Source organism: Emydura macquarii, unplaced genomic scaffold, assembly GCF_026122565.2.
Source record: "Emydura macquarii macquarii isolate MOO-44397 ecotype Brisbane River unplaced genomic scaffold, CSIRO-AGI_Emac_v2 contig_3044, whole genome shotgun sequence".
NCBI classification, from domain to species: domain Eukaryota; kingdom Metazoa; phylum Chordata; order Testudines; family Chelidae; genus Emydura; species Emydura macquarii.
The window spans coordinates 1,241,351-1,313,439 of record NW_027133181.1 but is presented as its reverse complement, the minus strand read 5'-3'; the positions used below and the strand labels follow the sequence as shown (position 1 = coordinate 1,313,439).

The 72,089-nt window shown below is 38.9% G+C and overlaps 1 long non-coding RNA gene across 1 annotated transcript; it reads right to left on the bottom strand.

The window, feature by feature from the left end:
- Positions 1 to 20,749: 20,749 nt before the first annotated feature.
- LOC137141357 (uncharacterized) lies at positions 20,750 to 56,908 on the bottom strand. The gene is made up of 3 exons (XR_010916601.1): positions 56,752 to 56,908; positions 54,204 to 54,410; positions 20,750 to 21,070 (listed from the first exon to the last, which is right to left on the bottom strand). It is a non-coding gene; the product is annotated as an uncharacterized lncRNA (long non-coding RNA).
- Between the last annotated feature and the right edge of the window lie 15,181 nt (positions 56,909 to 72,089).

The window sequence follows — 72,089 nt, the reverse complement described above, 5'->3', positions numbered from 1 at the left end:
ATACAATTGTTTTGGGCAATTAGAAACATCTTCAAATCAAGACTTATAGTCCCTTTCAGTACTGCGTGCCTAAAGTCAGGTATCAGAATAAAGCCTATTTTCCATAGTCCAGAGCACCCACAGGAGTTTTGGGGGTCTCTGTACTCCTCACAAATAGGCCACTTAAGTGTCCAACTATGGTTTTGGGAGTCTAACTTTAGGCACTCAAGCCTGAAAAATGGACCACAATGTTCAGATGCTTGAAATGTAGATGAAAAAATCTGCACCAAATATAATGTTTGTTAGTATTCTGTATAGTTCATTCATGCTTGCAAGGTAACATATGCTGTGAACAACTTAACACAAGGCAGATTGTCTTCCTCCAGTAAATTAAGGTTGGATCCTTAGCATTTGCTGCCCAGACAGCCTCCTGCATTGTGAGGAGACTCACTCTTGGGGACAGGGAAATTATAATTGTCTTCTTTTGGCAGACAGCCTGATAAAAGGACATCAGTTTTATAGAAACCAAATGTCTCTTGCCAGCAGCTGTTTTTCTCAGAAAAGGAGAGGTAACGATGGCAGTAACCTGGAAAATAAAGGAAACAGCAAAAGTTAAAAAGGCACAGTGTAAGCAAAAAATAAACCCTATGTGAAAACGTCACGCAGACCGATGTTTTATGACACAATTCCGCTCTAAACAGAAGCAGTCATAGACATTTTGCTGGCCAGGGCAAAAAACATCCCTACCCCACCTCCAACAGCTGAGTGTGAGGAGGGGAAAAAAACATAGCCAGCCAGCCAATCAGAAAATCAGGCATCACACTGCTATTTTAGACACTAGCTCAATCAGAGATAGCATGTACATATATATCTGAGCTAGGGGTCTACCACACAGCTGCTGTGTAGATATACCCATAGATAAATCACATATGATTGGTAAGAGAGGGGCACAATATAACAGCATGAGCACAGAATTGGGAGCTATGTCTACCTAAATTCTATTCCACCTTATGCTGGGAAAGTTATTTTAAACTCTCTGACTCCCTTTGCAAAAGAGGATTATTAATACTTACTTACCTTCATCACAGGGGTAGTGTAAGAATTACACACTGGTGGACTTTTCAAAGTCTCTGATGGATTTTGAAGATGGAAAGCACTTATTTATTGTTTATTACTAATATAATACATAGCTTGTTATCAGATTAGGAACATTTAATGTAAGGTATATTCAGGCACCAAAAAAAAAAAAAAAAAAAAAAGGCCATCTGCCAAAAATTGCTAAATGTCATCAATTCATAGAGAACTGTGAGGTAGGTCAGTTGGTTTTTCTGAGCTTTTAGCTTTTTATTAATTAATTAATTAATTATTATCTTCTTACTTTATAGTAATGTGGATTTTCCTATTGACAGTGAAAATGCTGTAAGAGAAATGTACTCTGGGCTGGTGAAATGGAACATTATGTATGTTTGTAGCACCTTGGGAATATAAAATTCAGTCAGATGGTGATTGATTTAAATGGAATACTAATGTAAATAAGATCAGAATGTGGCCCTAAATTTTTGCGTAAATTGCCGATTTACAGTCTTAATGTGATTTAATCCCACCCATGAATTGCTAAAGAGTCTTTTAATAGCTTACTATTAAAGTTTGACTGGAAGGATACAAGCATCAATCCCTTAAAATACACTATGGCTAAAACAATTATTTTCCTGTCTTATGGAAAACTAATTTTCACTCTTGTACTCTCTTTTCTATACCTAGTCCATGATTTAATTCTTTTCTCCTTCTCTTCTGTGTAGTCTGCAATACTAAATAAAGCATCAGACTTTTTTGCATGAACTCTGCACTTCAGCTATGCTCATAAAGTCTGCATTCAAACTTTTTCTATCAAAGTACATAATTACAGCTGCAAGGGGTATTTTAGGTAGATCACTCATGGAGTGGCAGGAAATTGTTCACAGCATGGTCCACATTTCTCCTTATTATCACTATTTTCATTCATAGCAACACTTTAATAATCAAAAAGGAAAAAAGCTGTGACAAACATTGGACTATTTTTTCTAGTAACCTGGCTCTAAGCCTTGTTTTTCTGTCACTAACTGACATGGTAACATTAACAAAAGTAATAATGAGAACAATAATACAATAAACAATATCCAGCAGGAGGAGAGAAACATATCTCCTGTAACCTCTCCTTGCCTATTCTTTCTCTGTATTTTCCTTTATTATAGCATTACTGCTTATCTGCTTTCTTCTATAAGTTACATACTGAAGTATGTTTATCCTTTAATAATCTTTTCAAAGGGTTCTGTTGATACTATGATCTACAGAGTGCAAAGTTCTGATTACATTAGGAAACTAAACAAAAGTGCTCAATGCTTATAATTGCCTTCTACATGCCAGTGTGGTATGGATGTGGGCATGTAATAGCAAAGAACAAACTGTTTCGTTTCTTGATACCATTTATTACTTCCACCTACTTCTCTCCTTTTACACCTCCACACCTGATGCTCTCTCTCATCTCTGCTTCCTTTCTTCTTATAGAAACAAGTTGGGTGAGGTAATATCTTTTACTGGACCAACTTCTGTTGGTGAGAGAGAGCCCCGTGTAAGCTCAAAAGCTTCTCTCTCTCTCCTCAAGAGAAGATTGTCCAATAAAATATATTATCTCACCCACCTTGTCTCTCTAATATCCTGGGACCAATATGGCTACAACACTCCTTTCTTGTCATCATTCCAGCCTCCTGCTGCTTCTTTACTTCTCACTTCTCCTTCCCTGCAGTTACTCTCTTGCCAATTACCCTTGACTGTTTCCCAGGGCCAAGACTAAAAGTATTTTCCCCCAACCCAGTAGAACTGTCTGTACCCCTTTACACTGTGCGTGAGACTTATCAGGATTTGGCAAACAGACACATCAAGTATGTTTGCAAATGCACTGAATGCAGTGTCCAAGCAAGCAGGGAGCCATCCAGTTGACCCTAATCAAACACACACAACCAAGTCAAATAGAAACCACAGTGGAAGAATGTATTTAAATATCACTTATATACCTTTTTTGCTCCCCCTCCTATCCTCTGAACTGCTGTATATTGCTCTGCATTTACTGTTCACCCAGGTTTTGGTCCTGAAACCTATGGTCAATACCAACAGCCTCCAACTGAATCGGTCAAATAGCCATAGGTTTCTACTGCACTTACTACATTAATATAAATATGTAACTTATTGCCTTTATAGGGAAATAGAGCCTACAAGATGTTAATAATTATTTAAGGAACAGCCTTCTCTTTTAATAAATGGCACTGACTCATGAAAAATCATCTTGCCTCTGTAAGTTGTTCCTTTTGCATATACAGTAAAGTGCATTTGTGTAAAGCAAAATGAAACCTTCACTTTTCTAAATGTGTTGTTCTCAAAACACTATCAAGTAAGCATTTCCTAGGATTCATCAGGAGGTCTATGGTGGCTATTATAAGGGAACATTTTCAATGCTGGAATTAGCCACCAAATAGTGTCAGTGATTATGTCATTTCCTTGCTGCTGCTGGATAAAAAAGATGGACATTGGAAGACATCATCAGTTTTGCTAGAAACATGCCATTACCATTCTTTTCTGCCCCACTTCGGCTACTCACTTTATTGCTTATAAATATCGCTTTAACACACATACAACAGAAAACTACAGGTCAAGGAAATGAGGATAATGCCAAATTTAGAGGGCACCCCATATGATTTCTGTAGCTCCAAACTCATCTCTATTTTTGATTCAGAAGATACTCCTTAAGCAGCTTGGGAACAAACTGGAGAAACAACCATGCAACACTAAAGTTCAAAGCAATTTACAGTGATCACTGTAAAGTCAGCATCTCCTAACAGTTGCTGTACAGTGGTATCTGAGATTCTTTTGGCCTCTGTATTTACCACAGTAGTATATTCAATTCCTCTGGTATTGCCATCATTGCTACCTTCCTCCAATATTTCTCTATACTGCGACTGTATTTCCGCTGTATTCCACAGTACAGAACAGGAAAAAACGGTAGCATGGCAACTGCTCTGTGCTTTTACTGGGCAACACGAGAACAAATAAGTGATCAAAGAACACAAGAAATTGAAGATTTATTTATGCCAAATAACCAAATGGAAACCTCTTCATTTGAAACTTGTGACCACAAAATTAAGCATAAACAGTGTAATTTATTCTTACATAAACAGCATACTTGTCAGATTCAGAAGGATACACCAGTTTGACAATTTGCCTAGCTTAAGACTCAGATATTCTGTATAATTAAATAAATAAGATGACCAAATCTGGCAGGTTTACTTCATCCTGCCTCAGCATAGGAAGCTGGATTTAGTTACTTCTAAAGGTCCCTTCCAGCCCTACATTTCTATCATTTTCTTTAAGAATGAACATACCAGCATTGTGATGGCTTTTACCAGACCTACACATCACTCTAGCCACTGAAATAGAGCTTACATGATTTCAGAGGCCTACTGCCCCGCCGCACAAGAGTAAATGTAAATCCCTCAATGCAGAGGGTCAATGAAAGGCTCTCCACACCACTTCAGTGATCCTCTGAAACGTTATTACTAGGACTTCAGTTAGGTGCAATGTTGTCTCCAGTGCAGCCTTGTACAGTCCCTCGGCACTGGGATGTATTTACTGTACAGGAGCAAACTATAAAGGAGCTGATTGTTAAAGTTCCACATACAACTAATTCAGGCATGGAATTTCCACTACATTTTTTTCCATTATTTGCTCATGTGCCTCTTACAGTCTACTTGCATGTGGAAACAAACAATTATTGTCACAGCTTTCTGTAACTGTACATGCAGTTGCACATATATTTTTTTTAAAAAATCAGGATTAAAATTCTTATTCCAGCCTAAATGTCCAAGATAGTCTACTTCTCTTTTCTGGTTGTGAAATGAATTTCCATATATCAGTTCTAGCTATTGTGCATATTATGATATGTTGAATGTAACAGTAAACAACATAGTACACCGTTTTGCTTTACAGGATTCTACTATGATTAGCTGACAACAAGAACACAGATTTATTTGCATTTAAAATATGGATTCATAATTGTTATTATGCTAAGCTTCTCCACTGAAATCCTGTTCAAACTATAATGCCTATTAAAGTTTTATTTTAGAAGTGTTTTCCCACTGCTTCCGAATGACAAAAGACGAGGCTGCATAAAAACAGTGGTGCATTCTTCTCTGGCTCTATATTTAGTGCATGTTATGGCATGACCTTGTACTTTCGCTGTTCATTCTTTATTCTGTAAATAATAGGTAATTATACATTGTGTGGAGCTATAATCATTGTTAATTTAGCATTTTCAAAGGGTATTTGGAAGGTTGAGCTATGTGCAAAATTTATTTCGCATTACACAATTTTATTTAATTACATGTCTGTAGAATCACCAATGCATGGAAAAAGCTCTCATTTCCTTCAAAAAATAAAATATGCAAAAGCACCATCTTTCTGTTTCCAAGGTCTGGTAGAGGACAGATTCCTTTCCCAGCTTTATTTCACTAATGCATGCTAAAAGTGCTTCTCTTTTCTTTCCCTGGCTAGTGTGTATAACTCTGACCACCCATGCAGTGATTCTTGACTTTTTAAAGCTCACAAAATGACCAAACAATGACCAAATCCCACAATCCTTTGTGATCACACAATAGGACTGTGGAATTTTGGTCAGGGGACAGTTCTTCATCTTATGAGATGCAAGGGTGTTGTGCTGCTGTAGGGTTACCGAAGGTGCCTCCCTCTGTCCTCACAGTGCTTAGTTGTGGGGCCATGACTCTTCAAGAGGTTGAGAAGCAGAATCCTGCCCTGGAGCTGAACACTGTGTGCTGTGTAGGGGAGGGCCTCATGCCTGAGGAGGAGAACTAGTATTGTGGTGAATGGGAAGAAGCAGAGCAGGCCAGAAGCAGCAACCACATCAGCGAGGAGGAAACGTGGAGCAAGCTGCTAAGTCCCTTTACATAGTCTCATTCACTAGAATAGTGTTAATATCTATTCTCTCTCTTGCTTTCCAAAATGACTGAAAAACTTTTGTTACAGTCCCTCTAATTAGCTACTTCTAAATAAGCTGGTTCAATTTATATCAAGAGGACTAAGCTGACTTGGAATCATTCACGTGCACTTCTGGTTTAGATCCAACTCCCAAAACGTAGTTCCAAAATACCAAACCCACACCAACTGCTTTCAGAAACCAACATTTCATATCAGTCAGTATAATTAATAAGAATACATTAGGACATGGAAAGAATGCCACAAGCCAACCAGGTTTCTGAGTTCCAGGAGATTTGTTTCAGTTTCTAATCAGATGGCTTCTGAGCCTTCATTCAAGCAGACTTTTCCCTAGACACTGTCAGGAAAAAGCTTCTCTCCCACCCCCTCAAAGCAATTACTGTAAATATAATGGCTAAAAATTCAACTGTAAATCCTTTTCTTCTGCTCTTGAGAAGCTCTTTCGAGGTGACACTAATGCCCTTCCCCTGTTTTACCACATATGAAATATTAAGACCAATTGAGCTAAAATGCCTGCCTTTTAATATTCATAGAGATCATGATGACCCCTTCCAGTGCTGTAAATAAATTTGAGATGCCTTTCTGTCTTTTAAAATCATTCATGAGACTTCTGACAGCTTACCTTGTGGCCCTAGATCTTTTTAAGGTACCTCGCATATAGCAGGGAAGGAAGGAATTGATGTTCTCCTGTTATGTTTATTTCAACATCACTTGAAAGAAATTTGCCCAATTTGGATTGTGATGACTAGCCATATCACCGTCAACAGAGAAACCAACTGAGTAAGTAATAGTGACTTTGACCATAGAAAATGTTGCTCTACTGCTTTAAACATGTGATGACATGGCATGCTTAAGTGTTGAAAAGACAGTTTCCTCATGATAATGTAAAGTGACATAGAGCAAAGAGTACCTATTTTCAGCTTGGAAAAATCATTAGTTTATATAATGGTCTTCCCAGATAAAACAGCACAGATAACCGGAATTGCATGACTATAAACACACATGAAAGCAGATGGATTCCTAGGGCCAGATTCTAAGCTCCATTGAACTAAATGGAGCTGCGTCAATTTACACCAGCTGGCAATCAGTCTTCTATTCTCTGAGTTAACAATAAACTGAATGTATATATGTGGTTGCAGGTAATATAATACCTATAACCTAGGATCTACTAAACTAAGGTGCCAAATTTACTAGTGGTATATTATTTCATGTTACCCATAATACCTCCATAGGTAGTTTGATGCAAGACTGGCAAAATGCTCAGTCCCTATATAAGTCCAATCGGCAGAGCTGACAATGGAATCTCAGATAAACCATTCTTTATTGTTGGGTTGTTCCTAGTTTCAGTTAAGTTGCAAGCTGAATAGCAGGGATGACCACCAAATATTTGGATACTTAGGATTTGTAATCCCACCTTTTCTTTGCTGATTTCCCCAGAGAAAGCATTCATAGAACTCAAAAACAGGAGAAATGTAACATAAACATGTACACTGAGCGCTTCTAATAAACGATAAATAACCAATTAACTATACAACTAGAAGCAAATTAACTAATGAACTAACAGAGACAAACATTCCAAACTGGTATGTCTAAGATGCTGAAACAACTTTTACAGGTAAAGACACAGGTGTTTCTGCACCCTCAGTTACACCAGTTGAGAGATGGGAATTATCTAGCACAGGAGTTCCCAAACTTTTGCCTGCATGACCCCCATTTTGGGGTTTGCTGTTTCCTGTGACGCCAGACAACAACAAAGCAACATAGCAACCAAGGAATCCAAGGAATTTACACATTGTTAGTTATTTAATGCTTGCTATTGTGACACATGGAACTGCATGTTATGACAGCTTCTCTAAATCCCGTGGCATGGTAGAAATTGCACATCTATTCTCTAATGTGACATCAATAGTAGACTGACATTGATAGTGGATGGACTTAAGTGTGCTGAATCCAGCTTCACACAGATACATGCTCATGAATAGCACTATCAGTCTGAAGGCACATATTGAGAGTGCAGGATATTCATTCTTGACAGTGAACCAGAACTCCGGGAGAGAAAGTTGGTATATGTTCTTTCCAAGAAGTTATCGCAGAAAATTTTGATGAGCTGTTATGTTTCAGCTGCTGGCAAAGCCATGGCATCAGGCTTGCACTGAAAGGAGTTCTGCAGCTAGGTCATACTTTGTCATTTTGAAGTTGGGGGGGAACAGAATGCAAACTGTTCCTCCATCTGGCGGAAATGCTCAGCCATCATCTGTGTGGAAAGCTGAATAATTTCACTGTCAGCCAGGAACTTGCAAAACTGTGGGAAGAATTAATAATTTATCTTCAATAGATTATTCTTCCAGAAATCAATTTTCTCCATGACTCCTGTGATTCAATCACTTAACTGAAGGATGTCAGTGTTCTTTCCTTGCACACTTGTATTCAATTCATTCAGTTTCCCAAATATGTCTGTGACACAGGCATTGGTCACACAGAAAATCAACAAATTCACTCTTTTTGCAGTCCACTCCATAGGCATGCAGTTCTTGTCTTGGTTCAAAAATCATCCCAGTGCTTTTCCGCTCAAGAGCCAATGAACTTCAGTATGGAAACAACATGTCATGACTGGACCCCATGTCTTCATACAGTTTTGCAAACAAAGAGGTGAGAAGAGGCTGAGTCTTTATGTAGTTCATAGTAGACAAGACCTGCTGCAAAACTTCACCTAGCTTTGGACTTAGAGTTTACATGCCAATTGTTATCTGTGAATCATGCAATGAGTCCACACAGCAGATGGAGCAACTTTCTGCACCAAGGCACACAAATCTGCTTTGTGGCCGGCCATCAACGGAGCCATCAGTGCAAAAGCCTGCCATGTGATCACCCAGATATTTTTGTCTTACATGTAGCACATTGAACATTTCTTGTGCTGTCTTGTGTCTGGGAAGAGGAAGACAGAATAGAATGTCTACAAGAATTGCACTATCCCCTGTATATGTCATAAAAGCCAAGAAATGTGCATCACAACCCTTAATCTTCACATCAACGTGAAGAGCAACAACATTTGGGTTTTTCAGATGCTCCACCGCTGTGTTTTCCTGATTTGTTGCTGCCCTCTGACTCCTTTGCTTCACTGTGTTGCTGGACAGTGGAATGGCATTGAGTTTGTCTTGATTTTCCCACATATTGTCTTCACCATATTAATTACAGCTAGCAAAATCAAAGTCTCTCTAATTGTGTGAGGCTTCTTGGCCTGTGCGATGCAGTAACTCACCTCCAGTGAGGCATTTTGAGCATGGTCAGAGATAGACATGACTCTCTTGAATTGCACTGGTTGATGCAAAAGTTCTTTCTGGTGCTGGAAAAATTGTCTTTGTTTTCCTATGTGTTCCTTGTAAAGGGTTTCCAAGTGTCATTAAGTTTATTAGACTTCATATTTTCAGTAAACAACACCATATGACACAGCAGGCATTTTGGCCTTTCTTCGTTCTTGACAAAAACAATGGTGAAGCCATATTCAAAGAAAGCCCCATCCTATTTGTGGGTACAGTTCTTGCACTCTTTTTGGTTCATAACTCCATCACTGGATTCTCTACTGTTAGTTGAAGCAGATACTTTGCATAAAAATGAATCCATTGTGCCTGTTATCACAAATCATACAGGAATTCACTGTTAGGCAAATGAGTCCAGGATTTAGGAAGGGCCTGTGTGATGATACTAGCGCAGCCCAGAGACAGTGACTTACAATGATACTTTATTGAGTGCCAACAGGGCACTCAGAGTGGCATAAAAGAAGTTATTGGCCCTGCCTTAATGAGCTTAACCACTGCATTTTCCCATCTCAGAAAAGGCAAGCACAGGCTCCTGCCAGCTCAAGGAGAGAGGATGGTCTGTTGATAATGCTGCTGTCCACACATAAAGAACTTCTGGATTCAAGTCTCTCAGCTGAATGCTTGCACAACCACATGATGCAAATGACAAAATTGTGTCCACAACTCTCAGTTGTGCAGCTCCTGCAGTCCCTGACAGCGAGAATAAGGAGGATTACTCAGAGACAATTGCTCTTAACTCCCAACAACCAAAGGTCATTTCTACTTGGATTGTAAAATATTTAGGGCAGAGGCTGTCTTTATGTTATTTGTTTGTACAGGGCCTCACACCATGTGATTCTGCTCCATGATTAGGGCTCCCACTACAATTAAAAAAATAAACAATAATTTCTGCTGAGGCAAAGTTTCAAGCAAGTAATATCTAGTGACAGAAAACAAGGAGGATTAACCAGCAGCACTATCTAAAGAGGCAATCTCGTCTTTCTACCAAGCAAGGGACAACTGTGAAAGTACCAGTAGAACAGACCTTGACTTTCAGAGGAGGAAAGAACAAATTAGTCATTATTATGAGTTGACTAATGCGGCAGACAAAAATTTTCTCAACTTCCTCTTAATTTTGATTGGTCTCTGTTGATTATTTTCTCTCTTTTGTTATATAAATATTTTAAAGTAGGATCACTAGAACAGTTTTATGCATAGTATTCCAGGTACCACCACAGTGTAAAGTGGTACAACAACTTCTTTTGTCTTGCAAGCAATCCCTCTAATTATTCTGGGTTTTTAAAAAAAGGCATTCCTACAACATAAACAACATTAAAGGAACAACAACATGGTAACATAAACCTACAGAAGCAAGGACATCTATATATAAGGATTTCCTACAAACTATAGTACACCATGATCATTGTACCCTACCCAATCATGTTTAGGTAGATGAGAGTTAATCCTTAATCATAAATTTCCTCTTTTTTGTGGGTTTATGTCACAACTTTAGCATTCTATCAGTGTAGTTTTAGTTGGATAAATAGTTTCTTTATCTTGGGAGAAGTGGATGAAATAGCCAATGCAAATATTGAATATAAATGTGTGAACCAGATTTTGAAAAAAATCAGAAATCCTTCACTGGCAAGAAAAAAGGCATAAATAATTAATTTAAAGTTTAACAAGGATCAAACAACGGTACAAATGTTTATATAAAGATTTTTTTACTCAAGATTTTTTATTTCATGGTCTCCTGTGGATACCCATTATCTAGATAAGTTTATTTCTGGTTTGCTCACTCATTAACACCTATTAATAATCTTTTTCTTTCATTCAATGGGGAAAAAGCTGTGATCCTTATATAGATTTCATTCAATAAAATTACTTCTGAATAAAGCCTCTGAAGTCTGAGGTATAGTTAAAGTTACCTAATTCCCAAATCCTGACTGAGAAGAGGCCTCAACTATTCCTGACATTGCTGACAATCAAACAGATTTTGATCTTATTTATATAATGTATTTCTGAAATAATTCTTTAGCTCAGCGTAATGAACTCAGAATTTGGCTCAGAATGTCTTCCTATTTTACCAGCATAAAGTCTACTCTTCACACTTTAGACAGAACATTTTGTTGTGTTTTAATTTTGTTAAGACTAGACAACAAATTACAGTAAGTATTGATTACAACAGAAGAGTGAAATAACATGCTTACTGTTACAACTTCTGAATGGTTTCTCTGCATTGTGTTTCATGCATGCTGTGGTATGCATAAAAGATAACATCACTCATCTGCATTATTGTATTGTGCATTCATCTATGTACTGATTAAAATCTAGAAGTGCTCAAATAGCAGAAGGGTTTAGTAATTTGTAATCAAATACATAAGAATGAACAAATGGCAGTATCAATGCTTTCAAAGGGAGTTTTGACCTTTCTGTATAGATTCTGCAATAACTTTCTCTGTAGAATTTAAATTGCACCTGAATGTCAATATTAACAAAGTAGCTATGCATTACAAGTAAGGGAAAGTTTTCCGATTGAGCTTTTACAGTGTAATTACATTTTAATATTCTGCAGTATGTTTAGTTATCACAACACATAGGAGCAAGGAGACATACCGGATGTATAATATACTCACATTGTAGAATTTTTTATTTCTTGTGGGTAACATGTTTAGTTGTGACGTTCTAGTTTCTTGTGTTCTCCATTAGGACTTCAATTTACATATTGCTGGGTCCAACTGTACTGTTGTGTTTTTGAAAAATGTTCTGCAATCTCATATCTTTTGGGGGAGATTCTAGAGTATGGGGATAGCAATAGATTGGCCAGAGTGTGAGAACTGCAGTGCTCACTAAATTTAAACATGTGTATAGTATGTGAAAGTTTCTTTCTAAAGACACATGGACAGTTGCAAAATACATAGTGATGCGAAATAAGCCAAGCTCTTCATTTTACTTCCATTAGAAAAGGAAATCTATTTATATGGGATATATATCTCCCCTTAGCCTCGCTGACTCTTCTATCTTCACCAAATGCCAATAAATCATAGTCCTACTTGATTATCCAAGTGCTGGGCACATCTCAAAAAAGAGTATAACTTCAAGACAAGAAATCTTTGTCAATAGCCACAAGGATCTCAACGATCCAGGTGGACCATACCACCCAAATTCTGCTCTCACTTTAATCCTGTCAAGCAATAAGTCTTATTTCTAACACATCACTAAGTCTTCAATTCTTCATTTACAAAATGAAAGTTTGTTTTACTGGTAAGCGAGGGCATTTATTTTCCAGATTGTTTAACTAGAGATTGTGAATTTACCCAATAAAACATTTAGGCCCTGATCTTCCCATTTGACCAACCTGCTCTTGGTTCAGGCTTTGAGTGGGTTGACCAAGATATCATTACCCCTCTTTTCATTTCACCCTGAGGATACCTGGAAACCAACTTAGCCCATAACACAGCACAAAACAGCCTCACAAAATTTCTAAGTCACACCCAGCTGCAACATCACTTCCCTACCACCCAAAAAAAGGGCTTTTTCAGAAGCTGGGAATTGCCAGAGTGCAGCAACAGTCTACCTACACCTTCTTCCCCTAGCCATTGACTAGACATGCCCTCTAAGTTGGAGACTGTAAGGAAGGTTGGTATATACCTGACTATTTTGGTTCTACATTACTGGGGAATTCCTTCATGCAGGAGTTGTACAAAAGGTATGGAATTGAATCAAGGATCTAGCCCACAGACATTTTATTTCAGAGAGTGACAATCATTTTTCACTTTCTTTGAAGAGAAATCAGCATATGGTTCATAATGTTAAAAGATCAACTACCAGTGACAATGAATATTGGGAAATGTTCTGTTAAATGGACTGGAATCCAGGGAATTTTCTGAGCTTTAAGTGCTCTGGGTCCAAACAGGTTTGCATACACAAACTACAAGCATGCTGGCACATGGGTGGGTGCATGCACACAACATGCAGTTGTGCACTCAAAATACATAAAACTCTCCATTCACATAGACATCTATCAGGTAATTGTGTTTATAATTACCCATGAATCATTTTGTGCATGCAGTTACTTATCTGCATATTCCTTTATTTTCAGAGTAACATAATGTGCCTATTTGTGAAGATTTAGTCCACTTTTCACTCTATTAGGTCAGAGAAAATAGAGTTTTTAGTTCAGGAGGTATCAGGCATGGAGGATGTCTCTACTTTGTTTCCCACTGAATCCTTGTTTTTTAGACTTATGCCAACTTCAGCAGTTTGGGTTCACAGGGGGCTCAACAATTTTTTTTGTTCATTGATTTAGGTCACATGGTTTTGTGCTTCTTATTCCATATTCTGCCCTGATTTACACTTATTGCAACCTGACTACGATCAGGCAGAATGGGGTGTAAGTCAGCGCAAACTTTGGGCTCCTGAATTTCCCTGAAACCCAGCCAAAGTTGTTGAATTGCATTTGTTTTTTACCAAAATCATAAATACTTCCCAATGGGAGAAGCCGGGAGTTTCCCTTGAAACTTGGCCCATGACTATAATCCTCTTAATGAACTAAGGCCAATTTTGAGGTTTGAATTAAAACTCAAACCAAGGACAGTTTCGGGTGAGTTTTTTTAATATATAACTTTTGTTTCCCTTGCTTGAAAATAACATTTTGAAGATTTTTTTTAAAGTAAACTCCATTTTTACACTAAACATAAAGGGCCAGATTATCAAATGATGAAGATTGGCATAACTTGATTGGCTTGACTGGAGCAAGGCTGGTTGACAAGTTGGGGATCTAGTCTTAAGTGCAGTTTTTTCAACCCATCATATCATATGCAATTTTACTTCTGCATTATAGTTAAGAGTTATAGCACTTACTTAGTATTCTTCTTATATATGATGAAGCACAACCACTTTTCTTATTTTGCAAATAGAACTATTCAAAATTCATTATATTGGTTAATACAAGACAGCATAGGAGTTCCCATACTTCAAATGATAGACCTTGATTTTCAAATATTAATATTTTGTGAGTAAATGTTGTTTAAATTGCAATACATTATAATATTTATTCTAAGCAGCTATGCCAACATTTTCAGACCTGGGTGCCTAACATTAGGCTTCTAAATACAACTTTGAGCACCCACCATACTCATCACTGTCACCCAACACTAATCATCACCACCCATATCCTCACACACACTCCCTGTTGAGACCTAGCTTCCAGACCGGATCTGTTCTTTTATCAAGGTGACGAAATATGAATTTAGTAGCCTAACTTTAGACAGCACTGTTTAATAAATGAGGGCTTTGTATTTTATGTCAGAAAATATCTTGTAACCTTGCTAAACAATATCTTTTTTGGAAATAAAATATGGTAAAGTACTAATGCTAGTGAAGAAAGGAAGGTCTGATGATGCTGTATTATTGATAGGTCAGTGAGTCCAACTATACTGTGGTGTTTTTAGAGATCATCCAAAATATAGTTGTATGGTGCACTTTAAATTCTATATGGTGTATGTCATTGCAGAAAGTTTATTATAATAAAATATCTTAAGTTCATATAAAGTCTTTCAAATCAAAGAACTCAAGGTACTTTATCAGCATCAATAAACAGAACATTTGTGATGCAGATAAGCTTAGTCTATGCATTTTCAAGTAAGGAAACTGAAGAACAGAGAGGTTATTGACTTGCAGGTCACTTGTAAGAAACCATTGGCAAAGCCACAAATAAGACAGTGGTCTCCTGTCTTCCATTGCCATGCTTAAACGAGTAGCTCACATTTCCTCCCAGTTAAACATGGATTAATATGATCTTCAAAGGTACTGTGTCTTTCAAAGGTACTCTGTCCTTCAAAGATGCAATATTCTCCAGGAACATGACATGGGAAAGGTAAAAATAATATGTTGTGCTTCTGTAGTGAGTTAGTAGCAGAGGTAGGAATACACCCCAAACAATCCAGTCCCCCTCCAACCAATAAACAAACTGTCTCCCCTAAATCTAAGTTCTAAGAATAATTTATCTTGCAGTTCTGGATGTTAACCCTCTCCTGCGTAGTACAGTCCATAATGCTACACCTATAAAGAGTGCTGTAAGTTTGTGAAATAAATTCTGAGTGAGAGAACACTCTGGGGAAAATCAACATTTAGTACATACACACACATCAAGTCTCTCCAGAAAATAAAGAGATGTATGTTCTAGTGGAATTATGATAATTATGTACTCATATATAACCTCAGAATAAAAATTTATCATAACTCATAAAATAACTGAAGTCCAATAAATAAGCACTTATTGGAAGTCAGTGTGGTTTTTTGCAACATGTATGCAGTATTTTTTGACTGATTCAATACAACAGGCTCATTAAGCCATTACATTCTTAATGCCATTTAAAAGTCTTCTACTATACCTGGCACCAACTGGTACTGCATGTACACTAGGAAACCATGGCCCCTTAAACCAATAATTTCTCTTTGTTACCCTTTCAGCTTGGGCCCCAAAATCAGCAGCCATGGCACATGATGATGTTACACTTTGATGTATAAATACTGAACCCTGGCTCACAATGAAACATATCAACAATCCCATTCCTGTACAGAATCACTGTAAGAGTTGCTGTGGAAGTAAGAAGTTTTTGTTCTCACTCAGTGCTTCACTGTTTTATTCTAATAACATAATATTAATTGTTAACGTTAAGTAAAATGATAAAGCATTATAGGAAGAATCTAATTGGTTTTAACTCGATAATATCAATTCCAGCAAGCAATTGCTTGTCCACCAGCACTTCGAGGATGCTCTACATTACCTAAAGGGACCAGATTAGTGTCCAGAGACCCCTATCCTATGACTGGGGGGAGAGTAAAAGTGGTTTAAAGCATCTGTTCACCCTCACCCAAGCTCCATTAGTTGCACAAGTATTCCAGCTGCATTTTACACCTTGCACTAAGTCTTTTCCTGCTTCATACCCTCCTGCCCATTCACAGTGATTCAGGAGCACAAGCCCTGCCAAACAGGGCCAATGAAAAGCCACAGCTGTCACAGCACAACACTCAGATAAGAGTACATAGGGGAAGCAGTAAACACTAGCTAAAGTGCAGGCATTCATCCAGTTTCCAGATTTATCCTAAAGACTCCTCACAAACAAAACAAAGCAAAAGATATCTTAGACCTCCATGCCACACAACCTCAAGGATCTCCCACTCTCAAGATATTTAATCTTCCTCCAGGCAACTTTCCCCCCTCTCCCCCTCAAAAAAAAGCATTTCTCCCTCACAATTTAGTGAGTCCTTCATTCTTGTACATTAAAGGTGCCACCATCCCAACTCAGGCCACTCCTCAGACACTGAATAATGGGCCAAATTAATCCCTGGATTATTCAGTGGAGTTACATCAGGAGTTAATTTAACCCAATGTGACAGTTAACCGAGCGAGTACAAGTAACCAGGAGTAGTGGCTTTCAACCTTTTTCCACATGGGACTCAAAAAGAAACCTTTTTGGCCAGTTAGGATTCTGGGAAAGTGCAGCCTGGTTTTGACTGGAAATGCATGGGGAGCTGGTGAGAGTGTGCTACGCTCCTTCCTCCTCATTTCCCATCACTCAGTTTGCACCATGCTCAGCTATAAGGTAAATGATGCTTTAAAATATCTGTTTTTGTTTTGCAGCGTAAAGCAGAGAGGTGGGAGATCATTTGACCCACTGCCTCTCTCCTAAGCACCCAAAGGACAAGCACATAAAACTTTGTTACAAAAATCACATCAAAGACGTCATTAGATTTGTTTTCTGTGACCTATATTTAATAAACTATTAATTCAGCAGCTCTAGTTTCTTTCCAAAGCACAACGGTGCTCCTTCACATCACATCAGACGCTTGCATTGGAAAAGCCAGCATGCAGCTTTCCATGAAGGAGTACATTGAAAACATCAGCAGTGCAGCGACTGGTGAATACCTCTGGCAGAAGCAGCGAAGACAGACTGTGGTTAAAAAAAATAAATAACCCTCTATGAAACCCATATGTACAGAACTAAAACCTCAGAGTTTGTTACCTTGTCTTTTACATTATGGACTTGATTGTGCCTTTAAGGCACAGGACTGCACTGAGGGTGGTGCAGGGCCACAACATCCCAGGGGGAGCTTAGGAAAGCCCAGTTCCTCCCAGAGTTCCCCAGGGTGCAGAGGAAGTGCAACACTGAACTCCCCTTTGGGCTTCTCCTCCTGTCTCCACATCTCTATCCTCTTCATGATGGCTAGCACTCGAAGCAGCTGGAACAGGCAGGAGAATGCTGGGACTGCAATTGTTCCTGGTTCCTGCATAGGGGCACAAAAGAGTGATAGGTTCCTCCAGGGCACACAAACATGGTCTAGGCACAATCTATCCATAAGAATGTCCCTTTATTAAAATTAGACGTGGACAAGGACTACCACTTACTCCTGCATACCACAATAATGCCCAATGGCCCTCTGCAGTTTGTTCGATTAAAAAAAAAAACCAATCACCTCTGACTAAATGATATAATATGCCAACTACCATTTTAAGGACTGGAATTCCCATAAGTACCATCTTCCTCGTGCACTGTAAAGGAAGTGAAAATGGTCACAGTAACCCACCTTTATAGGGAATTGAGATATATAGACTAGCAAGTATTTTACACACACACACACGTATTGGCTAGAGTTTACCCATAACATCTCTGTGTGTGTCTTGGTGAATTTCATAGCTGTTTTGCATGGCTATCTTTCTTTCTTTCTCATTCATTAGCATGGAAGCTATTTCTAATGGAATTTTTAAATCAAATGCCCATAAAACATGGCATTAATGACTAAGTTATTTCCTTTATTTACTAAGGGAAATGAAAATCCCTACCTCTAAAGATAGCCTCTTTCATTGTGGAAATATAACACTTGCATGTCAGGGCCATTTTCTGTCAGCCAGATGAACTCTGCAAAATGAAAGGCAAAGGTTATTTGCTTTTGTTGACTTGTGGTAATGCTGTCAATAGAATAAAATCATCCTGGCACTTCTGTGAAAGAATGCTGAATAAAGTAATCAATTAGAGGATTAAGAAGACAGCTCTAGATGATAAACAGCCCACACAGCTGCAAAACGAGCATCACTGCTTTACATTTTGCCTTCAAGCTGAATGTTATACATACTATGACTTCTGCTTATTATATTAGACATGGTTGTTTCACTATTAGATTACTCCCCCAACCCATCCTCATTTGTTCATTGTATCCACTTTTTGTCTGTCATCATGTGCTAAGATTGTAAGGTCTGTGGGGCAAGGACTGTCTTTTTTATTACATGTGTTTACACAGCCTAGTATACTGGGGCCTTGATCGGTGAGTTTTGCTTCTAGAAGCTACTGCAATACAAATCAAAGCCAACAACAATAATAATTTCATGTGGGCTGGTAAAACTCTTCATTGCAAACTATTTATTCATGACTCTGACTCTTTTTTCTGTTTGCAAACTGTCAGGGAAACAACTGAACACATTCCCTGAATTCTTTATAATTTATCATTTTTAAAAAATATTTTTTATAAATATTTGGACCAATGGACTAGTCACAAACTATTTACAGTGAATGCTCTTACTAGTATTTGATACTCACAATTAAGCACTCTGATTAATCACCTAAATCACATGTTATGGTTTCTTTTCCCTGACTAAATGACCTGAGCTGAGTAATTACATGTGAATACAAAACAAGATTGAAAGAAAACAAAAAAGCAAAGGAAAAGGAAACAAAAAGAGGGCAAAAACATAGAATCATAGAAGATTAGAGTTGGAAGAGACCTCAGGAGGTCATCTAGTCCAACTCTCTGCTCAAAACAAGACTAACCTCAGCTAAATTATACCAGCCAGGGCTTTGTCAAGCTACACCTTAAAAACGTCTAAAGATGGAGATTCCACCACCTCCCTAGCCAACCCATTCCAGTACTTCACTACCCTCCTAGTGGAAAACTTTTTCCTACTATCCAACCTAGACCTCTCCCACTGCAACTTGAGACCATTGCTCCTCATTCTGTCATCTACTACCATTGAGAACAGCCTAGCTCCATCCTCCCTGGAAACCCCTTTCAGGTAGTTAAAGATTGCTATCAAATCCCTCCTCATTCTTCTCTTTTTGCAGACTAAACAAGCCTAGTTCCCTCAGCCTCTCCTCATAAGTCTTGTGCTCCAACCCCCTAATAATTTTTGTTTCTTCCGCTAGACTCTCTCCAACTTGTCCACATCCTTTTTGTAATGGGGGGGCCCAAAATTGGACACAATATTCCAAGTGTGGCCACACCAATGCCGAATAGATGGGAATAATCACTTCCCTCGATCTGCTGGCAATGCTCCTACTAATGCAGCCCAATATGCTATTAGCCTTCTTGGCAACCAGGGCACACTGCTGACTCATATCCAGCTTTTTATCCACTGTAACCCCCAGGTCCTTTTCTGCAGAACTGCTGCCTAGCCCATCGGTCCCCGGTCTGTAGCAGTGCATGGGATTCTTCCATCCTAAGTGAAAGACTCTGCACTTGTCCTTGTTGAACCTCATCAGATTTCTTTTGGCCCAATCCTCCAATTTGTCTAGGTCACTCTGTATCCTATTCCTATCTTCCAGGGTATCTGCCACTCCCCCTAGCTTAGTGTCATCTGCAAACTTGCTGAGGGTGCAATCTACCCCATCCTCCAGATCATTAATGAAGATGTTGAACAAAACCGGCCCCAGGACCGACCTCTGGGACACTTGTGACCTGCTGCCAGCTAGACATGGAGCCATTGATTACTACCCGTTGAGCCCGATGACCTAGCCAGCTCTCTATCCATTTTATAGTCCATTCATCCAACCTATACTTCTTTAACTTGCTGATAAGAAAACTGTGGGAGACCATATCAAAAGTTTGTTAAAATCAAGGTATATCATGTTCACCGCTTTCACCACATCCACAAAGCCTGTCACCTCTTCATAGAAGGCAATCAGGTTGGTCAGGCATGACTTGCCCTTGGTAAATCCACGTTGACTGTTCCTGATCACCTTCCTCTCTTTTAAGTGCCTTAAAATGGATTCTTTGAGGACCTGCTCCATGATTTTTCCAGGGATTGAGGTGAGGCTGACCAGTCTGTAACTCCCTGGATACTCTTTCCTGAAGATGGATGGTTCAATTTATGAGCCAACTATTGAAATATATTTGAGTATTTTTCCCCCTGCAACTCAACCAGTATATAATTTCTTCTCACTATACAAAGTCACATTAACTCTGAAGAACAGCACATTGCATATGATACGTATTTTCTAATCTCTTACACTGAAAAATGTCAGAAGATAAAATAATAACACCATTTCATTAATCCAATGAGAGTTATGATATATTTTTATTTATAGGAATTACCATAGCAGATGATTCCTAGTGACACATCTAGTCCAGTACTGTATCTCAGACAGTGGCTAGGTCATTATCAGATGTTTCAGAAGATGGTGCAACACACCCAGCAGTGGACAATTATGGAGCTGTCTGCCCATTTCTTTCTACCTCTTCCCCCCATCATTTAGTGGTGGGGAATGTACTGAGGCATGAGAGTTTATATTCCTACTAAAAATGTTGTATCCTGTCTTGATCTAATGTAACTGTAGATATTCATCTGAATTCTTTTTCTGAATCCTCAGCACTTGGCTTCAATGATGTCTTGTAGCAACAAGTTCCACAGGTTTGCTATGTGGTATGTGCAAAATTAATTCCTTTTGTTGCTTCTCAGTTTCACTGAATGTCCCCTTGACCTGTGCATAAATAAAATTGTGATTTAACGGAAGAACACAACAGTTGCCTGCTAAGAAAACATACATTTCAAATTCAGAAAACAATCCCAAAATGTAAAAACGTATCCTATGCAATGGTACCAAAGGGAATTTTGCCATGGATAAAGAGCAATGGGCAGTCTAGTTTGATTAAAGTATTTAATTCGTTTGGAAACATGCCTCAAAACCCAGGTGCTTAGAAATACCCCTCTTCTTGACCTGAATAATTGTGATTCTGCCCAGCTGACTGCCCAACTGAGGAGAGCAGTCTCATTTTGGCAATTCCTTATTCAGTCTGGATCAGAAGTAGCGGTGCAGAGTCAACTGAGAAACCTAAGGGAAAAAATGATACTAAACTTCACTGGGGTTTCAGTTTTGTTGTTCCCGGAATGCTTTGGGATCAAACATAAGAGGCCCTGCCTTGCCTGCAGGGGCACACAGGAGGCTTTCCCACTTTGTTCTGGACTAGGGGTTGTTGTGTAAGGACGTGCAGCGTGGCTGAAGAGAGCACAGGCCATCAGATGGTTTTGGAATGTGTGGTTCTAAATTGTGACATGGGGAAGCTTACAGTAGACTCTCATTGGTGTGTTACACAATGTTTAAATAAAAGCAATTGAGTAGGCAAATACAAATTCTCCCTGCCTTAATAAGAAGAGCAACACAGCAGCCCCCATGTTCACATGTTCTGTGAACTCCAGGGAGTAAGGGACTTCTTACTCTTATTTTCCCACCCTCATGCCAGGGATCAGGAGCTGTGGGGGAGGATGTGGGGAGGAGAGGGGAGGCACAGCATGGGGAGCAATCTGCTCCATTCTAACTAAGGCATAATCTTTTCTGGTGCTCTTTCCTAACGCATGCAGGTCAGCTCTTTCCCCCGTTCAGGGCTATGGATTTTTTAACCACAAGCTAGGCCTGAAAGAGGACCTAGGAGTAGATACATGCAGAATTTGCTCTTTGGAGCGTGCCACTTGAATTACACTTTTGTAGTTTCTGCAACAAGCAGAGACACTCCAGAGAATAACAGCATGGTATTTACTCCTTATATCTTATATTTCAATATTTACATTTTACAGAGATTGCATTGAAATTCAGTCTGGGGATGTGGGGGAGGGGTGAAATAGTCATAGCTGGGAAGTTATGAGGCAGTATTTGGTTAACATGAAGAGCTGTTGAAATACCACTAAAATATCAGCTTTAAAAGGAAACAAAATGTATTTCTGTGACTGGCACAACCCACAATGCCTATGTTTAAGGGGGAAATGAGATGACAGCGCTCTTATGTTTACTCTTAAATGGATTTGTAGCCAATTACTCTTGGGTAAAACACAGCGAGTCAGCGTGGCATCAGCAATATCAATATAATTCCTGAAGGGGAACAAAGTCTTCCGTTTAACTTCCCCCCCGCCCCGGCACACACACACACACACACACACACACACAGAGGACTGTGTCAGACTGTTTCAGGAAGCAGTACATTGCATAGTTTGTAGATTCTGTTCAGACACAAGAAGAAACTATTGTAACTCAAGTGACTCATTTTAAACTATAGCAGAAACCTTTTCATGATTTAAAATGTGGCTAGAAATTATGCATGCTCAAGTCAATGATGCTCCTATTTCCCAAGACATGACAGAATACCTTGAGACCCAAGTCCTCATATGTCATGCTGAGTCCAGTGTGAGTTTTCACTGTTTGATGAATTCAATAATAGATACCACCATGCTGGGACTTATTGTGATTTTTTTTTCTTACAATTTCATGTGATCAATATACTAGGTAATTATTGAATTCAGGTGTAAATTTCAAATCAGTGTATGCTTGGTTTCTTCTTCTTTATTTTAATAAAAAGGTGAATTCACTGTTCATTGAAAACTTTATGACAGATTTAGGGTTATACCTAGATAGCTGTCCTTTTAAAACTACATTATCAGAACACTGTAGTTAAAACAAAATAATATTGTAATGTCGATAAAGTTTAAGTTAATTTTTTAAAAACCAATATTTCAAAGAGAGGAAATTAAAAGATTGTGGTTAAAGGAAAGTAAAAAAGGCAGAAAATCCCAAAGTACTCACTTAAAATTCTGCCTCTCTTATCTCTGCCCTTTTGTTCCTGCTTTTTTCCTGGAAAAAAAACTTGAAAGCAGTTTGGATGTGCACTGTTGCGTATGACTTATAATTAGAACACTTTATTCCTTAGAATGTCAACTCATCCTAATCTTCTGAATGGTGCATCATCAAGACAAAGGGTAAACAACCACAAATGGGATAGGAAGTATGATCCTCAGAATCTCCCATTATTCACAAGTGTGAATACCCAGAGTCCAGCAATTTAAGCCTTTGTGAAAAAATATAGAAAACATGTTTTAGAAACATCTAGAAATTACTTGACTTGATATCTTTCCTCTGCGTAGTGTCATGATTTTAATATCTGACTTCTCTGAGCCTCACAGGACTAGAAGCAACTGTTGTGTATCCCCTTGCAAACCTGGGAATTTCTCCTTAGCAGTGGCCTTAATTTCCCATTTCTAGCCATGGTGATGACCCATAAGCTATTGGACCTTACACCTGTCACTGATCTAGGACTGAATCTGCACACCTTTTGGGGGGAGATTCCACATTCGGGAGAAGGCAGCAAATGTCTTTAGAGCGATGGTGGTGTGAGGTTTTTTTTTGTTTGTTTGTTTATTTTTCCCTTAATGTTAATAGGCAGATGTCCAGAAGGACATGGGCTTGACCCTGCGAAGTGCTGATCACATCCTGTCTTTTGGATTGTCAGCTCTTTGGAGCAGGGCATATCATTTACTATGTTTGTATAATTCCCAGCATGATGGGGCCATAATCATCTGTTTTTAAAGATAGATAAAGAAAGATTAGAAAGATTAGATTACAGTGTCAATACCTTTTTACAATAAACCAATTATGATTTTACAGTAGAGGGACAATCCCAATCAACCTTTAAATCAGGATGGTTCCCTGATTAAAAAGATACAAGAGAGACTGAAAGTTTCCTCCTGTTCTAGTACCAGACCTTTATTTATGTGTTCCTGATGTAAAATCACAGAGGAAATAAAGCAATATGCTTACCAAACAAATCTGCCTGATTTGGAAGGATGAAGAATGACAAGAACTGGGTTTTTTTTTCCAATTTAGGGTACATTTCATAACATCAGTTATGTGCCATACAAACTTCCAGGTTGATAATATCAGACATACTTAAAACATAAATGATCACAGAGAACAAGTATTACATGTACAGATAACAAAGAAGCCACCGCCATTAGAGAGGCTGAGAGCCAAACACTTGCCCTGCATGGAATCTACTTGTTTGTATTAGTCCATGCTATCTAATATAACACTGACTCAAATGGTGCCTCGTTCTTCCTGTCTGCCCCTCCTCAATTACACTGCCCTTGTACATTTGAAAAGCTCAGTCCAAAGATCTGACAGTTGGGCTTATCTAGTAATATCACTAAGTACATGGTTGACATTATCTGTGCAGGCATTCTGTATAATTATGGCATTTAGCTGGCGTTGCTAAATGGGGGCTGAAATCAATCAGGTTCTGGTTAATCTGTCTTGAGTAGCCACAGCTGGCTGGCCGGAAGAAAATGGTTTTGAAATGAAGTTGTAGTGTCTTATAATAATGATTACTGTTATCCAGGCAGGAGCATTCCAGTGCTCGCCCCAATTTCCTTTCTGAAAGACTTTCAGGAATGTGTGGGAGGAGGAGGAGCAATACTTCAACTTTGAAGAGCCTAAGTTAAATATCTTTTAGTACTTTTCATGTTTTGCTTACTCTTCCTCTCCTTCCCCAGCCTCTCTCTTTTCATAGCAACACAGAAATTGTGGTGAAATTTGCTTAGTATCAGGATATTTTCTAGACAAATTTGCTTGGCGATTGAATAGACATTAGGTCAGTTTCCTTGTTTTAACTTGTCTTTGAAGAGACCCCTAGACTAAAGTAAAAGATGTGAGTCTGCCTAGTTTTATTATATACCTCTCCATCTGGCTAACAGTTTTTTTATGTCTCAAGACAAAGATATAGAATATAATGCAGTGTGATATTTAGGGTTAAATCCTCCATACAAGTCAACAAGACTGCATATGTTGTGTATGTAAGGCAAGCAGGATTTGACCTGTAATAGAGCTAGGTGAAATGGTTTTTGTGACTTTTTTGCCAGTTTTTGGCACCTAAGAATCCCTTTAACCTTCTTAGCATTTTTAAGTAAGTTCTTATTCCTTTCTTTTTGAAGACAGCTTTGTAATTAAAGCTGCATGGAGAAAAGTAATTCTATTTCACAGAGGATTTCAATATTTTGAAATATGGTTTTGTTCTGGAACAAAATTACAAGAGTTTGAAATTAACTGCAGAAGGGAACAGAGCCCCGACTCTGGAACAGTCCATAGTCCCTGGAAGCCCTAGAGTCCCCCACGCCAAACCATTCCAATGGCAGGCTGCCTTGGAGCCCTGGACCATGAAGGCCCTGGTGTCTGACTTCAAGGCAGCCTGCCCGAAGGGCTGTCCCAGGGCAGGAGACTATTGAAGCCCTGGGAGCTGGGGCTGCTGAGGAGTCACATGCCAGGAAACCATTTGGCTCCCCATCAGCCAACCAGGCAGTTCTGGCAAAGAGCTGGGTAGGTGAGCTGACAGGTAACCATGTAGGTTTGCATCAGAAGCCTGACTGGCAAGTAAGTTTCCATTGTAACCCTATTTGGATTCCATCAGAACTAACCTGTCTCTGGGTCATTTTTCAATTTCAACAAACTGGCAAGTTCCAGTGAAAAATGTTTTGGTGGAATTTTCTCGATCAGCTCCACTTGTAACTACAAGAGTGTATCCTGTCTTATGAGGTTATTACTGAAGCTTTAATCTATATTTGAATGACACAAGTTAGCTTTGATTTCATTTTTATTATCTATTCTTTAAGTTAATTTAAACATAGTTTTGTTTAAAATAATTGTAACTGGTCACATGAGCCACATGGTATCAGAGACCCTTATTTTATGTAAACCAGTTCGAAAACAACCTGTGGAGTTTGTTAGAAAAAGCCTACCTTACCTTCTTTCAGTTTTTTACTTCTCTGCTCCCCCCCCCCCCACCCCCACCCACACACAAAGAATTTTCAGAAAATGTAAAAGTGTCAGTACTGAAAGTATAATACTTGAAAATACTTTTTTAAAATGCCAAATGTTGAAAGATGCTACTTTCAGAAAACTTAACACCTTCATTCACTTTTTATCTCTCCCTCTCTTCAAGTGACAGAAAAGACCGCAAAGGAACTTTGACTTTTTTCCCAGTGGAAAAATATTAAAAAGTGAGAGAACATGGGTTTTCCCCGCCACTGCACTTACTCCTTAATTCCCTTTTTTAATCCAATGGCAAAAGGTGCAAGGTGAATGGAGGCTACTAAAAAAACCTAAATAACATCCTTAAAAGATAGGGATTTTGTATTTAATAACCTGTATGTTCATATACAGGCTTTATGAATTGAAAGATTTAATTAGTTATTGAAGCTCTGACTTTACAAATAAAAGAATAGTCATCCTTGGGAATGCACTGCTACAGTCAGCATCTGTTAATTTGATCTTAAAGGGACTGAATAACTTTATGACCAATAAAAACATTGGTAATTATGCATGTAAAATAGGGATAATCAAATCTCATACTTCATGCTATATGCTAATCATCACAAGCTTCAGTAAGGAATTCTTCCCACCCCACGCCTGACACAAATAAAGCATGGAAAAATTGCAAAATCAGCTCCATGCAACATGAGGTAGGTCACTGAAGGAAGCAGGATATTGACATTCTGGGCCATTGGTCTGACCCAGAATGGCAGATCCTGTGCTTAGTCTGGAGTGACTATTCAGGAACCAGTTGTCCTGGGTATCTGGGGTCTCTTTCAAGTCCCAACCAGCTTTCTTGATTCATTGCTGCAAAATAAGGTGTGGACAGGTCTCATTAACCCACCTTACAAAAGATTCTTTCAAGACCGGGGAGATAATTGATCTATAGGCAACAACGCTGCCCCCTTTTGTGCTACTGGTACATGCATGAAACACACGAAGCTCTGCAGTGAGGAGAGGACCATTGTCAGCAAGTCCTCCTCAGACTGCTTCCATCCTCCAGGCAAAGAAAACGAACCACCTCCTATGACTTTCTGGCCCTACAGACTCATAGGTGGTCAGGGCAGGATTTGGGCCTAAAAGAGGAATAAATAAATAATTTTTAAGAGATTCAATTCACTGACTGTCATGTGTATTCCTGTATTTTTCATCAGTAAGTTAATTTATGTCATTTAATGTCCTTTCAGAAGTTCAATTTTCATAGCCTCTTCTCTTAATCTGGACAGTCACCCAATTAGTTGTAACACTATGGTCCCCCAATTAAGAGAAATTTAATGCACAAGCAAAAAACAATCTGTTCTGAATAAGTGACATCTTTATGCAGACAAAAGTGTTCTTAAAAATATTGACAGGTTTGCAAAATACCAGCATAGAAACGTACAGTATGGTGTGACCCAGGAACCCCTTTGTGTCAATTGGCTGAAGGCACAGAGGGCATAGAATTTTACAGGGATCCCATGGGGCAAGTATATACACAATAACTCACCAATGGGAAAGATCTCTACGCAGAGCCAATAACCCACTGGTCAGCATAATCATTGTGAAATATATGTACGGATAATATATAAGAAGTTATGTATCTATACTGGAAATTACATTCTGAAGGCCTTGACGTTAAAGGCAGGTCACCAGAAGGTGACCTGCTTCTGACAGGTTCTGTTCTGGCAGAGAGTAGTAGATACTTCCCTTTCTGTCTGGTCACTGTGTATCTCACAATGCAAGTCTATTTGCATATTGAGCCACCAGCTAATCAAGACTGCAAAACTGACAAGAGCTCACAAAATCTGCAACAAGGAACTCAGAGCAGGAGGGTGTCCAGTTTATGAATAAAGATCAAAGGAATGTTTTGATCTATCTGGGGCTGCAGAGACAGACACAATATCCTTTACCCAGAGGCCAAACCAGCACTGTGTTTTGTCCATAAAAAAAAAGATCACAGCCAGGAATGCCTGCAAAACACTGGAAGGACTTTGAGGTGAGCTTTGCTCTATATGAAATTAAACTATCTAGTTAAATATGTCTAGGTTCTAGAATGTGTGTTGTGATTTTATTTTACGTTTCCAATATTTCTACTTGCTAATATTTGAATCTCTTTGTTAAATAAATGTCGTTTGTTTTCTCTATAAACAAATCTAAGTGCTCTGTGTTAAATGGAGCACTGATCTGAGGCAAAGTGGTAAACTTCTTTGGCAACAGCAGATATGTGAATTCAGAGTGCCCAGTGGAACAGGGGCTGGATACTCTAGGGAGACACTTGGCAGGATCAGTGGTTGGAATGTGACTATCTGTAGAGGGACAGCAGATCCTGCATAGGCCGAGAGGGAAATGCTTGTGTTGCTTGTGGCTGGTGGAGTCCCCCTGGTGTGTACAGACTAGGCTTCTTTACATGAAGGGCAGGGGTAGCAACCCTGGATACCCCCAAACAGCAGCATCACATATGGCCAATATTTAAAAAAATAATAATAGTGCTTAAATTTAGGCACATAAATAAATGTCCTGATTTTCAAAAGTGCTGAGCATGGCATATATGGGTGCTCAGAACTTTTGCCAGTCAGGTCATTAACTTAAGTGTCTAAATATGGACTTATAAGCCTAAGTGTAGGCACCCATTTTTGCTTGGCCCGTGTCTTCAAAGAACTCTTAAAAAGAGGTGGGAGGGGAGGGGAGACCTAGTATTTTAAACTCTGGCAACAATACTATGGTTGTGATCTATAATGCCTGAGATATGCAGTTATTTATTAATAACTCTGTATTGTGAAACTGAGCCTAAGACACTGTACAGTGGGGGAACACAATAACTCATAAGCAATCCCCTTACCCCCCACTTTTTTTTAGGTAATTGTGTACAGTACTGCCTGTGTTCCAGTTCCTGTGGCATGCTTCCGACCATCTGTTTTCCATTTTTCTTTAATTTCTATTCATGACCTTTGCCCTTTCCCTGTGTTAGAAGAAAACACAAAATAAGGTTGACATTATCTCTGTGTTTTCCAGGCTAAACAAACTGAGGATTTTTATCATGTCCGTATACTCTGGCTCATACCTTTCACCACAGGATCATCTCTAGTGTTCTTCTGTGATTACCTTAAAGCAAACTACAACCAAAGACATGTTATGAACCCAACTACTTCATGGTGATATGAAGATGTCTGAATACTGGGATTCTCATCATTGTGCTAATACGGGTACTTAATAAATATTATGACTTATGATAGATTTCAGAAATGTGCTTTAGACCATAACTCAAAGTATTTGTGGTTATGCTAAGTTAAGTTTCTCACACAGTGTAGAGGAATCTGGTGTGATTAAGTGTAGCTCACCACACGTATCATATTGCCTCATAAATTGAGAACAACTCTCATTTTGTCTGAGTATCTATAGACAGAGTCATCTTGTTACTGCTTATAGATAAAAATAAAGTGTCTATCACTATGTGAGACCTCCATAACGCTGAACTAAATAGTAAGTGTGATTACTTATACTGAGTAAATATTATGGGTCTGAACCTGCACCCATTCAAATCAATGTCCTTTTTAAGTTATAATATCCAAGTTTTGAAGAGGACTACTTTGTCCATAAGCTTGTATATACTGATCCAATGGTTTATATTTCATTATCCACAGATTACCTTGGCCATAGCAAGGAAATACTGGGCTAAATTGTGATTTAATGCCAGAATTCACAGTGCAGAAGTGTGCTGCCTTTGTGGGAGCTCCCATGACTATTGTACGTGGGACAGGTGCAACACTAGCTCAAGAAGAGCATAGCCACCATGCAGTGCATGGACTTCCCTCCCCTGTGTAGCACCAGGCCTGGAGCCCTGTGAAAGGGTTCACTTGCTTAATGACTGTCTCTTTGCATTGAGGTGTGGCTTAGCAGCTCTCTCTCTCCCCATATGGCTCACCCTCCCGTTGGATGCTCTGTCGCTGTGGTGGTCTCCCTTCCGATAACTTGGCCCTCCAGCAAGGTCATGATTTAGTCCACCCCTTTCAGGGTTCTTTCCCCCGCAACAGTCCAAATCTTGCTCTTCATTCAGGGCATACCACCAGAGCCTGCTCTATCCCAGTAGCTGCATTAGGCTCCCCAGCTGCTTGCCAGCCTCCTCCAGTTGTTCTCTCCTCTGGGCGTCTGCCCCACCACCTCCCTATTCCCAGAGAGTGATTGCAGACACTCTCTCCAATCTGGCAGTCCCATCTGCTCTCAGATTCCTGATTTTATAATCACCACCCAGTTGGGTTTCATCATCCATTAAGCCTAGCTTTCTTGCTCTTGCAGGTGCTGCCAGGTATGTTAATTGGCCTCTTAGACCCACATTAATTCATTCAGGATCTGTATCTGGTACACACCCCATTATAAGCCCCATGGAATTCTGGTTTATGGCCTACCCCATACACATGCTACCCACGTCTTTCTCCCTCCAGTGAAGCAGACCTGTGCCAGCCCAGTTCTGCTGCCTGTTGGGCCCTCCATGCCTGATTCTTCCACTGCAGTTCATGATTAACTCCCATTGACTTCAAGGGGAGTCACTAATATTCTGTGTGTAGAAATTAGGGCCTACAGCATGTGTAGCTCAGTGGAGTTAACACTGGCATCTGAAGATCTGCATTACCTCAAAATTTTTAATTTTCCATCTGCAATCTTAAGATTGTACTAATACCGCTTTTGCATTTACTATAAATAAATTACTGTAGGAGCCTTATTAATCCTTAATAAGGATTAGAAAGCTACCCTCCATTCTGCTCACAGAACACCCAAAGAGTTTATTCTTGGTTGGGTTTGTATTATTTAAAGTCATATTTCATGGCTGTGGTGTCAGCTTCATAAAATACAGTCTTTCCATGACACTGGAGTTGTGAAATATGAGAGTGTTTTAAACTATTTGGCTGAATTTTTGAAGTCAAATCTTTTCAAATGTGGTTAAATTAATTTACATATTATTTTAATTTAAGAACTTCCCTTTCTCCAGAGGTTTACAGTCCCCTTCAGTAAATACTAGGTCTCTCTTTCTCTATCTGCTCCCAGCTTCACCCCCTTATTTATAGTTTTACTCTTCACATTCTTCACAACATATCCATATTGCACAAGCAGTGTATTGACAGTAAATGCAAAATATCTGATGCAGAGATGCAGTGTAAGAATTGTTAAATCACTATCATTTTTCTGAAAGTCCCCAGGAGAATAACATCCTATGGAACTTAATATAAGATATATGCCCCTTCCTTGTTTCCCCAATAGCTATACAAATACTTGCCTTCTAAATCAAAGTTACAGTTTACCCAGAAAGTATTAGAAAAGATGTCAAGAACCAGAGCAACAACCTGAAAATTGCATTCAAGTAGCATTCAGCATTAATGTCATAGGAAAAGAGAATTAAACCTAATACATAATAAGGGAGAAAAAAAGGTGATAGGAAAGTAGTGAGAAAGAAAAAACACTGCAAAAGTCATCCCTAGTGTAATTCCACTGACGTTAAATGAGTTAATAGAGTTACACCAAGTATGTTTCCTTGTATTTTCTGCATGGTGTCTTTATGCTGTGGACACCTCATCATGATACTTTGCTGGTAGCACATTGGGTCTCTTATCCTCTATTAGTAAACAAAATATTAATTAGGACATAAAAAGGATTGAAAATGTGTATCTCTGGAGCCCCTCAATACCAACTGGCAGAGAGCACCCACAAAATAACTCATCAGGCCTGACACACTCATTGCCCCAACTCACTATTGTCATAATCTGTGTCTAAAAGATGTTGTGTAAGGTGTCATATGCAAACGGGCAACAGACTTGTCATTACTATTATTGCGTGCTGTATGTACAGGCAATATATAAAGAATTACAGATGTGCACTAGAAATATGTTCCTCAAATGTGTTTGTCAGACAGTACCTAAGCCCAGCCTATCCTAGACAAAGGAATGTTGCTTTGCAGGCATGACCGTGTCTCCAAAGTAAATTAAGCAAGGTGAGACCAAAGACAATGAAAAGTACATTTACATGCAAGGTAAACAAAACCATCAGGTGCGCAAGTGGGGGAAAATGACCACTTAATCTCAGGGAGACTGCAATGAACTTTGGGATGATATAAGAGGTGGCAAATAGCTATTTTGTCATCAAACATAGATGATGTTGGTAAGGGAACTTCCCTCTTGTGTCCCCAACCAGTGCTTCTAGAACTGTGCCTCCACTGGGTCAATTTAGAAAATTCCCAGCAGAATGAACTGACGGTAGCGGCAGTGGGAGCCCTAGTGTAGCGAAAGTCTGCACCATGTAGTCCCCCACAAACCCTCTCGTGTCACATGCCAGCTGCTTCTGCAATGCATGCAGAGGAGAAGAGGAGGAAGTGGAGCCAATCTGCTGTTGCACACAGTGGAGGTCCAATAACTACTGTAGCCTACCTCTCTTCCTGCCAATGCCTACCTATGTGCCTAGCTCCAGTACAGTTTGAAGAGCTGATACTGGAAGGAAGCTTTGAAACACTGATCTTCACCCACCAATCAAGGGGAGCGCCCCTCACACCAGTCTGTGGAGTCCTGCTCTCCCACCCTACATACCAGATTGGGAGACCACCAGTCAAGAGAGTTTTGCCCACCTCAACAACCAAACGGGATCCGTTCCCAACTGACAGTCAACCCACCACCCAACCAGCCACCTTTCAGCCAGAGACTGCAGGAGGAATTGGCTTCCATCATTACTGCCCACAGAGGTCTCAAGGCCACCCATCGACCACCATTGCTTCTGTTGTGAGGAACAGAGAACCTCAGTGAAAAGGGAGCATGAACTGTTGATGGGTAGCTACAAAATGGATAATGGAAAGAGTGACAGAGGGGGATGTGTATGACAGTTTCATGGGGGATTTTCAAAAACTGGGGTTTATTTTATTCAGGGAATGTCAGATGTGCACAATGTCATATGTGACTGAAGCAGGACATTTTTGAGAGAGTCCCTTGTCAAAATTTTGGCAGCACATTACTGACGCTAGTAAAAGAAATATTAACTGTTAGACTCATATCTTATTTAATATTACACTCATGCCTAGAATACATCCTCATTCAGAACACAGAAATTTGCCACTAAGAGACACAGTTGCTAACTTTGTGGCCAGGCTTCATTATCCAGATATTTGATAGCTTTGGTTCAGAAAATGCCTGTATACTAATCAATCACTATCCAGAAGAGAAAAATGAGATGAAGATCTCAATCTTACTCTCAGGGATGAAGGATGTGGCAAAAATTTAAAACACACTATTATCCATTCTCTGCTTAAACCAAAATAAAATCTTAAATAAATCACCAAACTCTAGCAAAATCCTACATAGTTAAAGTAAGAGTCTAGAAAGTATTGATGTTATCAATTATTATTGTGATTCCTATCACATATACTCTGAAACTGTGAAAAAGATGTATCTTCTTTGGTAAGAAGTCTGTAAATTTCCCTACTACTGGCCAAACTTTTACTTATTAGGCCTAGGTCAAGATATCCCTATTTAGAAAAGAGTCTTAACTTTGATGATCCTCTTTGGAACAATTTGTCTATACCAATGGAAAAATCAAGCACATCCTCTTTAAATTAATGTAACTGGGAGCAATGCTTAGCCCTCATTATACAGGATATTTTTTGCCTTCAAGAAACAACTAGATTTTTTTTTCCTTGGAACCTTCCACTATGTGTATCTTAGTCACTAAATCTCATCTGCCCAGATACACTTACATCACCTCTCTTCCCTGGGATCCCTACCATACTTCCATTTATCCACTTTTCCCTTCTTTTCACTCTCTCCTTCTCTGTTGCTTTCACTATCCTTCTACAGTGCTCTTCTCTCTTACCACTTTCCTTTCATCCTGTCACTTGCTTATTTAATCTTTAAGCACTCACATAAGAAACTATCAGATTTCAATAAATAACATACTGAAATGGGAGTTCTACCTGTGCAAATGAAAGCAGAATTGGGTCCAGAGACGTAAGTTTGGTATGTAATCATATTCTTTTTATTTATTTTTGCTTATGTTTCTGACATTTTTTATCCATTCAGTATTCCATCACTTTGCAATGGACTTTCGTAACATATTTATTTGTCATTTATTTTGTTAATTATTTTCTTTTGCTAAAATAAAGTTTTGGTTTGTTTTTAAAGTTAATAACTATTCATAATTATATCTACTGGCCACATAAAAGAGATCATCCTGTCCACTATAACACAAGGTATGATTGTGAAACTAATATATTAATTCAAGTCTGCTAAATTATGTTTTTGTTAAGCTATAACTCAACATAACTGAATCATTTTTAATGGGGAAAGATGTGTAGATCACACAATACTGCAAACTGTCTATAGATTTGCACCTCAATCCTTCATCAAGGTGGGCAAATGCATAAGTATAAGCACATGAGTAGGTCCAATGACTTCAAATAGTACTACTTATGTGATTAAAATTAAGCATATGTGTAAATGTTTTCAGGTCAGTCACTGTTACCAGGGACAATCCAAGCTGACATTCTCAGATAAAAAAATGAAAATAGGCATAATGTTTATAAAAATCTGCCTTGATCAGTTTTCCAACTTGGAGAAAACAAGGACACCATATCACAGCCACATATATTGTATTTGTTAATCTAATTTGATTTTGAAAAGTCACTTCAGATTCACTACTTATGATGTTTGAAGATTATCATGAAAACTCCGGAACTGAAATCTTGTTTAGCTTTCCAGACAGCTATTTTTCTGAAGCTCAGACTAGCTTTTGGCTCATTGCCCTCTAATAGAAAGTGCACTTGGATAAAACCTTCAGTGAATCTTCAGAAAGTTTTGTACTCACCACATAAAAGTTCTTTGTACAGTTTTCTTTTTCTCCCCTTTGGGCCAAATCGCTTGAAACATTTTTATAGTATAAAGAGAGAAAGACTTAATCACTGGAAACTATTGCCTTGTTTCCACCTTCCCCACACTTCCCAATATCACATCCTCTGTATAGCTCATCTTTCCTCCCACTTCTTTAGGAATGTGGCAAATGCTGTAGATATCTCTGTTTTGATTAAAGTGGCGTGTGGATTCCTTTCAAACATGAATTAATGCTACACTGGCTAAGGATGTATTTAACCTCTTAGAAATACACCTGTTTTCTGTAATATTCATTGTGCCCAAATCAATAAATCATTTAAATCCCCATGGGACTGAAACTTCCCGAGGTGTAGAGGTCAAGCTAGAGTGGAACTAGTCAATATCAGTTTCTCACAGACGTGCAATTAGAACATCTGTTTGTGTCCTCTATGGCTATTAAGATGTTTACTCTAGTAATTGTAGGCATAACATTGCTACCCTTTGGTATTTTCATTTTTGTTCCTGCATCAGGAACCTAACATCATATAGTCAACTTGAGAAAGCTGTCAGCAGAGCAATTAATCAATGTCACATTTAAACAGCGATATCAGATACGGTTTTCGGCAAAAGTTAGGACTAGCTGGAGCTAGTTAATCTGTGAAAATGCTTTCCTACTATCTCAGTCCTGGAGTAAGGAATGTATGTGTAGATTTACCCTAGTTAACATCTTAGTTCAACAAACTCCTTCTCTTTGACAGGATCATGTCCTATGATTTTCTCTGCTCTGTAGCCGTAAAGGCCATGTGTTGGGAATTTTTATATTTAGTGAAACTAATGGGCATTCAGGTCTCACTTAAACCCCATCCTGCAAACTTTTTGCATGCACTTAACTTGTTGAGTCTGTGAGTAGTCTCACTGAAGTCAGTGGGCCTGATTTTTTGCTGCAAAGTGAGTGCTGTGGATCTGAAATGTTACCAATCTGAATGGTACTGTTTTACACCCACTTTGTACAGTGGTAAAAGACTACATAATGTTCAGGGTAATGAAGATTGGGCCCTTTGAGGCTACTCATGCATGTGCATAAGTGTTAATAGGTCACAGCCTTACACATCATGGGAGGAAGAGTTGCCCTGTGAATACCACACTACAACAGGAGTCTTGAATTTTATTCCCAGCTCTGCCATTGACTCACTCTATGTCCTTGACAAAGCCACTGAAATTCTCAGTTTCCCTGTCTGTCAAATGGGGACAGTGATGTAAAATACTTTGAGAAGATGAGTATTATTATTACTATTACTTAAGCAAAAATCCCTGAGACATTAAGAGGTGCAAAATCATAGAATCACAGAAATATAGGTCTGGAAGGGACCTTAGGAAGTCATCTACTCCAGCCCCTTGCACTGTGGCATGACCAAGTGTCCTAGACCACCATGACAGGTGTTTGTCTAACTTGTTCTGAAAAACATTCAATGACAGGGATGCCATAACCTCCCTTAGAAGCCTATTCCAGTGCTTAACTAGCCTTATAGTTAGAATGATTTTCCTAATGTCTAACCTAAACCTCTCTTGATACAGATTAAGCCCATTACATCTTGTCCTACCTTCAGTGAACATAAAGAACAATTGATTACTATCCTCTTTACAACAGCTCTTAACATATCTGAAGACTTTTATCAGGTCCTCCACTCAGTCTTCTTTTCTGAAATACTTTTCAGGACTAAACATGCCTAGTTTTTTTAACCTTTTGTCACAGGTCAGATTTTCTAAACCTTTTAAAGTAGGGCACCCAGAACTGGACACAATACTCCAGCTGAGGCCTTACCAGCACCGAGTAAAGTAGGATAATTATCTCCCATCTCTTATAAACAACAGTCCTGTTAATATACCCCAAAGAGATATTAGCCTTTTTAGCAACTGTATGTCATTGCTGAGTCATCTTCAACTGGTGATCCACAATAACCCCGGTTCCTTTTCAGTAGTACCACCGCCTAGCCAGTTATTCCCCATTTTGCATTTGATTTTTCCTTCCTAAGTGTAGTACTTGGAATTTGTCTTTACTGAATTTCATCTTGTTGATTTCAGACCAGTTCTCCAATTTGTCAAATCATCATGAAACGCACATAGTCTACCAAGAATTATTGCGCCAGCCAGAGTGATCACAGTTGATGGTGTCACACCAGGCATTGTGCAGTGAAGTTTGCAGATGTGGCTCAATCCTGTGAATCCATGAATATCTGGGGTGGCCCTGTGGGCAGCGACAGGTAGAGTCAGGGCATGCACCCATTTGCATGCCAATGGACAGTTTGAGAGCACGGTGTGCTGGGATGTTTTTGTCCATCTTGGTAACATGGACAAAGAGCATGTTTTTGAATATGAGAGACTGAAGGAAGGCCAGATCTCTGCAAGATTATGACATTTCACATAAAGTCAAACCATTTTATGCTCAGGATTTGGCACTGACAGCATATATGGAATGCCTCTAGCCCCTACAAGTCTTCCTGTAGGAGAGTTGAGGTTCCTGACCCATATAGCAATGCAGATAATACACAGCTTTGATAGATCCTGAACTTTGTCTCAGTGTTGTGATAGTCGAGTTGGTCCCAGGATATTAAAGAGACAAGGTGGGTGTGGTAATATCTTTTATTGGATCAGCTTCTGTTGGTGAGAGAGACAAGCTTTTGAGCTCTGTGTAAGCTTGAAAATTTGTGTCTCTTGCCAACACAAGCTGGTCCAATAAAAGCGATAACTTCACCCATCTTGTCTCTCAGCACAAAGACATTTTTCCATATAAGTGAGACATGGCCTTCATGAAGTAGGTGGTGAGAACTGTTCATTGAAGAAGAACCAGTTTGAACTCTGCTTGAAGCCTAGATTGATGAACTCATCAGCGCTCTCTAGGGCACTCGACTCCACCTGCACTGGAGATTCTGGTGGCCCAGCTTTGAGGTTCTGGACCTCAGGAGACATTCAACCCTATAGTGCAGGCAGTATCTTGGAGAATTTTGAAGGTGGGGCTGGAATTCTCTGACTTCTCCACCTGTCAATCAAATCAAAAGCTGCTTGGATGTCAACACATGCTATGTGAAGTGGACAGTTAAATTCTTGGTGCAGCTCAGCCAGAAGCTGGAAAGTAAGGAGAGCATCCACTGTCAACCACCAACAGTCAAACCTGATTGCTGTGGATGACAATGTCTGTTAAGAAGCAGCTACATCCTACCAAGCAGAATGTGTGCAAAAACCTTTCCGAGGATCAATAACAATAAGATCAGCCTGTGGATGCTACACTCAGTGCTAGATTCTTTTCCCTTTTATGGAGACACTACAATGCCATCTTTCCATTCTGCTGGTACTTTGCCTGATTCCCACACATTTAATAATAGTTGATGGAGGCTGATGTTTATTGGTTCTAAAGCACTTTGAGCAGCTCCAGTGGAATACCATGACGTCCATCAGCAAATCCATTCCGTAACTTTTGGATGGTTTTTCATACCTCCTTGAGTGATTGAGGATCAGTGTTTGTTGCTGGGTCTGCAGCTGTGTCATTTGCCAGGTCATGTAGCTCTGGAAAGTCATCAGCAGGTGTATGGTTCAGCATGCTTTCATAACATGTTTTCTGTCTGTTCAGGATCTCATCTGTCAATGAGCAGGGAGGGAATCCCAAAAAGCCTTTCTGGTTTTGTCCCAACATCCTTGTGTTATTCTTTTGCACACCTCCTTAGCAATTTGTCCATATTTACACTTTTTATTAGGATTCTTTTTAGATTTTCAAGGCACTAAAGAGCCTCTGATGGAGCTATATTGGCCTTTTACTATACTTCCTAGCTTTCCTTTGTATTGGGATAGTTTGCTGTTGTGCCTTTAATATTCTCTTTGAGAAACTGCCAGAACTCCTAAGCTCCTTTTCCCTTATATTTTCTTCCTAAGGGACCTTATCTACCTGTTCTCTAAGTTTATCCAAATCCATTGCCTTATGCTGTGGTTCTCACTCCTTCCTTTCCTTAGAATCATGAAATCAGTCATTTCATGATCACTGTCACCCAAATTGCCTTCAGATTTGCAGCCAATTCCTCCCTGTTACTCAGAATCAGGCATAAAGGATTAGGCCCCCAATTCTCATTTATTATAATTAACCTATTCTAAGTGCTGAGGTTCTTTTCTCATTACATTACTACCCACACTATCTCGAAACAAATATATAAATACATATGTAAAAAAAAAACTAAAAAAACCCATAGCAGCTTAAAGAACACCACTAATTTAACTGGGATTTCATTCAAAACCAAAACTTGGCATTGGCATTCCTGTAGGCATGGAATCAATTTGCTGCCTTAAACTACCTAAGGGACAGGTAATGATGACTGGGACATTAGTCTATCAGTCTCAGAATTCTCTGCTGCTTCAGAATGCACCATCTGCACAGGTAAGCTCACAACTAGTGTGACCAGATAGCAAGTGTGAAAAATCAGGATGGGGGAAAGGCACCTATATAAGGCAAAGCCTCAAATAAAATTGGGACATCTGATTAATCTACTCACAACAAGCATGGTTTTTTTACATTTTCTGCCTCTCCACCTCCATATTTAAAAACAAAAAAACAAAAACAAACAAAAAAAACCATTACTTTTTCAACCAATTATTTCTCAGATATATAATCATTAGAAATGTCAGTAAAATAATAACTTGAGGGTATTTCCTGATAAATTTGTTAATTACAACATCCTCGACTAATAAACACATACGTCTTTGGCCTCAAGTTTATTTAGCTGAGGATATGTGTATTACCTCATTAAGAGGAAACACCCTCAAGTTCTTATTTAAGTATCTCCAGAAGGAAAAACAGCTCAATTGAGGAGCTGCATAGCCCTGCTTTCCAAAATCCTACTTCAAAGGATTTCTCCATCTGTGCAAGAAAGTCCTGTACAGACAAATCATCAAAAATTAGATGAACTTCTCTTAGACCATTTAGACAAATAACCATAATTTCTTACATGAATATAGTGCTTTTTATCCTAAAGAATCCTCATGCACTAGAGACACATTATTTTTACCACCAAAGTGCAATCATCTCTAGAATCATAGAATCAGAGAATATTAGAGTTGGAAGGGACCTCAGGAGGTCATCTAGTCCAACCCCCTGCTCAAAGCAGGACTAACCTCACCTATATCATCCCAGCCAGGTCTTTGTCAAGCCTCAGCTTAAAAATCTCTAAAGATGGAGATTCCACCATCTCTCTAGGTAACCCATTCCAGTGCTTCACCACCCTCCTAGTGAAAAACTTTTTCCTAATGTCCAACCTAGACCTCCCGCCCTGCAACTTGAGACTGCAACGGCCTAGCCCCATCCTCCCTGGAACCCCCTTTCAGGTAGTTAAAGGCCACTATCAAATCCCTCCTCATTCTTCTCTTTTGCAGACTAAACAAGCCCAGTTCCCTCAGCCTCTCCTCATAAGTCCTGTGCTCCAGCCCCCTAATCATTTTGGTTGCCCTCCGCTGGACTCTCTCCAACTTGTCCACATCCTTTTTGTAGTGGGGGGCCCAAACCTGGACACAATATTCTAAATGCGGCCTCACCAATGCCGAATAGAGGGGAATAATCACTTCCTGTGACCTGCTGGCAATGCTCCTCCTAATGCAGCCCAATATGCTATTAGCCTTCTTGACAACCAGGGCACACTGCTGACTCATATCCAGCTTTTTATCCACTATTACCCCCAGGTCCTTTTCTGCAGAGACTAACAGCCAGATCCAAAGCCCATGGAAGTGAATGGAAAGGCTGCCATTAATTTCCAGGGGCTTTGGCTCAAGCTATAACAGCACACTGCAATACTATTAGTAACTATACACTTCTTTGTTTCTTTTCTTTTGCTATTGGACTGGAAACTGTTAAAGGGCCACAGCTGTTGCCCTTCACCTCCACAGTAGGTGTTTTTAGTGACAGGGGAAGTTATCCACCATTTAGAGTTAAGGCCCCAATCCAGCAAACATTTATACCTGTGCTTAACTTTAAGCATTTAAGTAGTCTCAGAATTTGTCTACACAGAGATTTAGTGCATGGTAAGCTGGGCTGTAAATCTACAATATATTAGCCTGCCAACCACAAACATGCCATGTTGACCCTTGTTGCCTGATTTTGGGTATTTAGTCATTTGAGTTGGATTATAGGCTCTCCAGTTGATCTGATCAGATGATAATGAGGTTCTAGTCCTAGAGGTTCTAATAATGAGGTTCTAGTCCTGTGCACCCCAGGGTGCATGACAGAAATGCTCACACTGATAACCGAATATGTATAGTTTTACAGACCTTTATTAAAATAGCATAGAATAATAAACAAATGAATAACCAAATGGAGAATGATTAGGATTACAGTCTTGTTCTAAAGACACATGTGATATATAGATATAGATATAGATATAATTGTATGCTTTGGATTCATATACTCACACCCTTCCCTAATGACCTGGTTGAGAGAGATGTCCGGTTCCTCAACTCTTGAGTGGAGGGGTGGAGAGCTAGGCAGTGCTAGAGCTAAGAGCTATAAGGCTAAGACTAAGACTACAAATAATACTAAGTATAAACTAAGAACAAAGATCCTAACCAATGCCAACACAAAAGAAACCCAGTAAAAGAAGTAGCTGATGATTACACCCAATTAATATGGTTTGCCCTTTTTATACTCTGAACAATATGGGTCCTCCTTCTAAGTCCAAACTTGGCTTCTTCACCCACAAATTATTAGGGTACACTTATTCTATAGACTAGCAGCTTCATGCGTATTAATGACATATCCATATCCTTTCCAGACGGTTCCAGAAGGTTTGCTTATCTCACCTATATTATTTCTGGCTCTTTCTGTGGATTTTGTGATGTATCTGTGAAGTTTACTCGGGGCATAAACTGAGCCCCCCCCCCCCGTCTTGATGCCTCATGATATATCTAGAGTAAAGGTTATAACCATATATGTAGCTTATCATTACTTATATGGCTCAAAGGTCCCGAACATATGTATGTTAATGGCCTTAGCTTTCATACAAGATGTGGCCTGTAGGTTGCTTGCATTACAGCTATAATACTTTGACATGAATCTATGACTCTATTATAATAAAACAATACTTAAATTTGTTAGGAAGAGTATATATGTGCAAGCAAGTGGGCTAGTCCTATAGGCTACACCCTGCTACCGCACAGTAAAATTGCTGTAGTGTGGCAGCACTATGTCAAAATACATTACGGAACTTTTAGTGCATGATAATAGGATCCACATAGCCACTTAATGGCAAGCTAGTGAGCTGTAGATTCACACCCTGTCTTGCCATGCACTAAGTCTCCAGGGAGAGAAGCCCTCAATGAACTCAGTGAGATGACTAATATGCTTAAAGTTCAGCATATGAGTTTTACTGTTTGCAGGATCCAATCCTGTGTTTGTAAAGTATTTTGGTATCCACTTGAAAGAAAAAGACTACATAAATCTAAGTTATCCTTAGACATTTTAGCAATATCTGCCTACTTCTTTAAGTAGCATAGCTAGACATCCAGACAGGCATATAGTTTTAAGGAAAGCTGTTTTTGTTTCCTGATTTTTCTCACTCTTCCCCCCACCCATATTTAATGTTGAAAAAGTTATAGATATTAGGCAAAGAGAAATTACAATCATTAATAGTATATACTCAGATACAAGACACTCATTATTCCACATCTACTCACTCATAGACATCATCCTACGTAGCAATACACATAATATTTCCAATTTGACTGCAGTCACCAATAAAGCTGAAAACAAGTAAGTTCTTATTTAATTAAAAATAAACAAGTAAGAGTTAGTACTAGGAATACCCAGAATACTTCTATGTAACTATAGCTGGGTACGTGTGTGTATGTGTGTGTACATAAGAGAGAGAGAGAGAGAGAAAGAGATAGTGCTGTTAATAGTAAATTTGCTGAAAATGCAGTTTCTGGAGCACCAAAACGATTTGTCAATTTAGGTCAAATTCAACTAATAGTTTCAACTGAAAAAAAAATGATTTTTTTTCCAAAAAAGTTGAAACAATTCAGTTGGACCATTTCAAAATGTTTTCAATTTTCATTTTAAAAACGTGTTTCAAAATTTAGCTATAAAAAACCAGGGGGGGGGGTAAAACAAACAAAGCAGAACTTTGGGGCGGGGGGATTCCAGTTCCGCCCCCAAACTGAAAAATCAATTACTTGCTCAGCTCAGTATATAACCCGTTTAAGTTCACAACCTAGTTAATCAAAACTGTGTATGCAGTTCAACTGAATTCAAGGACATTGTTTTATTGGAAACAGTTACACATCACACAAACATTTTCAAAACACAATTATAATGGGCACTATTAAATAAGTGATTGGAAAAACAGCTGATTCTCAGCTGCTTTTTATCATTTGTGTGCTTTGGTTTGTAAGACTTCAATCAGGTCAATGGTGTAAAAACTAGAGCAACAAAATGGAGACTAGAGCCCTATATTTTGAATGTTATACATTCAGATAGGAGAATTTACTCAATATAATGTTTTTATTACTTTTGTATTTCTTTTTATGAGGATTTCAAAAAGTTGTTCCGCACTATTAAGTCTTACAGAAGCCCTGTACAATAAATGACTTGCCCAAAGCCAAAGATAAAGTCAGTGGTAGAACCAAGAACAGCATGGAGGAGTTCTGGCTTACATGTCCCTGCACACTTCTATACATACGTATTGTAACAGGAATGCCTATCAGTTTATATTTCAGTTAAACATGAATGCTTATAAAATAATGTGCACCCTCTTTCTTCAGCTGCCTGACGTCTGTTCCCAGTATGACCAGCCTTCCCCACACACACCCATCCTCAGCACAGATCTGGATTGAGGAGGCCCCTCCAGGGAGTACATGATAGGGAAAATGCCACATAAGGGAGAGATCCATGCACAGAATGCCTCCCATGTGTATGGATCTGATGGGACAATGAATAAATATAAAAAGTAGATACCTACATATGGCTTTGCCAATAGTTGCAAGATGCTGGATTATTTGCTAGAAATCCAAACATTATCCTACAATTGAAGATCAGATGGCAGATCTTCTATGACTTGTTCCAGTGGACATAGCTTCTTACAAAATCGGAGAGAAACCAAGGAACTGTATGGAGATTGAAAGTTATTGTGTTTGTATAAAAATTAATTCATCAATAGATCCTGGCCTTTTTCACTTTAACCATGCACAGGTTAAAAATACATGGCAGACACTTCTTTATAATGCTACACAGGAAGCACTTTTTCTAGCGGGGCTCCGACATGAACAGTGATTATAGTTACTGAAATCTAACAAAGGGGAAAGATAGGAGCCAAAATTCCATAGACTTTTACACTCTGCCTTAATCAGTCACACAGCTTTGTCTATATAGTCTCTATTTCTTATGTTGTATTTCTAGCCAGAAACACTTCTTTTCTTGTAACTTGCTTATTCACCTGGGTTTTTTTTTTTTTAAGATTGTGTTATGTCATCATAGACAATTCAGTGGACAAAGATTTTAAAAGAAAAGGTAGTGTTTTGGGAGCTTCGTTATGCTGACAGTTCTGCATAGTGAAATGGTGGAATTTGATGGTATTTAACCCTTTCATTTCTGGTTTCTTATAATAATTGGGCGGGAGAAGTAGAAGGGCGAAAGAGTCAATCAATAGTTCCACATGGATGCCTCTTGTGGAGGGTATTCTCATGAGCAAGGACAATCGTGGGAGTAGGTAGTCCTGAACAGTCAAGAGGAGGAGGCTTAAGTACATTGGGAAAAAAGAAGCAGGAAAGCAGGAAAATGAGTGGGCTGGGAATGACCAGGTGGCCTGAGAGATCCTTCAGAGTGGACTGCTCATTTATGCTAGCTGGTCTATGGAAGAAATTACAGTTGATGGCTAATCCCACAGAGTGAAAGTGCAGAACGCTAGTCAAAGGGAAAGAAGTTTTTTTCTGTGTAATCTCCTTCTTAACCAAAGCCCTTTCCTCAGGGGCCCAGAGCAGCCATCACTATCTTCCCAGGGCCCATTTTGGTACTGATAGTATTGTGTATGTTCAAAGGCCTTCACCTCTGTACCTCCCCTGTCTCACTCCCTCCAAATGTCTTTGAGGGGTGGCCAATTCTTCAGGAACGAGCAGCTGGCCTAATCCCTCCCCTTCAATCTTTGGAGTGGTTGGTAAAGGTAAGCCACTCACTCAGATCTACAGGATCTTCAAAATAGAAGGCTGCCTGCCTCCCTTATTAGTAAAAGGACAGAATTCACAATTCTGTATTTTCTGCTGCTGAGTATACGAAAGCTCGCACACAAAAGGAAACAGATGGGGTTTCCATTAAGGAGGGGAGAAAAAATGTAGGGAGAGTGACTCCAGCTGATGTTTATCTTGGATGTTATTCAGATTCAAGTGTGCGATAGCATCTGAGTATTAGGAGCTGCAATAATAAGTATTACAATTATCAGCCTGGTCACCCATTCTTATTAAGCTTTATTATTATACTATATTAATAATCATAACCATTGACTGAGGAAAATTAAATCCCAATTTAATCCCTGTAATTCATGTGTTTGATTTTGGTTACATAATTTCTTCTATATAATTTAATTCTCCTACATCTGACTGGTGGATTTACAAGCTATTTATTTTTCTTTCTCAAAGTTGGTTTAAAACTAAGAAGGGCATTCTCAAGATAATATAATCAGTGTAACTGAGGAAATATTTATAAAAGGAGCCAACAGAATAAAACAGCAAAGGAGACAATTCCCTTCATGGTAAAATACGCACATTGTATTTTTAAATTCAGAAATCATGTGTGCCAGTACGAAAGGAACGGGAAGTAACTTTTTACAGCAAGGAACCAGATATAATAGCACTACAAGACAGTGGTTTCAGCAGCCTTTCCCCACTGGTTCCTTCCTCTCTCTCCATACATTGTGCTTGGTGGCCTATCATCTCTGTTGCATATAGAGAATCTTGTTCCACATGAAGAATTCTCCTTAGAAACTGGTGCCACTATCTGAGCACTGCGGTCTCTTTGAAATGAAATTTGAGCATTACTATTATTTTGTCTGAAGTCAAGAACTGCTTTTACGGAGACTACTGGCCTCTCATAATCATTGGCAATTGAAACCCAGGAAAAGGCAAGGGACTGGGGATTTGGGGAACTCAAATTAGGCTGAGCCCTGAGCAAATATATGAGCATCAGAAATTCTGACATCTGAAATCTCCTTTAGGACATTATTTTATTTTCTCCTTCTCTTTGCAAGGGGAAGGAACTGGTTTGCTTATTCGGTACAGATGCACTGATGAATCCTTATACCTGCTTTTCTAGAGGACTTGCATGTGTCCATTTTCCAGGATCACAGATGTATGGGCAGATTTCAAAAAGGCATCATCCCTTTGTGCAATACCAGGTTTAATTTATGTCATTAAACATCTACATGCTGGATTTCTGGGTGCAGTTATTCAGATGTACAAATGACATTAATTATGTCCATACTCATTTGCACCCATTAAATTATAGGTGGAATAAAAGAGGCAGAGTTGAAGCCTGACTAAACCTTAGGCCCAGAATATACTATTTTAGGTCACTTAAAACCAAATTTTCAAAGGGGCTTCAATCCACCATTCTAATTTGCATTAGTGTTTGCATGCACACTTTCTGCAGTGGGGAGGGATGCATGAGAAAATGTAGGAGCAAATTTAGGTGCTAGTTTTGGAAATGTGACCCTTAATGCTGCTCACTTGTTCCCCTGGCCTTATATAAAGTAAAATTTTGAAAAAAGCAGGCTGTCTGCCATGCTGAATAACACACATTGTAATATATTAAGCTGTGTAACATTTTCTATGACATGTTTCCACTACCTAACAGGAATCTTTGCATTTTAAACAATGAAAAAACTTAGAAGACAGCTAATTGTTTATACAATATAGAAGTGCGTGCTTTCAGTTTTTCAGGGATAATAATGAGGCCCACAAAACGTAATTGTTTTTAAGGTGTATTTAGAGCTTTCTCATTTAAACATGCCTGTTCACACCTTAATTCCTTAACTATTGACTTTCCAGGGATCTAAGTGGGTAAATGAAATCATATAGAAAATAATCAGTGCCCTAGCTTTCTGTTACACTACAGGAAATGGAATTTGTCTAGAATGAAACGTGTTCCTCTCAGCCAGAGAAATCCACAAGAAGAGATGCCAAGGAAATCTGTGAGATTCACCTTTCAGAGTTTGTAAATGATTATCTCCTTAGATGAGAGAGGATCTGGGGAACACTCAGAGTGCTGAGACTTGGTCTGCAAGCCCTATAGATTTGGGGAATTTTAAGGGAGAGCCCCTATGCTATGGAGGCAGGAAATGTCTGTAAGGATGGCTGATCCATCTCCACAGCTCTGTGGCCCAGAGTAATAATAATAATAGCATTATTCAGTTCAATTATTCAATTACCTCTTTAAATCATTAAAATATCCAGTCATGTACAATTTCCCTGAAGATACTGCAGGATTTTCAGTCAGCTGCTCCACTACATTGCAGCAGAGTTTAGGCTTTGCTTGCCACAGTGCACATAGGACCTGGAGCACACTGTTGTTAGCATACTAGCTTCTTTATAGCAGTCTGAATTTTGCAGATGTATGTACTTTTTGACTCAATTTTCTGTCTTTAAACATGTTATGATTTGATAGCAATGAAGTTATGCAATGCAAGAAGAAGCCAAAGCAAACCCCATTATGAACAGGCAATCCTATGCTGGAGGGTGTTGTTATCATTGCTATGTAACTGATGTGACTACTCCATAGAACTATGCTATATTTTACATGTACACAAGGCAAAGCAAAATATAGATCATTTTAGACTTCTTGAAGCCATATAAATCAGTCTTCATGTGGTTGTACAGAATGCACTATCAAAGTTCAGACCGCCAAAACTAGAATCAGCTGATAGCAGCTGCAGCCAGTGCTCAAAGTGTGAAGGGGAAGAGGGCTAAAACTTCCAGGATACTCCATAGCACAGCTCTGAATTTTAGAATAAAGCACATGGGGTATGAGTGAGCCCTGTAGCTCAAGTCTAATTATCAGACCACTCAAATTAGCTGTTGTATTTCTCTTTCCTTTGTCTCTTTCAAGTTACCCTTTGGTAAAAAAAAAAAAAAAAAATCACTTTCATTATTTTGGGCTTTGTAGCTTTTTGTACTCAAGTGAAACAAGAAGCAGCTTTTTAATTCCAATACAAAACAAGTGCAGAGACTAAGATCCTCTTAGGCAAAAGACTTCCAGATCTGGTCTCTCCTTGGTTTGAGCCAAATTCTGACACCCGCGCTGACAAGGAATAGCAACTTACTTCATATGTACAGGAGCATGGTGCTATTCAGGGTGACTAGGGTATTGGAATCTAACCCTTTGCATATATGTTTCTTGGTAATGGACTGATGTTTGACTGATGTCATAGAAACTGATAAAGGATGTTTGCTTTTTTCTAGTTGATCCCCTTTTTGTGAATTAGTATAATATTTAAAAATACATTAGTTCAGTTTCTTTCACATCCTAGATGTATTTATCCTACTTCTGAGCAGAGACGATGCACTTAAAGTGTGTATACAAGTCAGCCCAACCCTACGATTTGCTACCTGTATTCATTTCTGCTTGAGTGGCACATATCTACTGCAGACTTTCAGTCGGCATTCCAGAGCCGTGAAGGAATGTCATGTTTGTAAACCAAACAGGAAGAGGAATAAGCCAGACACTTACATCACCTGACAAATGTGTTTCTCAAACATGCAAGTTTATTTAAGGTTTTTACATGGAATGTGTTGACAAAAAAGAGAGAAAGAAAGAACTGGTACTATGCTCAACATGTTTTGCACCCTGTAAAAAAGAATTAAATGACCTAACCTTCCCACCCACCCCCTTTATGTCTGCAAGTGAACGTTTCTGAAATACTATAGCTACTGGCAGAACAGCAACACATAATAACATGGTAGCGACACATAAAACTGTCAGTCTTCAAGGGAAATAGATGGTTAGGCTGAGGGGGTAAACAGACTAAATCAATTTGAACATGCATGTTAAGGACTGTGAAAGGGCAGAGTTTAGTGTTGCTAGGCTGGAAAACATTTGTCTCTGTCTCGTTGTATTTCCCTACCATTCGGCGGAATCCACCCACAGACCTCTCACTTGGCTCCAGCCAGACTCCATGGCTGATTAATGGCAGCTGGAGGTGTCCACTAATTTCCTCACCTAATAATAAACTGCAACCCAAAACAGTGGGCTCCCCTCAGGCCTGCATTTAACATAACTATACACAGTATCAGGAAAAGGAACAATGACCGTGTCTCTGCTCATGTCTCTGAGATAATGAATGTTTAAGTGGGCTTGGGAGGTAATTTAGTTGGCTTTGGGCACACTATCTTTGTCTACTTTAGGACAAATTTCATTCAAATAACGTCTGGGACACTTCTACAAAGGCCTAATTTTCCAAAAATATTCCTGCCATCCCTGCAGCACTCAGTGTAAATTGACAGTCTTATCTAGCACAGATCAAAGCTAATCAGAGCAGCAACATTACCTTAAAAACAGAATGGCACTCTCTCTCGTATTCTAATCGCAGACTCACCAAAACACACAATTATGATTTAAGAGACTGAGGTTTAAGGAATCCATATGGCTCAGCACTTCCTACCCAAGGGTGCCCAATAAAACATTTTATATGAAGACATATCCTCAACAAGAACTTTTCCAGATTTTGTTCGCAACTGAAACAAACCCTTGTTACTGGAGGAGTTGCGTACATTTTTATATGCAATATTAAGATAATAAAGGCTGTATGGTTTATATGAGATATGTTAACCACTCTATAATATTTACAACATTAGTAAGCACACACATTTAATAATTAACAATTCATGAACGAAGGCCTACATTTTTCTCACCTTACTCAAGTGAGTAAGCTCCCTTGACTTCACTAAGACTATTTGTGTGAGCAAGGCAAGCAGACTTAGCCCTAAATTCACAATATAAAATGCCTTAAACAACTGATCCTCAAAATACGTCCTCTAGATCAATAAAAGAAAAGTTGTTACAAAATATGAGTCCAGTCCTGCATTCTTTGTGCACCTAAAATATCCATTGTTTTCAAAGCAGGGTCAGGTCATACACTGATAACAAAGCAAAGGAAAAAACATTTATGTGCCCTACAGAAGAGTGTGTCTGTGTGTGTGATAAACAAATATAAGCATAAATACATACTGCCCAAGTCTCCAATATATTTTGTAGATTTGCACAAACAAAAACTATGTCAAAAGGACATTAAGGCTATGTCTACACCGACAGCGGCAAAGTCGCCACCATCAGATCAACTTATCTGGATCGACTGAGCGGTCAGTGAAGACCCGCTCAGTCGATCCAGAAGTCAATGTTATTAATCCATCCCCGCAAGTGGCATAGTGCTACGTCAATGGGAACGCAGTTCCCGTTGGTGCAGTGCAGTGAAGATGGCACACAGAAGAGAAGCACAGCAATCGACAGGAGTTACACAAGTTCTTTGCGTATTTTGCGTAACTCCAGTCAATGCCGCCAAATCGCGACGGTAAGTGTAGACCAAGCCTAAGATTGCAAAGTCAAGTACTCAAAAGTTAGGAAATTCCAGAATTACAATCTGAATTCAGCCGTCAAGTGTATATGCATTATGATACAGCCTTTAATTACATGATCACATACTTTTTTTTTTTTTTTAACAGGACCTCTGACTCATTCAGTGCAACTGTTATTCCATCACATACCATCATACTGAATATGGTTCATCAGCAGAGTTGAAATCATTGACACACAGACCTCTTGCCACTTGAGCTAATGGAGTAAGCCATGATAGTTACTACATGGTCATTATCTGCCTATGTCTACACTTACAGCAATGTGTAAAATCACTGCATGCTCACCTCGCAGGGGTATAAATAGCAGCATAGACAGTGAGGCAAGCAGAGTATAGATATACAAGAACCTTAGGCATGTAATATTCCTTTGTCTCGCCACTGCCAGAGACTTTCCATGTGGCAGTGAAAGGCTCTGGCAGCGGGGACAAGGCTCAGACAGGCCCCCGCTGCTGAAGCCTTTCCCTGCTGCCTCCTCCAGCCAGAACCTTTCACTACCACATGTAGTTACACACCGCAATGTGGATGCAGCCTGCTTTTCACTTGTAGCATATAGCTACACACACCCCGCATACCGCCGCAAGTGCTGACAAGTCCTCTGTGTGGACCAGCACTGGAGGGAGATGGGGCATTGGCCAAAGAGTTTCACAGCTATCTGCTGACAGCAGAGTAATGGTGAGATTCAGGAATCTTCTATTCAAGGTGGTGATAGGTGGGGTGCTGTAGTAGGCAGAGACTCTTCTGCCCATTCCCCCCCCCCACAAGCTTGATTCTTTTTGCCCCATCCCCTCCAACCTATCCTTGTCCCAGACGTGTCTGTTCTCTTCCCTTGGCTCCTTGGCTCATTCCCATTCTCCTCATGTAGCCAGTCCCAGCCTCCACTCTTCAGGCTTCTCATACCTGTCCCAGTCTCCTTGCTCAACAAGTCCTAGTCTTACCACCTCCTGCCCCCTGAACTCCTTTTACAGTCCCAATCTCCCCCCAAGCTGTTTGTCCCATCTCTTGCACATTAAATCCCAGCCCCCCTCCCCCTCCAGCACTGTGTCTAATTTGTCTCTCTCCCCCCAGATGGTTTCCAATCACTATCTCATGTTCACCCTCCTTACCCGCTCTCTCAATCCCAACATCCCTCCCTGAGATCCTTGCCCAAACTCATGGTCCCTTAGCTCATTGTTCTAGTCTGTTTACCCAGCTAGTCCCAATTTTCCCCCATCCTCATCAGAGCTGTCGCCCTTTCCCTCTCCTCCCCCTTACCCCGCCCCCCCCCCCGACTCCTCTTTTCCTGACCAACTGGTTCTCGGTGCCAGTCTACTTGCCCAGTAAGTCCCAGTGTCTCCTGGGGCTTCCTATCCCAGTCCCCTCACATACTCAGTCTTCCCCATCCCATCTCCCACTTCCAGTCTCCATCCTCCCCATTAGCCTCCAGGGATGGTTTCTACTCCCATCCCCAGGCTCCTTGTCCCAGTCTACTCTCCCTACATGTACTCTTCAGATCCAGGTCTTATTCCCTCTGCATTTGAAATCGGCATCTTCCTCTTCCAAGTTACCTGGGCAGGACAAGGAATACAGTTGAGAATGCAGCCCAGACAGGATCCCTGCTGTCAGTTCAGGTGCAATTGAAAGAAACCCGTGTTCCTGGACGTGCATGGACCCAGACCTGGCACAGCCCACAGCAGTCCAGAGATGCACTTTCAAGGAAGTCCTGCTCAGCTCCAGGGTGCTAAACCCTAAAAAATCTCCACTAAACATGTGAAAACTGTGGTTTCTCACAGGCTTATAACTTGGCCAAATTTGCATGGATTTTCATGGAGATGACAAATGACACATCCTTGACATAAAGGCCACCCCTGCCAAATATCAGGTATATGCTCCAAAACATGGCGGTGCTAGATATTTTCAAAGTAAAAGGTGTCCAGGATTTTTTTTTTTTTTTAATATGGGCAAAACAATGTATTTTTCCATAGTCTCATTCTTGGAAACAGCTTAGCTATTTTCACTGAAAATTTCTAAAATAATTCATGGAATTCCTGGCATGGAAAATTTCAGCCCAAACTGTTTAAATCTGGCAAAGTTATAAGCAACTGAAAACAGGGTCTTATACTCTTAAATATTGTGCAACCTTCATAATAGAGAATGCTGCTATCCACTCATCCACTTGGTGCATTTTCTTTCATATATTTAAAACACATTTTAAATAACAAGAATTAACATTGTCAGTCATATATTTAATATATTGAAAATATATGTCTAGTCTCATACCTTATTATGGTGTCACATTCCAGATAACACAGTACGGCATCAAGCATTTCATCTATATACTTTAACTGTAACAAACTGTTTTCCAGAGTTGTGGGGTCAGGAACCAAGCCTCTCAGAGTTCACATTCTGACTGTCCATTATTATTAACACATAAAGACCTGGGCATCATCAACATGCTGCAAAAAGCTTAACTAATTACAGAATTCTCTAAATATCCCAGTGAGTTACGTAAGTAAAAGAAGAGAGTATTTTTCCTTCTCTCATGTCTTGTGTTCATTTTCAACAAATATTTGTTCATTTGCGTTTTACCAATTTGAATGTTTGCAGAAAGCAAATGTCAAAGTTGAATGATATTTGCAGAAACCAAATTTCAGATTTTTACATGAGTATCTTCATCCGAAGTACTTTCATATTCATCAAGGTTCAAATCCAGCAAAGCACTCAGACACTTATTGAACATTAAACACATCAATGATCTCATTTACAAACAATCCCATATGACTTATCTGACCAATCAAAACTAAATACAATTTGTATTTCTAACATTGAAAAAGATATTTGCCATCTGTTTGCCATTAATCCACATGATTAAAAATGTACCAAAAAAATCAATTTTATCTTGCTCAAATCTACTGAGCATCATGCAAGTAGCCAGGAAATACAGATTACTGCAAGATATGATAACAAATACAGAGAGAGAAATTTGAGGATCAAATAATAAAGTGATGTCAATTTTTTTTAATCTTTAAAAAGCTACATCCTTGAAAAAAGACCCATTGAAGGAACACAAATTCCATGTGACTGTTTTCTGTGTAATAGGTTTCTAAGATGCATTTAAAAAACAGATTTTAAAAAAATACTAGAGCTTTAGTACGTTAGGATGTTATCTGATTTATATTCCCCCTGAAAAGGAAAGAAAGGAAGGCTAAGTATCTCATATTCTCAGTGTCTGGGCTGTTGCAACACACGGATACCAACTCTTCCCCCCACCCCCGCTCCAGTAGTGCTTCCTTGCTGTAGGAATGGGATATATTTGATTTCAAAAGAGAAGAAAATTGTGTTTCATGTTATTTGACAGCACCCATTGATACTTGCATTTCTTAATCACTGTAAAAACAAAAATTCATATGTGTATACATGTATGTTACTTCACAGAAGTAGAGCTAATAAACTGCACACTGAGAAGAGATTATAAGACATGACTGGCAAAGTGTGATTGCACTGGTAACTGCTGGGACCAAGGGACTAAAAAGTAATAATGATTTTTCCAGAAGTCTTACCGTAGCTTGGGAGGAAACTGATTTTCCAGGTATCTGTGCAAATGGATAGTTCATTCTCTTCGGAGATTTGCCCGTCCCTTCCTCTAGCTTCCCTCCTTCAGGGAGGAATCAGCAGGAAATGTAGACCAATTTTAAATGTGTCTTTATTTTCTCCAGTATATTAAAAGGGATCATGGCAATACTGCTGTAGATGTCTCCGGATATAGCCTTGAAACATGGAACAGATTAAGACAAAAACATAAGGAAGCAAACAGGAAAATATTTTACTTTTTTTTTTTTAAACATACAAAAATAATTTAATTAAAAGTAGGAGAAAAATCTTCTATCCTGAGAAGGATTATGTCCTGCTAGGCGTATCCATGTTATTTCTGCACATCAACCAGTACTAAGAATGCTGATACTAGAAACCATTTAATTTTCCAGTCAGTAATTTATAAACAAGTCCAATTTAAATAACTACTTTTTAAAATTACTATAGAGGAGATTTATTTTGTAATCATTAATGATCCATTGTCTGCCCCATTTTCAAAGGTGAACTGAAAGGCTTGATAACTTGCCAGCAGCTTGAATGCAGAGTTCTGGGTCTCACCTGGAACAGTAGATGATAAAATCTAAAACAATATTACTTCTACTGTCTCAAATCTGTAAGTAAGCATATACTTAACCACAAAACATGCTTTGAAGTTAAGCACATATATAAGTGTTTCAGGACTGGGGCTTAGAAGCGTAATGATGTCCCCAGTAGTTGCAGCCTCCTAGCCAGATTTAGTAATTTTCTTTATTCAAGACCAGGTGACACATTGTGACTTCCCAAGACGTAACGCAATCCTTCATCATTTTTTATTTGAAATCACACATTGTTCTTCTTCCTTACTGAAAAGGATATTACATGAAGTAGTTTTTCCAATATGTTGTCAGCACCTTGTTGGAACACAGATGTGTAAAAGGTATTTCAAAACTTTGCCTCAAGAGCAGTCTAGTTTACCATAAACATTGTTTTAACATCAAGCAGTTCGGATGCTTCCTCACACATAATTTAAGAGACCAGCAACTGAAAGTTACAGAAATGACTCAATGAATCACTGAAATTTTTGAAAAATTTGGTTTTAGTTCAACCCAAAATCAAAATTTGGGTTTTTTTGGAACTGCCAGCAAACCGAAAAAGCCATTATTTGCACACCTCTAGTGAGAGCATTGATGGAACATAAAAGATTAATTGTTCCTGGTGACTTGAAAGATAATGGAATGGAGTTATGGTATCTCAGTATAATATGGGATATTAAGATACTAAAGTTGTGACATGATATGTGATTGATACTAATCAGCCCATTAAAATAATGTACAAAATAATGGAATGGCTGATACAAGAGTCAATTAATAACGAATTTAATGTATGTAATACTCTTGAATACATTTGCGTTTGGAGCTCTAATTTTTAAAAAAATCTTATGTTGTGATTAATGACTAAATAGCTGCAGATAAGGTTGGAATTAATGTCTGCTCAAGATTTTCTCCCCAAAATATACCATTTTATGATTTCATAAGTATTTTATGATATTATATTTTATATATATTTATATTATATAAATATATTTAATGATAAAACTGATTTAATTCACACTAAAGTGAAATCACAACCCCTTTGTAGTTGTATCCAGTACAAACACAAGAGACAGATTTAGAAATTCCCTCTTTTGGAGGATGGAGCATCTCAGTGAATCCTTAATCAGGTAAATATGGTGGCTACTGTCAGGTACATAAGTGCATAAATAAAGCCAAATTTCAATCATCTGCCATGTGAATCTCAAAGTATAGTAAGACACTGACTATGTCAGTGTATTCATATTCTTTTGATATATTTATATATTCTCAAAAGACCTGCAAGTTTTCAAGTAGAATTCTTAAGTGCTTCTTTAAAATAACATTTAAATACAGTAACAATACACTATAGAATTCTGGATATTTTGTAAATTTTTTAAAATACGTGGCTGCATTCTTCATATCATAATTTGAATAGCCTCAGTTTGTCTTTACCTCTTCATGTCAGGCTATTATTGTAATTTGCAAACCTACATTGTACAGCATCTCCAGAGAGAAATATACATATCAAGAGGAAAGAACAATAACAAAAAATAACGGGTAACATTCTTTGTCTTTCATGTCATTCACTTCCCTCACTTGTAGCATAATAATTTCTGTTTTACATGATTGTGATGGCTATATCAGTAGACACCCACCAAGACTGCTTAAATGAATTTGCCTATGCTGCATTCTCTGCAGCAAAGTTAAAGTACTGTTATGGAGATTCATACCCCTCTGAACACAAGGGCTCACTTAGGGCCTGATCCAATGTCCACTGAAGTCAGTGAGAATCTTTCAATTGAATTCAGTGAGCATTGGATTGTGGCCTTGGTTTTAGAGAATTTATAAAAAACTGAAAGAAAAAAAAAAGTTATTTTTCATTTAATAGCTGGGGATGCTGAAATTCTGTAGTAAATATAATCTGTCTGAAGACTGAGCTAGTTATATATTTGTTAATTCTGTTTACCAAGGTTCTAGTCTGCAGGTCTCCTTCTGAACTTCGGGTTCTTGGAAAGATGAACAACACTTTTATGAAGCTGGACTCTTTTAATGACCACTCCATTCCTTTAAACACATCTATTATCCCTCAACACTACTCCTTCTGTGCTGAGATTATGTGTTCCCATACTAGAAAAGAAGAAAACAAAGTCAGAAAGAAAAAGGAAAGCTGATCTACTGTCAGAACCCCAGCTTACCTCAGCAGCCCCCTATTTTTAACTCGATTGCAAACGATATCTGTGATCAAAGGGCCAGAACCCCTGGAGGAGCTTAGGCGAACAGCATGGTGGCCGGAATTCTTCCTGATGATTTGTAAGCAGGAAAAGACTTTTGACATGAAAGACAGCTTAAACAGCACAAGAATAGCAATAAATCAGCTGTAAAATGCTTAACATTGCCCTTGAACTAATGCAAATTGTTCCAAACAATTTTTCCTTTTTTTGCAGTCTCTGGATGCCCTGCTGGGGCATTTAAACAGTCACATGCTCACCATACAAAAGCCTATATAAGTGGGAAAATACAGTGTACTAATGTGTTTAGAATAAGAGAACCAAGCAACTTCCACAATTCAGATTTGCTGCCTTTCTTTTCTTTTGTTTGAGAAAGTGTGCATTAATGACAGGCTTGTTTTGGATACGGACTACGCTTTCAGACAACAATGTTGAAGGGTAATTTATTGGCAGAAAAATGCTCAATTAAGCACTGAAGATGTAGCTAAGAAAGTAAGAAAACCAAATGAATATTCTGAAAGTGGATTAGTTGGTTCACTTTGAAGATTTTATCTGTTTAAAGATTGCCAGTGTTACTCTTTATTACTCCTGTATTAAAGAAAGCACAGTAATAAAATGTGTTTATACAAATGATATTTCAAGGAAATTCTACATACAATTGCTACACATAGAAATTATAGTACAAGAGTCTTAAAGAACTCTTTAATATCTCCTTTAAAACATTCTGGATATAAAATACATTTTTTCATTTCAAACAATGACACATACTTTTATCAGGTGTACTTAGTTATAATTTTTCAAAATTTTCAAACAAGCAGGAAAAAAAGCACAACTCATAGTCATTAGAGATAGGAAAGACCCATGAGATCATCATTTCAATTCCCATGTAAACGTAGGTTATATCCCCTTGAAAGAGATGGTATCAGGTATTAAAGGTATACCAGTAGTTAGAATCAGGTTTTTATTGGGGTTTTTAAATTAATTAAAATAGTTTCATGTAAACCTGCACCTAACTCTCCTTGCCAGCAGCTGTGATTGTACAATCACATTTTTCAAATGTTTTTCCTCCCCTCCCCTTGTTGCTGTGTGAAAATTCATTTAGAAAAGGAGAAACTCAGTGAGGCCACAATTCAGGAAAATAACTTTACTCAAGACAGCAATAAAGCACATTCTTAATTCCCATCGAAATAAATGGGATTTAAGCACGTGCTTTCCTGAACTGGGTCCTGCCTATAGGGAAAACAGTGATTCTGAGTGCTGTCAAATGTACAAAGTAAACAATTAACAAATAAAGAAAATACTTTTTTTTCCATCACTCAGTGACAATAATCTCGATTGTAATTAGTTAAATAGATAAAAAAGTGTAAAAACAGGTAAAAAAAAATTAAAATGGATGTGTTTTTAAGTTTCAATAGAGTTGTAGATTCCAAAACCAGAAGGGACCATTGTGATCATCTAATCAGACCTCCTGCATAACACAGATCATAGAACTTCCTCAACATAATTCCTAGAGCAGATCTTTTAGAAAAAACATCCACTCTAGATTTTAAAATGGTCAGTGATGGAGAATCCACTATACTCCTTGGTAAATTGTTCCAGTTGTTAATTACTCTCAGCATTAAAAATGTACACCTTCTTTGTAGTCTGAATTGGTCTAGCTTCAAGTTCCAGCCTTTGGATCATGTTATACCTTTCTCTTTTAGATTGAATACCCAATTATTAAATATTGTTCCCATGTAGCTACTTATTGACTGTAATCAAGTCACCCCTTATAACCTTTTCTTTGTTAAACTAAATAACTCTTGGAGTCTATCACTATAGGAATGTTTTCTAATCCCTTAATCATTCTTGTGATATTACATATGGGCCTAGTGCAGTCCTTATTCAAACAATCCATTTATATAGGTGCTTATATGACTCAGTCAGCTCAGTGTCTAAGTGCCTCCTAAACAGTGAATTTATCTTCAAAACGCCACTGTGGTTTGGGAAAGCATTATTAGCCACATTTCACAGATGAGGAAATGGAGCACAAAGAGCTGTCAGTAACATGGCTGCAGTCACATTGGAAGTCTCTAACTAACCCAGGAATTGAACTCAGATCTTTCACTGCCTTAATGACAAGGTCATCCTTCCTTGGGAATTTCCCTTGAGTAAGGATTATAGGCTATGTCTCTTAACCAAAACTATTTGGTATGGAAGTCTCAGAGGATCCGTTTTCGGTGAGATTTTGGCCAGACTCTGACTTTGGTTTTATCCAGACCCATTACTACAAGAACAGCTTTCCTTGAATTATTTCAGCACTTTTAACTTTAAGCCTTGTATGAAACCAGGAAGTGAAGAGTTGCACAGAAGTATAAAAATGCAAAAAAGGGTGACCTAAACGTTTTTGATCCTCAAAAATTGTTCAAGTTAAATTTGATTGAAGTTTTAGGTGAAAGCTCAAGTCAGTGTTTATTTTAACCAAATTACTTTACCCATGTTCATTTAAAATATAAGGCCTTCTCCTGTAATCCTTATTCTAGCTAAACCTCTAGAGAATTCATTGCAAGTTTTGCTTGAGTAAAGACTTCAAGATTGGGCTTCAAAATCTGTTTCCAGTTTTATAATAATCAGTATTGAAGTGACTATTAAATTTACAAAGTCCTACTAAATTTCAGCTAGAAGAGAAACATAACTGCCCAACTCCGTACCTATGTTTTTCTTAAGACTAATTTTTCAGCAGTGTTAGAGGTTAATAACACTGTTATTTCAGCCATTGCTTGGATCTAATAAAAGCAGTGGGGCATAACATTCTGTAAAACCAGGCAATAGAGGAAACAACACTAATGTTAACCTCTAACATAAATGTAATGGTAATTATCCTAGTCTACTTTTAAAATTAATGTCTTTTGTAGTCTCCCAAGTGGCACAGAAAAAACTTCTCAGTGTTCTAGGCAACTATCAGTTTCTGAGATCAAGAGCAGATTATACCATCCATTCCCTGAGTTAAACACGCATTTTTCTGTCATATTGCACCTTGATGTATGAAGATGTCATATTAAAAAAAAGACACCATACAGATATAAAGAAATAGCAGCTATAAATGGCTGTTTTCAATGTATTTGTCTGAAGTGCAGATAATGTTTACTGCCAATGGAGAACATTTTGTCTACTCTTCTATGTTTGAGATTTAGAAAGAGACAGAGAGAGAGACAGGCAATGAGTAAAATAAAAGTCAAAATTATTCTAAATTTACACTAGTATAACTGACCTTATACTCTGATCCCAGTACTACTTTATTTTTAAATAAAAGGGTTTATTAAAGATAGCAGTTGTCACCTTAGGGCTCATTCTTCATACACACGAATAACCCTAGTCTCCTGAAGAGTCTAATTGACTTACATGAGACTACACAAGTGATGAAGGTTGCTCATGTGCTTAAGCGTTGCAGGATCAGGTTCTTACATAGCAAGTTATTTTAAAAGATACTGCTTAGTTTTAATTATCTTCAGCTTTCTGTTATAATTCCTAGAATATTTTTAGAAGTACCTACGGACTTTGTTGTTCCCAATATTCTGTGTTAGTGACTGAGTTTTTAATAAAACAAATTATTTGGCTGCTTTGCTGTTGATTACTCCAGCTATAGGGCAAAGTCATGCTGCTCACATCCTCTGTTTGTAACTGCTGTTGGTATAGTTTTAGAATAATGTGTGTTGGTTTACTAATACTATAGGGCCTGAAAAGGAAGCATTAAACACTATGAGACAAATTCTATCCTCAAATACCTGTGCACAACTTTGGTTGACTTATGCATAAATTGCACAGGCAGTAGTGTCAATGCCAAACAGCCAAAAATCATGAATCTGCCCCTCCTGCCCTTCCCCTCCCCCAAATGATAAGATATTTAAAACAATAAAACATTAGGTGCTTTCTATTTGTCTTCTGGTGTTTGAACCTCAAGGATTCATTTTCAAGTTTTTTGGTAACCACAAATGCTAGAAACTTACTGAAAAGAAAAGACAAAGACAGACAACACTGCACAAGTACTTCAGGAGCAAACTTTGAAGATTTTGACAGGGAGAAGATCTGCCCACCAAAGTCTGTACCGTCAATGGTAACACGGCCTCCAAGATCATGTTGCAAGAGCAGGGTGAAGCTTCGGCTGGGAACATTGAGGCTGTTTGGATGGATAGTTCACAGTTAGAACTGGGCAAATAACTGATTTTTTGGATCACTGGCAGTTTCATAAATAAATTTTTTAAAAATGGTTCAACCTGAACTGAGTCAAAAGAATTGTGAAAAAATTCAGCAAACTGAAAAAAAAAATTGTTTTCGGGTGAATGAATTGACCTGAAATAGGTTTTTCCCACCAGCATTGTTGGCAGCAGTAGAGAAGGAGAACTATCTTATCATTTTTAGCCTAGTAGTTAGAGTACTGACTTAGGATGTGGGAGACTTGGGTTCAGTTCCCCTTTGGGTCTCCCACAGAGCTGAAGAGTGCCCTAGCCCCTGGCCTCTAGAAAATTCTGAGACAGGTCAGATATTGGAGCCATTCCATTACATATAAATAAATAGCCAATAGAGCAGCGACTAGAACTTGGGATTATCCATATCTTGGGCTCTAAAGTTATTCTCCTTCATTCACTGCAATGACTTCATTGTCATTCATAGCAGCATTTCAGAGTCACCAGCCACATGAACCTAAAGTGTTTCTTTCAAATAACCTACAGTCACTTAAATTCTGCAGAAACTAAGTTTTCATTACAAAATTAATTTTTAGCCCTTATCTCAGTGAAGAAAATCTTTCAGACATGAACCAATTCAGTATTCTTTTCCTGGGACTCTAGGCAAACATTCTAGGACAAGAGCACTAAGCGGTGTGCCCTCACTGAGCTCAGTGGAGTGTTTACCATGAGACCTGAAGTAAGACCCTTCACACCTCAAGATTGTTAACTATTTTACGGCTGACAATTTAACAGAAAAATCCAGCTAACTTGCTTAGTTACTGGATGTATCAGAATTTTCAGAGATGGAAAACACCTATTGTTCCTGAGCTGCTCCAGCTTCTTCATATCTCTGCAGGAGCAGCATACTAAAACAAGCAGGGGAGGAGAGGAGAGGAGAGGAGAGGCTGATAAGATTGGAGTTCACAGAACCAGCTATTGGATGGGTCATTCTTCAGCTTGTTCAGGAAGTCTTGCCACTTTCTATAGGACTCCGCTCAGTGCATCTGAAGACATTGTTTGAATCTCCTCAGCTAAGAAAAAATGTGTCAGGTACTTAAACATATAAAGCTGCAAAGCAGTGGAAGGGCCTTCAAAGCAGAGAGTCGTGGACACCTTTGTTTGCAGCTGTTTGTGGGAGAAAACTGGCCAGTGAAGTAGGAGAACCGAGTGAAGGGGAGACATTTGCTTGCAGCTGGAAATATTTTCATGGAAAGCGTTAGTGGCGATCTTTCTCACATTCAGACTTGCCAACAAATACTCAAAGAATGAGTGTGACAGTCTTCCCTGGGCCGACGAGACCAAGATGATTCAAGATTTGTTCAACCAATGGTTCAGAGACTTTAAAATGGATAAAAAAATATTCCAGCTGTTTGCAGCCCATTTTCAGCTGAAGGGTCCATAAAGAAAAACACTAAACATTGGAGAATGCCTATTGAGTGACAGATAACTATGGTTAGAAAAGACACCAACTATTTATGCAAGCTTCTTTGGAAGTATTTATATTTGTGAACAGACTACTTCTATTATGTGCCTGAGAAAATCATATCACGCTCACAAAAGATTTAAATCTGCATTCCATGTTTGTGACCATCTAAAAAGATAAATCTGGACAGCGAGAAGTTGGTTTCAGAGAAGCAGCACCAGCCTTCTGATTCAGACTGCTTTTCCTGCAATCCTTAAAGCATATTTCATCTGTTTTTTAAAATAATTTTAAAACATACACTGCTCCATAAAGAAAAAGTAATATATATGCCTATTTATCGATGATTAAAATTCTATGTAAATACATATGCAAATTAGGTATGGCCTCTGGCTTTAGAGAGGTTTCCCATATAGCCTTCAATGCTGCAAAGCTCGGGCCACCATTGAGTCCGCTCCATATATTTCTTTGTTTCATTCCCCTTCTCGCTAGAGCAGTTTTGCTGAACACTAAATGAGACAAAACGTGATGTAACTATGTTATAATTATCTCCTGGGTATTTACTGGGTACTTTTTTGGAGGAGGAAGGAGGTGAAGATGGGAGCAGGCAACTTATGAAGTAGCCTCTTATCTCTGTTTCAAATCTTAACAAATGTAATTGCTATGCACATGGCTATGGAACAATGGAAACATTTATCTACCTTTGATTAAGCCAAGGAAACAGTTGTATGCCAGTGATCCAAATTAAAATCACAATCTTTGAGAACAATTGCTTTATTACTACTTTTATTTTGCTTTCCTTCAAATCTCTTCAGCTACATACACAAGATACAGCTACAAATTAAAAGCATTTGGTGGCCAAGAGCTCAGAGTCAGATTACAGCAAACAAGGTCAGCAATATGCTAATTGCTAAGGATAATCAAGAATGCTGCAGGATATTCTTAATTGGGAACATGGAAATTGTTTCAACAACATATATGGGGTTTGAATGGGGTATTAATAAGGAAAGAACAAACTGCAATGCACAAAGACAATGATTGCATTAATATTAGTATTGCTTGATGAAGCTGAAGATAAGGCGGCTAATTCTGGTTGGTTAATGCAACACAATACAATGATGGAGGGAAAAAACCACAAAGTTCTTTGTTGTCAGTCTCTGCAGACAAGCCAAGGATTTGAATGGGCAATAAGGAAAAGCCCCTCCAGGCCAGGCTGGATACACAGCGTCAATGCAATGTGGGGAAGCCTGTATTGCTTCTGTCCATTATGTACCTGGTCTGTAGGTAGAATTAAGCCTTCTGTTTCCAGAGTTACCATGCTAATACCTTTCAGAAGTATTAAATTTACTATTTGTTTTTCCTAATAAGGAAAGGCAGCAAAATGCTTTTCCCTTGACATTTATGTTGCCTGCAAAGTGGAAACAATCAGTACTTTGTCAACACCTGACATTCAACCTGACCTTCTATTCATAATGATATTAGAGGGCTAGACTAGAACATGCAGGACATTTGGAAACCAGCAGGATTTATAAATTACAAAGTATACTCAATCCATGAGCTTGTAGAGTCCTCTACTCTTGTTAGAATCAGTATAGAATTGTTCCCCCAGACTCCTGGTCATCAAAACTCTAGCATATAAATATACCAGCATTACATGACAAATTTTTAAGGAAAGAGACCTGGGATCTGTACACATAATGCACGCACAAGTGTCCCACCCACTGAAAATGTGTCCTCTATGGTGTAAACATCAGAACAAACTTTCATACTTGCTCAGTGATCCCAAGAGAAGGGCAAAGGTATTAAGCAACTTTGCAGACACATGTGGAAATTTTCTGGAAGTCACCTCCCCTCTACCACACCCCAACAAAAAATACTGAAAATGCAATTTCACTAAAAGGAAAAAAGATAAACTCACACTAATTTCTTTTCTTTTACAACTTTAGTGTATCTGGGAGCCTCCTAGTAAGTCAATGGCTACTCGACATGTTAGGTCTGATGTCTTCTACATACTAGACTTGATTAAATCTCACTATTTGTTAAGGAACAGCTGTTACAGTTTCATTTTTTACTTTATAGAAAAGGTTTGGAATTTATCCAACCAGTTTGAAAGTTTGGAATTTATCCATCACCACTTCAGACTCTTCGTGAATTTCATTGCCTTCCAAATCTGTAACTAATCCGTGTAAGACTTTACATATTTATCATTTATTTCTTCATTAGGTATGTCATTGGAACCAAGATTTTCTTTACCTTTCCTTTTCATCAGGTTCTTCTGACTCCTCCTTCTCTAAGAACATAATTTTGGAGAAAGGGCATCTCTGGCGGCGTATCTGTCCCGCATTGGCCAGGAAGGGGTTAAGAGGGCCTTTGGAGAAGCAGACAATGGGAAGGAACTGAGAGATAGCCAATCAGGGCCTGGGAGCCCAGTATAAAAGGAAGCTGCCAAGCAGAGCAGGGGCTGTCAATCCCAGGAGCTTGGGAAGGGAAGGCTGGCTGCCCTGCAGGCAGAAGGAAGTCAGCAAATGGGACAGACAATGGCTGATGGTTGAAGCTCAAGCAGAGCTGATGGCCTGATACAATGGCGTAAGAGGTACTAGGGCTGCAGGTAAGTGGCCCAGGGAAGTCTGTTGAGGAGTTAGGGGAGAGGCTGTGAAAGCTGGCCGCACAAAGGGTCCCTGGGCAGGGACCCTGAGAAGTGGGTGGCCCGGGTCCCTTCCTGCCTCCCCCAGACCACCGTTGGAGTGGTGATAGACTGAAGTGGCCACTGAAGTAAGTGGCGGAACCAAGACTGCAGAATCCCCTGGAATGGGGGGGACACAGATTGTGGCTTGGCCAGAGGGCCGAGTCAGGAAGAGAAGACGGTGGGTTCTGACAGTGCCAGGAAGGACTATCAGTGAACCCCGAGGAAGTGTGACGGAGCACAGCCACGGACGTGGGCGTCTGCCTAAGCTATTCTTCAGATCAGGGGATGACAGCAGGGGGCGCCAGTCCTGCAGTGAGTGCTGCGAGCCCGTCACAGCATCCCATATATTCAAAGCCTGTATTTCTCTATACGACCTAAGAAGAGCCATGTCCAAACAAGTTTTTATTGAAAATCATGTTGACAATGTTATATCATCATTGTAGTTTGGCAGCTACAAGAGAAAGTATCTCAACGTTCCCATTATGAATGCATCCCATACCGGAATTTGTTATGCCTGATGCCCTATGGTAAATACTAAGAAAGAAGCCCAGAAACTCAGAAAGAAAGAAAAGCTGATTTGTATATTACTTTTGCTGCTGATTATTCTGAGTCTTTGACTTTGACTTTTGTTCCTTATGAACATAACCCTGCTCAGCCTGGACTGTTGACAGCAGTTAAATCTGGCAGTGTGCAGTCCTTTTTAAAATTATTCACAATGTTCAGAGCTCACCATCCTTCAGATTGGGAAACGCTGTTACCTGAGATTTCTGAGAGCTATTAAAGCCTTGCATGTGCATCACACAGCCCACAACACTCGAATGCTTTACCACGAGGAGATCTGAGTAGAAACATCTGTGAATATTACTACAATCGCCTACATCTAGAAGAGCAATACCACAGAGCCTGGGAATGCTGCCTATAGATTTTAATTGGAGGTGAAACTTTCCTATATAATCACAATGAGAGAAAGACTTCATTGAAATGTAAGTTCTTATGAGTTTACCTTAGAGCAATCCTGAGTTATCTATTCCAGTCAAAAGGAAATATATGACTAATTCTTTGAGGCAGTGAAGAAATCTTGTACTGACAGACAAGGATCTTACGCAGGATTTCAGGAAGCGGGACAGAGAGCAGAACAGGATGAACAGCAGAACATGTTACTCAGACAAATTTTAATGAAAGGTTTTGATCCTAAATGTCAGTTGGATAAGGAAAACAATGGATCCATCCAGCATATTTAGCTGCTGCTGTGTTGCTCAAACACATTTTAAACTACTCTAATTAAAACAGCAGGCAAATACTCTAGGAAATGAGGAACTTATAAAATTAAAAGATATGGGCAGAAACTAAATGTCATCCTTTAAATAATAGTGAAGTAATGAATAAATACATTTTTGGTGTAGCTTTTATCTCATAGGTAGACGCCTCCGTTCCCAACCAAACTACAACATATTTGCTCATATTTCTATCAGCACTTCCAGGCATGTGCTAAGCACCCTGACATTTTGAGGGGTGTTGCTGTGCACACATTCCTATGACCAGCATTGCTTGCTGTTATCCCTCACAGCTAGGAACATAACCCTGAGGACTCCAACCTCTGCTTGAATATTAATGACAAGTACCAATCCACCCCAACCTTAATTTTCTCTTTGGCCCACACAATGGCTATCTCCTGTACCGTTCTCATGATAAGCAGCTCTCAAATGCCCAGTTACCTGGCTCTTCCACTCTCAAATGTGCTGTACAGTTCCCAGAGTGTGCTCGGAGTTATATGCATCTTTGCACAAACCTAACAGTGCTGTACTGCAGCAGTGACTCTAACAAAACTCACTGGGATAGTTTTTATGCGTAACTTTGTAAATAAGCACCTAGCTTCTATCCTTATAAGCACTCTACAAATAAAGTAAGTACATTAGTATATTAGATTATGCATCAATATAGTGAGAGAGTAACCGTACAGTAAAAAAAACCCCAGACATTACCGTACAAATTGATGAATCACAGATACCACAATTGACACTAAAATATAACTCATCAATTCCTCAGTCAATCAGATTAAGAGTTAGAATGTTCAAAGCTTTCTGGGGACCAAAGACAGACCTCTACAGACAAGTCAATGAATTATTAGTAACATCAGTAACCACCAGTATACAGCAAAAAAGACTGAAGTGAATGGTAATTGTTCCATAAGTATTCTAAATAATGATTGAATCATACTTTACAAAGAACAGACCATAAGGCACAGTGGGTACCCAGAGGGCCAGCTCCAGGTCCAAGCACCATTTAAACCCTCAAAATAAAGCTTAAGTGTGGGTCAGAGGACTCATGTTTGACTTCTTCAACCTATTGCAATAAACCTAGAAAGCCCTCAGAAATTTTGCTTGAGCATGGGGGTCAAAGATTAAGCTAAAAAGAGAATGATGGACAGATTTTCCTGGGTAGACCCTTATAGATGCAAGACAAGGTACCAAGTCTACTTGCAGCAAGTTGTGGTGGTTCAAAGCACCCTACCTCTCTTCAATGGACTGGCAGAAGAGGGCCCAATGCCATGCATAATATAACAGATACTGACCAAGAAGGACTTGGTGCCAGTATCAGTGACTTTGGCCTTGAATCTTTAAATAACCATATCCCATCCTGTTCCAAAATGAAAGACCATTATCTAAATCTTTACAGTTAGCATTGTGGAGAAATAACTCCACTGTGCCATAGTCTTTCCCCCGCAGCCATAAAACTAAGTTATTCAACTGCCACTCAAACTTGAAGGTATAGTTCTGTTACCAAAAATCCTCATGCGGGAGTACTGCATATTATCCGTCCCCTTCTAACCTACAGCAGTTTGTACTGCTGTGTATTCCATGGGTAGATGTTCCATGAGAATTACTGTATGTGTTTAAATAATGTGTAATAAAAACCCTGTTAAGGCAAGCAGCGATAGTGAAAAGCCACACGTTTTCTACATCTGTTTTTGTTACACATGGTAACCAGGGAGACCAAAATATCTACAGTCTGTGCTTCTGCTATTCATAACAAAAGTGCTTCTGCTTTATACGCTGAATGGCTTCATTTGATTTTTTTAAGAGACAGAAAATAAACAATCTCTGTGTAGTTTCCTCTGTTTTCAGGAACTATGACCTTTGATTCTTGTAAATCTCTTCAAAGCTAATGTCTAAAATGTTGTTGTTTCAAGGATGTACAAAATATACCTAAGACTTATGGAGCAATAAATCTTTTATTTCCTTTGTCAATGTTATTTCATTAACCAAACCAGTAAACAAAACAGCCTCTGGAAGATATTTATTAGGTTATTCAGGTTTATTACAAAAGTGTTTGCATAATACATTAATGATAGAGGATAGGTGAAGATAGTTGGAATTTGCTGTAGCCATACAGCAAGATGCTTCAATGTAATACTAAAATGAAAGTAATCATTATAAAAACCTACATACATATCATTAGAAGCAACCATATTTAAACAATCCAGGTATGATACATGTAGTACTTCATGTAGTCATAATGCAGCAAATACATTCTACGTGCTGGAAACTCTTAGAAATATAAATTATATTACAACCATTTAAAAAAATATCAATATCTTGATTTGTAAGTGAAGAAATGATCTTATTTTAGATTTTTTGTGTCTTCTATCCAACGTATTAAAAAGAGCATAATGCTATTTTTTCTTAAAGCCACTCCTAGATTGAATCTTTGAACTGCAAGATTTATTCCAGTTCTAATAGTTATGTGTGCTTCATGAATTCATTAAAAGAGTCTGTAATGATAATGGTGAGCTGGGTAATGGACCCTCTGCTTTAGTAGCGCTAGTGAGTGTTGTATGATGTGTTAATAAAAAATATGCCTCTCCAAAACACCACCACACCACCAGCAGCAGCAAAACAAACAACTTTCAGAGATAAACAGTGGATCAAAACCAACCAGCTTGGGCAACTTTCTAACAAATACTTCTTCACTTATAGTACATGAAAGTTATCAGTTTGTCCACAATCATTTTTGACATGATGAGCTGATCCATTACAGAGTTTAGCCCTCATGGGTAAAGTACTTGGAATAACATGTGAAAGTTAAATACTTGGTGCTTCAAATAGGCTAATTTCCTACAACTAAGGAAAATTATGAGTGAACTTGACTGGATGGAAAAATGTAAACATAAAAATGTGAATGAAAATTGGGAGTGCTCTAAGAATTTATTACAGGTCAAAAAGCCACCATTGCACAATCAAGAAAGAGTATAACTTTGACTAAAAGCCTATCCCCATTCAGTGGTGAAGTGAAGAAAACTATTGAAAATAAAAAAGGAATAACAATTGAAAAAAGGGGAAATAGATGTTAATATAAATGAGGACTTATGAAGTGTAGAATATTGATGTAGGAAGCTAAAGACAACATGGAAAAATCTATGGCTGGCAACGCTAAAGACGATATTAAGTATATTAGGAATAAAATGAATCCTAGCAATGGTATAGACCTATCACTAGATGGAAAGGGTAAAATTGTTAATAGTGATGCAGAAAATGCTGAACGTGTTTGATAAATAATTCTGTTCTCTATTTGGAAAGAAGCAGTTCAATATGCTTGTATCACATAAAGACGATGAAGTACTTACCACTACATTAATAAACAAGGAGCTTGTTAAACATCTGCAAAAGAAACATTTTTAAAATCAGCAGGCCCAGATAAGAGTTCTAAAACAGCTGTGTGAGGAAGGGGATCTCAGGATCGCTGATGTTAATTTTTAATAAATCTTCGAAAACCTGAAAATTTCCAGAAGATAGAAAAAGTGCCTGTTTTTTTAATCTAGATGAGAAAAGTATAAGAACCACTAGTGGCTAGAAGCTGAAGCCAGACAATCGGGAATTAGGCACAATGTTTTAGCAGGGAGTGTGATTAACCACTGAAGCAAAACTACCAAAGGAAGTGATGAAATCTCCATCTTCTGAGGTCTTCAAATCAAGACTGGATCCACCTCCTCGAAGATATGCTTTGAGCAAACAAGTTATATAACTCGCTGAAATGTAATGGCCTATGTTATCAGGAGGTCACATTAGATGATCTAATGGTACTTTCTGGCCTTCAACTCTATGAATCAAGGAGTTAAATAATATGTTAACAAGCTAATTACAGCCAGAGAAACGAGTTCAGTAGGTTCAGTATCAGGTTTGAGCTACCTAGACTCCCCTGAATCCTAGCAGGGCTGATTCTGCTCCACATTGTAACAAGGTGAACACAACCATGATTTTTATGGTCTCTCTCTTTCAAACCAATGTCCTGTCTTCCTTGCATGAGCCCAAAAGCTCCTGCTGCACCCCCCATAACGAGGTTACCCCCATTTCCCTTCTCCTGAGAATCATTGCGGCCCTCCATCCCAAAGATGGGTATAATTCATTTGGGCTGTTGATATATAAAGCCACATTATGCCATGACTTCCATTTTGTGCAACACTAAAGACCAAATTTCTCCCTTGATCCTATAATGGGCAATGTTTGTACTCATAGAAACTGAAGATATGAGCAAGAAATCAGGGCATCCATCCAGGGGTTTTATGCCACTGCTCCAGCTCTGACTGCCCTAATCCTTCCCAGCTCCCTGACAACACAGCTCCATCGCTCTAGACAGCAGTGATCTGGAATCTCTCCATTGAGGAGTATTTCCTAGCAGGGAGGGAGACTATCCAAGTATGAGTGCAATCTCTGACTGCATTCACTTTTAGTTGGCTTTTTCTAGGTCTCTACAGCTTCCACCACAGATCATCCACTCTCACAGCTGGCTCTTTATGAAATGCAGGCAGAGAGAATGATATTGCAGAGATGTCTGAGGGAATGTCTACACTGCAATAAAACACCCATGACTTACCTATGCCAGCTGACTCGTTTTCACAGGGACTCAGGCTGCTGGGCTATAAAATTGCAGTGTAGTCAGGCTGGAGCCCCAGCCTGATTGTCTATACTACAGTTTTATAGCCCCAAGCTCTCACAAGCCTGAGTATTTTATTGCAGTATAGACATAATCATAAACAACCTCTTCCCTTTGTGTGTGGAGGGAGGGATCTGCATGGAAGATCCTCTCTCTAGGCAGTAAATACTGGGGGAACATTTGGTCTTTTAATAATAAAATTCACAGGATAATTAACTTTAACCAAACATATGACAAGGCATTTTATGGAGTATGCCAAATCTTTTCCTTTTAGCAATGTTAACTGATAAATAATAATGATGATAAATTATTGGTTTGCAGTAGTGCTTGTAATGTGATGAGTGCTTTCCAGACTTTCAAGAGGGAATGGTCCCTGTGCCAGGGACTCAAGGTTTAAGGATAGACAAATGGATAGGTGATGGGGAATAACAAACAGATTTTTTAAAAATAAAAGTCAAGAAGATTTACTGTAAGTAGGACAGCAGAAGTGGGGATCTAAGAAGGACTTTAATATGGACATAGTAAGGGCCTTGCAGATAAGCTCCAGCAGGTTGCACTGCTCAAGGGGGTCAGGAGAGCAGCATGTGGAAAAAAGCATGGCATCAACTGTGTGAGAAGCACACAGAACAGAGTCAGGAATATTGGCGGAGCAGAGGGGATAGAGTGACAATGGGAAGCCTGATAGGGAAGAAAAGCAGGGGGCAGTTTTATAGAACTTTGAAGGTGGTGACAAAAGGTTACATTTGATGCGATAGTAGATGGGGAGTCACTGGAGGATACAAAAAGATGAGTCACAATCAAACTGATGGTCAAAGAAGAGATCAGCAGCAGCAT